Here is a 72089-nt window from a genome sequence, read left to right on the forward strand (position 1 = left end):
AATTTCCTTGTCTGCTCTGACTCCCTCGTGCCCATGCCTCTCTACAGCACTTGTACCCAACGCCCTTCTCCACCTGCAAAGGCTGTAGTGGGAAGTACCTACGTTTCTGCCGGGTGCAGGCACAGGAAAACGAAATGACTGATGTGACAACCGAGGAAGTTAAACATTGTGACTGTGAACATCATTCGATAATTGATTATTTCTTGTATCTACCTTCTGTAAAATATTAAGAGAGGACTAACATTGAAGTTACGAAGTTCTTCTACTGGAATTAAACGCAGTTTATCATACAAAGGGACTACAGGAGTTACCATAAAGCCACATAATTTACTTTCTGAATCACTCCACTTTTACGAAATTTTAAATGTGCGTAATATTACAGTCAGACTGCTCCTTCTCGAAAAAGGATCAGTTTATCATAAAAAAGTGTGGTAGAAGTTTTCATGAAGTTAACTCGCCGAATTTTTAAATTATGAAAAAAAAGTTAAACGCGTTGTTATTAATATACAAAGCAAAGACGACAGTACTACATTCATTAAAAGCAATAATGAAGCTGACTGAGTTTGAAGATAAAACTGTTATTTTACAAAAGGTACTGATTTTAGAACAGTGGCAGTTCAGAGTCCACTGTCGACCATCAGTTCCGTTTGAAATATTATTTTGGAATCAAAATTTAAGGTTTCTGGGCTAATGATTTTATGGAACATACGTAAAGTACAGATTTACTTAGGGGAAAGGTGGGATCGTTGTTAGTCCTCAACTAAAAACGATGTAAATAATATTGTATCGAGCATGAATGCTAACAGGGCACCGCAGTCGATATAGGAAACGATTTTTGAGCGAGTGCTTCGTTTGCCGTCCGCACCGAGCGTATATAGAGAACGAGGAGTCTCTTGAAAGTTCTCGGTCGCCGTCAGTCGCACTTGTTGCGTCTTGCCACGCTACAGAAAGTGCTGGCAATCTTGCCGTGACCATGCCCATTTAAGCGTTGGATGGGGTTAACACCGACTGACATGACTGTTTTTCGGTCGTACGGGGTTCCGTACTTACATGGAGCACATACCTAAAAGCGAGCTTAGGTATTTAACCGGAAAGTTAGTGTTCGGTTTTTCGATGTTATGTTTCAAGTGCTTCCTACTGTATTACAGCAATCCTCGTGGCAAGTGCCTTAAACTGTTCTCCACTTTCAAGGCGAACAATTAAACTTACATGATTAGGAAGTGAGAATAGAAATCGTCCCTTAACTGCGTCGGGTACTCAGTGCTGAAAGAAGAAGCTGTAACGATTTTTAAAAATTAATTATTTTCGTGCGTGTGGACATCGATCAATACTCAGTTGAGCGATAGAATACTCTTGTTTATCATCGTTATTCCTGATTACTTTGCGGTTTTGATAGAGAGGTATAACACAGCTGAACTGTGGACCTGTAGACCGAAGATTATGAACAGTATGTTTCTGGCTGTTTGCACAAATAGATTTTACACTGTCGTAAAAGTATGTAGTATTTAAAATTATAGAAAGGCTACCAAACACTACAACGCACAAGAAGCTAAAATTTAGGAACAAACATAAAAATATTTTACCCGTCGCCCCACACTTTCTCACAAAATATTGAGAACTATGTACGCAAAAATAGAAAATTGAGTATTTTACCAAGTTTGGAATAGTACATATTCAAAGTTTACTTTCCTTTGCAGTGAGAAGTTTTCCGATGAAAAAAGTTTTCCTTACTAATTTTTGATCTGGAACCGTGAATAATAAAATGCTCCAACGAAAAGAACAGCAAATATCGGGAGAAATGCAACTAACATTTTAGACGTAGTAACAGGCAATCCACATTTTATTACCAGGCAGGTTGACTGTACGATTGCAATCACAGTTCTCCAAATGGTCTCTTCGAAAACTGCCAAGTGATACCGTGTCTCAATGCACAAAATGAATTGTTTACAAAAAAAAGTGGAAATCAATATTAGCAATATGCACTACCGCTCTGTTGAAAAAACACACGATTGAGTGTAGCAGATCTTGGGTTTGCCAACGTGGCTTACAGGCATTTCAAAAATCGCATCACTGACAGCTGTTCTACTGATAGGACTTCGAACAGTCACAAGTATCTACAAACGGATTTGTTGTCGCAGTTACTGAAAGATATCCCACTGACGTTGGACAATTCATATTTTACCAGGCTGACGTATGTCCTGCCTACTTTGCACAGAAATCACAGGCCTTCTAACCAAAAATTTAAGATCATTGGATCGGTCATGTCGAAACAGAGTTGCATGGAAGGTGGTCCCGAGGGTGGATGGGTGTTCGGTCCGCAGCTGGTACCGCCGGCCCGGGGGGGGGGGGGGGGAGGCTATATTCGCGGTGTAGCAATTTTAATGGCCAGTAGTGTAGATGGCGGTATTATCGCCTCCGAAATGTATAAAATGGCGGTGCATTGGCGGAGCTGGCGTTTGTGGTCCGGTGATTCATGTGAATAGTTTCCAAAGTGACTATGGCCGCACGACGAAATCAAGGCTTTGAACGCGGAACGTTAGTGCTACTAGACGCATGGAAATCGTTAGTTGTCAGGGATAACAGACAAGCAACACTGCGTGAAACAAAATTTGAGGTGGCACGTACGCCGAACGCATCGGTTGAGACAATGGAGCGTAATTTAGTGTTTGGACTGTGGCAGCAGACGACCGACGAGACTGCCTTTCCTAAAAGCACGACATCGCCTGCAGCTCTTCTCTTGGGCTCGTGACCATGTCGGTTGGCGGTTGGGCCCTAAAAGACTGGAAAACCGTTGCCTGGTCAAATGAGTCCCGAATACAGTTGGGAAGAGCTAATGGGAGGGTTCAAGTATGATGCAGACCTCACGAAGCCACGGACCCAAATTGTCAACAAGGGACTGCGAAAAATGGTGCTGGCTTCATAATGGTGTGGGCTGTGTTTACATGGAATGGGTTGGGTCCTCCTGTCCACCTGATCCGATCATTGACTGGAGATGGCTATGTTCCGCTTCTTCGAGACCATTTTCAGCCATTCGTGGACTTCATGTTGCCGAAGAACGATGGAATGTTTATGGACGACATAGTGCCACTTCAGGGGACCACATTCCTTCGTGACTGGTTTGAGGAATATTCTGAACAATTCCAGAGAATGGTTTGGCAGCCTAGATCGCCCTAATACGAATCCTATCAAACATTAATGGGGCATAATCGAGAGGTCAGTTCGTGTACAACATCCAGCACTGGCAACACTTCTGTAATAATGGACGGCTATAGAGGTAGCATGGATCAATCTTCTCCTGAGGACTACCACCAACTAGTTGAGTCTATGCCGAGACAAGTTGCTGCACTAGACCGGGCAAAAGGAGGTCCGATAAGATATTACGAGGCATTTCATAACTTTTATTACCTCGGTGTTTACCTAGCCAAGGGTGCACATAATGTAAGCTGGGTTGAAGATGCGTGAAATATGATACACATAATGGAATTTGGGTTGTATATGCGTGAAATTTCGAGGCCAGTTTTATTTCGGTCACCTTGCATACGATGTGGAGTCTCTTAGCTTCCTCACCCTGTAGGTGTCTGAAAACGATAATTTGGAATCGTGTGACTCAATTAAGCCAGCAGTTGCCAACCTTTCTAGCTGTGTGGATCTCCTATTTTGCAAAAAAGTTTAGAGGCCCAGTCACTAAATATACAAGAGAAAATATAAACAGACGCAATGTATATATATATTGGAAGCCTGATTAGTGAAACATTCTGTACAAGGAGGATTCAAAGATATTTACATTTTTTTAATAAAGAAAAGACTTTTGCTATACTCACTTAGCTGCCACATCTACATGAAAACCAAAATCGAGTGGTGTTAAAAAGAACTCAATGGGACTCTTGACTTGTTTGTCACCTGTGAGAGAATCACATATTTGTGTACTACTCGTTCACATAGTTTGTCGAAAGGTTCATCAAATGTATCAGTTAATGGTAATTCAACAATACCTCCACGGAAACTGCGCTAAGTGATGTATTGGCAGAGGCCCCCAACTCGCTTTCGAGAGAACCTGGTTCAGTTCTCAGATATCGGTTCTCTGCGGTCACCCACGTCACTCCATGCAGATACTGGGATGGTTGTTTGCTTCCTCTCAAGCAGTAAGAAATCCAAGAAAAATCCGACTTTCATAATGTTAGCTGTGAATGGGACGTAAAACACCAGTGATCCTTCCTTCATTCTTCTTAAATTCAAGCGAGTCGTTCATGTGAACAGTTGTGTCAGAGCAACTAGAAACTTGACAAATTGCGACCGCCTTGTGCCATGCTAGGTGTTTACGCCATGAGCTGCTAGCCAAGGTCGCGCGCCAGCCCTGTAACGCTGTCTGTAGGGCCATAGACTTACTGCCGCCTGGTTGGCAGATTACTGGTAAATTTCAGCATTAAAAGAAATACTGGCAAGCCTTTCAGCCCTTATTTCATTCTGAACTCTTCAGTCTTGACGAGTGACGGGTGAAACCCCCGAAGCTCCCTGTAAGTTTTACCTGGTCTGCGGCTCTCGACCAGCGCTCACAGCACATGACAGCGGCCTATGGTTTGGGAACCGCTAGATTAAGCCACTGCTGCACACAAGTGGCTGACAGTATATCAAACTGACATACGTACGTGAGAAGACTATAGAGCGTCGCAAACAATACGACCTATTACGGGTTTCTACAACTTTGCAATACTATTTACAACCCAAGACGATTTTCCCAGTTTTCCCTCGTAGTTTCGTAGCCTACAAGTTCAGCAGCACAAGGCGACCCTCGCACGTGTCATAAGGCTTAGGGTGGACACACAGTGTCGCCTCGTCGGCTATCTGTGTGGGAAGTAATTAACGAGCACGTGGGGCCGAGTTGGGGAATCACAAGTCGGAGATGAAAGACTGAGGAGCCGCACTGATGAAAGGAGCGCCGGCCGACCAGAAGAAGTAATTAGCGGCTCAGCGGAAGGTGGGTGGAGGGGGTGGTCTGCACACCTCGGCGTGGCCGCTCGCCTCGTAAACACTCCGACACTGCCACGACACACGACGCTCCGTCCACAGGCATCAGCTACTGTGCCGTGCAAGTGTCGAGCCAAAATTACCGCGAGTGTGAGTTCTACGCAACTTCCTTTGGCGTCATACTCAGTGAGCTACAAAGATAACGTTGCCAGAGCTCTTAAATTCATCGTTGTCAACGATTGCCTCATCGAGGGTACAGTTATGTATCGTTATAAATAGGTAACGTCGCAAAGTAAACTGAGGAAAGCTGTCTCTGTACATATTTATACACATTATAAAAGTGTATGTATGTGTGTGTATGTTCCACTTTTCCTCCTAAACCACCAGATCAATGTCAACCTCACTTGGCACACAAACCATTTACTGTGCAGAAAGAATCGTTGTGGAGGTGACAACCACCCACCTATCGAAGGTGTTGTGGTTGGGGTGGAATAGCAGTGTATTCCACGATGCGAGAATACTCATATTTTAAGACGCAACGAAATTACGGACATTGAATGTGAGCAGGCATTGATTTAAAACAATGGGGAAAACTGAAAGTTTGTGCCACACCACCTACTTACTACGCAGAAACTCTACCCACCAAGCCATCAGGACGCCGTGATCATTCTAACTGCGTGTCTGAATCCAGCAGTCATTATGAATTAAGGCACAAAGGAATCACAAACATTACCTGATTGAAATCATTGGGGAAAGTTAAAAATTTGTGCCATACTGGGATTCAAGCTGTGGTAGTACGAGCAATGGCCGCGGCCACTGTGTCTGGATGGCTTAGTGGTCAGAGGATCTCCATAGTAAGCAGCAGACTCAGGTTCGAATCCGAGTCTGGTACAAATTTTCAACTTTCCGCACTGATTTGAATCAACACCCACTAGCAGCCAATGTCTGTAATTCCTTGGTGTCTTAATTTGTAATGGCTGATGGGTCAAAATGGTGTCTGTTCTTTTGGTCATATCACTTACTGACTCGCAACAAACTTTATGCATAATACAACAAATACTGACAAAACTTTTTCTCACTGACAGTTCCCACAAATTGATGGAAGGCAGAAGGTTTATCTCTGATCATACAATAAACCTGCACTTCAGGCAAAATGTTTTACTTATTACTTCTTCACTCTATTCATGACACGTTTTTCAGACATTATTAACATATACCGCTGAAAGTAGGTGCAAAATGGTATCACTGTATGACAAATGGTTCAGAAGATGGAACGTCATAAACATTGAGATGAGTGAAAACGAAACTGCAGGGCTCAGTTCGCTAAAGATGAAATATATATACAAATAAGTAAGAAATATGTTACATATAAGTGAAATATATGTGACATGTCTGAACATGGGTAAAGATGTGGATAAAAAGCTCCCTCTAAACCCCAAAACGATTTCAGACAAATTTGGTACACATATACGTACTATCTGTAAAGAAATACTGTGGGGTTAATAACCAGAAAACTACTATTCAAGGACAGCATGCGGTCTTTGGTTCACCAAATGTATGTTTCTGATTCGTGCAAGAGACGCTGACTTTGTGGATGTTATTTGCTGAACGGAACATGTAATAACTGCATCAGAGAATGTGTTAATTATTATACCTGACGCAGATATCCTGAACAAAGCAGTGTCTTTTTAACTGAATATGGTTAAGGGTACTCGTATGTATAATATTTGCTTTCTGTACGAGGTTGGTTCAATGTTTCTACACATGTGGACACATTATTGCCTGTGTTAAATGTGCACTCTCCATTTCCTCGTGTGTTGAATATTGGAAACTTATAGCATCTACAGTTAGAGTAGCATTAGTTAACAGTTTTTACATCTCCACCAGTGTATGTAACTGCTGCTATGTAAGCTGGTAGGATTGCTAAAGAGTTTTTTCTTCCCTTTGGAGTGCTTTTTTAATGTGAGTCCCTTTGCCTCGTACAATGATAGTTCTGTAAGCTATTCGTTGATGGAAGCAATTGGCAGAGGCTAGTTGTACTCCTTTTCACCACTCACCGCTGTCGTGTCGTGGGACCTACGAGAGCTGAGTGATAGTAAATTGCCATCAGTCATCCAGTTCTCATGTGCTACAAGCAATTTCACTTTAGCAGGAAAGTGAAGCTGGAGCGGTATTAAAGACGAAGAACAAGCCGATACTGCTGACGTAGCGCTCTCAAACCACGTCATTTTATTTACAACACATCATACAGCTCACGTGGATAAAACTGCTTGTGGACATCTTCAGCAGCAACCCCCGCTCCCTCTCCGCCCATTTTTATTGCGGGTTCTCTTCTGAAAAAAAAAAAAACGTAACTTTTGTGTGGAACAATTTTATCGTTGCGTGATGGTTGGCGATGTAACGGCATAAATCAAAATGGGTTAGAAACCATTGAAAAAAGATAGACGAATTCTCGGTACGTTACCAATTGTCTGTGATACATTTTGTACCATTAAAATAAACCGTATGTGATACATGGACGTCCAACATAAGCCGCAATCATTGGTCAGACTGTCGCTGTGGATGCAATACATCTTGCTGCAAGGATGTAGTTCCACTGTATCGAGAGGAAGGGGCTGTAGTGGCCTGGGTATGATGAGTTGTATCTTTGCCTTTCAACTACTCTGTTGTGGAATATTCGATAATTATTGGTAATTTCTCTCCGCTGCTGCTGCCGTAATCACGTAGTTTCGTCTCTGTTTTCTGGAAGGCTAACATGAACGAAATGGCCGAGGGTTTGATATTATGGGTATATTTCGGCTGAGGCAGCATCACTGGTTGTTGGAATAGCTAACGTCATTTCCGGTCGTGAACCATCTACATCGGCTTATCTAGGAGTTCTAGAGAATTGCATCACTTTATTATATGGCGTGGCATTTGTTTAGTGTTTATGTCAATGGAGGATGGTCATACAATGTCTTGTGTCAGGCGTATATTTGATGGTTCGTTGTGCTTGCTAAGAGTATGAAGTGGAATTTTCGTAGGGATTTTTAATGTAATGTTAGATATTTATATTAATGAGTTGTACAGAGAATTGAGATGTGATAATATTTAATTTATACTTGCAGAGTACGAGATCATTCACCATATGTATTAAGTAGTTTTTCAGAACATCAACTCTGCCATTGTATTTGGAAATGTCACGCCTCTCATTGTCACCGTCTTTGGTCGTGTGTTTACAAGTATTCGAGGTCTTTCTGCAGTTTAAGTGATACTTGCCAATAAAATCATCTTATGCCTTCCTTCCCTAACAAGACAATTGTGTTTGGGTGTGTTTTCGTAAGCTGATGGTTCCAGAAATGCAGATGCACAAATTGAGCACACACTTTAATTGCTTCGATACTGTTGCAACATGAACATCGCAATTTTCACATTACAGATGTGTTTTTAATATGTTGTGAGCAATAATATCGTACAAACATAGTCTATGAAATTTTACAGAGCCTTTAAAAAAGAACTACTGGTCTTTACATTGTCTCCAGTAGGCCTGAGGCATTTCTCATAAACGCAGTACAAGTCAAGCAGTGTTATCGATCATATAATTTTAGTGAATAACATGATGCATTATCTCAGTCCCTCCTAAAATGGTGCTTGAGAACAATTTAAATCTAGGAATTTATACTCTGAGAGTGCGTTGTGACTTGCATCGAGAATAGTCCTAGTTATTTACATTCAGTCTACCTGTTTAGCTAAGACAAACTTCTTCTGCAGTTATACTTTTCGTCAGGTTGGTTTATGACATAGAATTGTTAGGCCCATCTTCTAAAATGTTAACTGTTATTAGAGACAGAAATAGAGAATTAGGGTACATACTTTAGAATGAAGGGCACTAATTTGGAGAATACATGTATGTTTGGAAGTTAACGTGTGCTTTCATTTATATTGCAGATGTATGTGATGTCAAATGAATTAATTAGAATGTTTCATAATTTTTTCATGTATTAATGTCAACTAGTAATGTACTTTTTGCGTTTCCTATGTAATTTGCAAACATTTTAGAATTTTTCAATATCTTACATGTGGGAAGAAATTAATTTTCGCGTGTGGGGTGTTTTACCACCATAGGTTTGAAAGAAACATAGATTATCTAATCTGAGTTTTGTATTTGATGTAGTGAATGCAGCTATAAAAATATTTGTTCCTGTGTTATTTTTGACATAATAATCCTTGAAACTGTACATGTCTGACCCACATTGTCATTAACAAAATTTGTACCCATATTATCTAATAATTCACCCAATATTGTCGCATAAAGTTGTTGTAAATCTGTAAGATACTCAGTTTTACTCATATTTTCACATTGTCCAAATTTTCCTCATAATGAATTCAGACATATCTTAGCAACTGCTCGTTTTCCTGGGTTTTCTTTTATCTTATCAGATCTAAGTCAGTACCTACTTTTTCTTTTAAATACTTTATATACATCTTAGTTTCCAACATACAGCGGCCAAATTCTAATTTTATTTTCATAAAGCCTTTCATGTAATTTTTAATCAGCATATTTCTTTTATTTCTAAAATTCCACACTTCATAAATCTATAAAATTGTATAATCTTTTTCTTAAGCTTTATTTATTACATCAGTTGCCAGGTTCCAATAAAACTTCTGTTGTCATCATTATGATTATATTTATTTATTCTTTCTTCTGCACATGTTACATATAAAGTAAAAACAGTTTTTTAATTTTTATCATGTTTCATTTGTAAAGGTAAAACAGGATGATGGAATCCTCTATATCCCATTATTATACATTTTATAAGCCCATACCATTTTTAGAATAACATCATGGTTTATATAGTTTTGTTGGATGCCCTACAGGATAATAATCCTAATATTATACAGTTGGATAGGGCCTACACAAGTATATTCATCTTTTTTTGTGTTAACACAATCTGTTCAGCTTTTTATTTCATTGAATTTGTACGACCACTATAAAAAGCATCTCTTGGATTCAGCGTTTCAACAGTTTGTGGTAACTGTTTTAATTTCTTCAGTCATTTCTTAAGACCTATATACACTGCTGAGCTAATCCAATTACATTCCTATATCTCAACTAAATCATATCATGAATTTCATATTTATATACTTCTCGTTAATGTCTTTCGATATAAATCATCCATTAATTCTCGATTTTTATTGTTGATGGTTTTAAAACTTTTTTTGCAACCATACAAAAAAGCTATGTCATTGATAAACAAAATTGGAATCTTTATCACAAACATCAACATCAACTCCTGCTATATTTACTTCACCATCATCAAGTGCATCTTGAATATCATTATTGTTTAAACTGTTTAACCAAGCTATAGAGTCTTTACTATAGTTTCCCCTTTTGTTCTTTATTTATTACAGCAATTTTTCTGTTAGGTAAAGAATGAGATCTGTATATAGCCATACAAATTCCAGCAATCGTTAAATAACACAATGGATCTATATTAGCTATTTTTAGGAATTGTTTACTTAGTTCTAAAGAACCTCTTCTTCATATACCTAAATCAGAATTCCAGTATTAGTTAATTTCTTTCTTCATATTGAACACATAATTTTCTTTAACTTCTTGACTATGCCATTTGAGAAATACTTCACTATCTTTCGTTTTAATAGTATCAGTACAACAATAGTTGGTATCAGGAATTGGTCCTATGTAATTTACATTTCCCTGTTCATTGAATAAATGTGGGAAGTAACCTTACATTAATTCTTTCAATCAATTTTTTTGGAAATTTACTAAGGTTTCCTTAAACTAAATAACCGTTACCTTCAATTTTTAGATGTAATTCTCTTACCCCTAATAAAATTAATTTAGTTCCTGTGTAGACAGAATGTGGCTTTATTGTATTTTCAACACAGTACTTCAGATAAAATTGTCAATCATGATCTTTAACATTACTAGCTATGAATTTATAATTATTATGTTTGTTAGATACCTCCACATACAGAGTTAATCGCTTGTTTTTAAATTTATAAACAGTATCACCTTTAAATTGTGATTTATTATAAGGTTTAGAGTGCGTATTTCTGATTCTTTTTTTAGCTTCATAATAAAGCCCCATGTATTTTTCATTATAGGTGCAAGGAATTTTCTTTGGGGATCCTTTTTTACAGCTCTTAAACAGTTTTCCTTTGACTGTGTTATTGCACTTCAAACATTCAAAAATACAATAATTTTTAATCCTACATCAACATAGCAATGACTTTTAGTATACCTTGAACAACCTTTAATGATATATTCTTCAATAAATTTTCTTTCACGTACACCACTGTTTGGTGTTTTGTATTGAATGTAATATTTACGATTTTTAATTTCTACTTCTAGACTACAGTTTCTACATTTTTCAAAGGAACATATATGTTCTTTAGATCTCAAACAAAACCTTTTACATTCTTATAAGTTATTACACAAACTTCTTGGTGATTGTTTAAGTACCCTTCATTATAGCTGTATCTATTACATTTTTCACTGTACTTCTCATTTTCCACAGTATTGTGTTCTGTATCACTGCATAATAAATATATTTTTTCTTTCTCTCTTACAATTATGTTTGTTCTTGTTGTGATGTGTTTTGTTACATTTATCATAGAAATATGATGATCATAAGACTGCTCACATACTGTTAATTACATCAAAATTGTTGCTATTTTTATACAGATATATTATTATTGCTTTTTGTGGATCACAATAGATAACTAAACTAAAAGTTTCAGCATATACTACATTTATTTGAATATCCACTTTTAATATCTTATAGGGTAAAAAATGGTTTCATTAATCCTGGTTAACTCTTTTTGTAATTTGTATTTATCTCCATTTTGCCATATTAATTCACTCATCAAATGTCAATCTATCTCTGTTTTTATTGACCAAAACTTGAACAGATTCTTTTGTATTATTTGATGCTTTATATCTTGCAGAAATTGGATAAAACGTTTTCGGATTTGCTGTTTTTATATTCAACTTACCTTCTTTTCTAAAATTAGTACTCATTTTACCCACTTCTAACGCAAAATTAAGTAATTTCGTTATGCAATCTGTTTTCCCACTAATGGTATCGAGTTCACACATACTAGTGTCGTTAAAGACAGTTTTACAGTCGACAAACCAAGCTTTAACTTTTTCATTAAGTTTAGATTTCATTTCTTTAATCTGAAATAAATCGATTTTCGACAGTCTTTTCTCTTTTCTTGCTCAAATAGTTTAATTATGAATGGTTAAATCTGATATATTCTCACTATTTTTTTCTTGCCCTGATGCTCGAGTTTTCTCAAAAATAACATCGTCAAATCTAAAAAATAATTAGCTATGCATTCTTGTCTTGTTTTAGCTTTTTTGACTAATTATTGATGAAATACACAATTTTGTAAAATAATTGGACTAATTAATTCTGATTTATTTAATTTACTGCAGCCTTTAATACCAAGATTTTAGCTGTAGTTTTGAGTTGAGATACTCTCGTATTATTGTGAGTCCTTGTAGGAATAGGAAAACGTGCACTATTCCATTTTACTTAATGCCAAAAATGTTATTAGTAATTTTAAAAAAGGGTCAGGCAGAATTCTTATTTTGATATATTGTCGAGTACATTTCTTACATTTACTTGTATGTTTGACTTGTTGATCTCATGAGGGCCTAAGTCAGGGGTGTGAAGTATGTGGTACAGCACTTAGCAACCCCATCAGTCAAACTAATAACTAACAGGTTGCACTGTATGTGCTTGAGCATTGTCCTGCAAAATGATTTTCAGGTATTGCAGAAAGTGTTATCACTTCTGTCTCTAAGCTGGTCATAGGCTGTGTTCCATAAATGAACAGCATAGAGGTAGAAGTGGTGACACTTTCTGCAGGAGCTGAAAATCATTTTACAGGACAGTGTGTGCATGTAAGTTGTAACTAATTTGTTTGACTGATGGGGCTGCTAAGTGCTGTACCACCTGCTGCACTCCCCTCACTTAAGCACTCATGTGTTCAACTAGATTTCTAAACTGAAGGAAGCTCTTCATGGCATTTGCTTCAGAACAGCTACAAATTTGTCTGGCAACAGACCGCACCACTCAAACTGTCAACACAACTGGCACTGCTAAGAGTATCCTACGACTTACACATTCTTGGCAATGGGTTATACACAATGCTGGTGACTACTTTGAAGGTTAGTAAAACTGTGAAACAGGTATCTATTTTGTACGAGATGTAAATAAGTAGATGCCAATATTAAAATTCCAACCATCGTACATGGAGAATATAAAATTAAAGATGCATGCAAGGTCAAATAAGTCATTTGGAAAATATAAACAAACTTATGGATGAATATATAAAACATTTAAATGGAGTAATTGATAATGCTATGGGAATAATACAAGAGAGAAACAGAGAAATACATACTTTATTACGTCATATTGTTCCTGAAACACTCAATCAGAATTTAAGACCAACCCTTATTCTTTTAAAATTATTGATTAAAACTCTGAATGCCATTAGAGCACAACTAAAAAATTCACAAAGGCAACTGTATGGAATCGCAGATAGATATCCAAATTGTGACGAAATGTTAAGAATTAATTACACTGTAATTCAGTAAATTTATATCAGATATGAAAGAAACTTAAAGAATTGTTTCTTGGCACAATTATATCAATTTTTTGGGTAACTATACTCAAGAACATATTAATAACAGTATAATTAGTCTCCATCAGCTACAATTTTTAATATTATTTCCAAACAATGAACAAGTAGAATAATCTGAATCTGCTAATAATTTATCAACACGCTCTCTGCAAAAAATAAGATTACATTTAGTTTGTAGAAACTATTTGCTTAAATTTCTTTGCCATTATCTTTCTCAAGATTCTGGAGATTCATTTCCCTAGTGGGCTGGTGACCGTTTAATTATCCTTAGCTAATCAGTGTTTTCTTTGTGTTATCAGTTATTTTTGTAGTAAATATTACATGGTACTCTTCCCCCCCCCTGTGCAGTGTGTGAGCGATTGCATTATACTCTACCCATTTCAAAATTATCAATATTTAGCTTAAATTTAGAACTGATTCTTCCTTCAGAAGAATCTGTTGTACAGTTTACTCCAACTAACTGGGGTTATTTTCCTTCAGTAACGATAGCATTATTCACAGGAAAATTTCATTTGGCATATGTGATCATGATCAGTTATATCAAAATCCACTAGGCCGATTAGGAAGGGGGAGGTTTCACCACCAGCATACATAATCATGTGGTGGACAATGCCTCCATGTTGATGAAACAGATGAAATATTTACAGAAGTTGACACCTCATAATTGTTTCTTTACAGTGGGCATGATATACTGGTCTATTGTCTGTAATTTCAATGGGCCCAGGGCGATGCCGTCCCCCATAATCGTATGTCTGAGGAACTTTACCTGAGTCACACCAAAATACGACTTCTCTATTGTGGCCATCATGCCTTATTCTCAAATAGGACAAAGTAAGCCTCTGAGTACTTCGTTGTGTTCTGACTGCAATGCTTCAGCTACTAAAAGATCACTGATGTAACCTGTCATCCTGTCTAACAATGATTCTTCCAGGATGCTGTGGAGTGCATAGATAAATTCTAAAGATGACATATTGAGTCTTAATAGTAAATGTTTAAATCAGCAATAGCGTCCAGAGGCTAAAAATGCCATGAATTGCTGATAGAATGGCTATAGCTCTATTTGCCAACGACTACATCAAAGATATAGCGATGGAAACAAGCATTGTCAGGTTCAATGATTATGTTGCTCTGTCAGAAATCAAGTACCAGGCAAAAAGAGCTATCTGTTCTCTCTACTAATGTCAGTGGATTGTTATAAGACGAGACTGAAGGCTCGGACATCCTGTTCCAACATTTTTCATAGTTCGGTACATACTTTTTCCTGGTTAGCTATTGCAATATCAAATGGTGGGATGAAAAATTTGGAATGTTCCTTCACATCGAAGTTGTATTGAAAGGATTAGCACAAGGGTTTGGCGAGCACACTGCTGCATGTTCGTTTATAATCTCCAGTAACTACTCCTTCTTGCCTGAACTTGCATTTGGTATCGCTGCAGCCATTTGCAACATCTTCTGTCTGATTTCTTCCATGGGAACTAACAGCATATTAAATGTACGCTCTTTCGTATTTTCGAATTGATCATATGACTCAACTTGTAACTTTTGCATCATATATGGTACAGATTAAACAGTCCATGGGAATTTGATGTTGAAGAGATTATTCTTCAATCTTAACGTGTACACTTCTCAGTGTTTGCAACACGCATTCTTCCTATTTGGTGTCTACGACTGCCTAATGTGCTCTTAGAATTTCTATAGGCAAGATTAATGGAGTGGCTAAATTCGTATGACCAAGAAATTCATTTCGAGTTTTGTCCCTTGGCACAGAATTTCAAGCCAAACTTGCAACCCAGCTTCTATACTGTTTCCTGCAGTTGCGCCTCATATTTTTGTTTTGTGAAGACAGCATGAGCCAGCTGTAATTCTGCAAACACTGATCATTTACTTCTTCAGAGGTGGCAGAAAGATGGCTAACACTATCAACAACGTCAGGGAGACCTGTGTTTCTCATCAATATATTGTTCCAGTTTGAATTGTCTTGCTCTCTCTTTCTTCTAGTAGTATATCATGTAAATCTTCACATTCTAACACATTTAGATCTGTCTCTTCAATGTCGGCTATGGGCATATTCTGTTAGACCCATGCAAGCCGCCTCTCACTGTCTTGACAATGGTTCCGCAACCGGATTCTATTATGGATTCTCAGAACGAATCTCAACAATTCCAGCATCATGTTTCCGTGGCGTCCTCCTACTTTCATTGGTCCTGTCGGTTACAAGTATGATCACCATTATCACGCTGGAGCCCATTCCAACCATTTCGATGTTGGGGAGAGGGGGAGTGGGTGGGTACCGTCTACTATTGCCACCTCAATTCATGTGCGCCCCCTAATTCTATCTGTCATAATGCGGTCGCTGTGGACATACTGACCTGCGCCTGTCATCATAAGAACGCTGCCAACTATGGTCATCCCATTACAAAGACTCCAGTTATTGCAGTAGTTTCTTAAATGCTTTTATATCATCACCAGTCCTGCCCAAAATACTGTATTGAAAGTGTGGCGGTAATTTCTGATGACAGAATTTTCAACTGCTCGGTAGTCACGATCAACTGCCATCGGCTCTTCTGGTGGTTTGAAGAGACTTGTCTTCCGACGTTGGCACCTGGTTTCCCGTCTTTTTCGTCTTATTTTGCATTTCGTCTTGCCTATTCGGCAGTTTCTCCACCTAGTTTCTAAGAGTGGGAACATGTTCCACAACCTTATTTATTTGATTAATCCATGTGCCTAATTTGCCAACTCTTCCCTGGTTTCTTTAAATTCGAGTTGTATGCCTAGAATGGAAGCATTCGTGGCCTCTGTCTTTGTTTCTTATTTCTCGTACTCATAACACTCTCTAATTCGTTGCCGCACAACGACGTTAACATCTACTATTCATTGTATAGTGGGATTACCGTCTTCAATTTGTTTTCTCATCTCTGCATTACTATCTTCAATTTGTTTTGCAACGCCTTTACTGAATTTTACAGGACGATATTGCTATCCACAGTTAATTTCTTCAAATTCTGTGCCACCTGAATCGTCTCAGAGATTTCTGGTATAAGATCACCTTCAAACACTACACCAGAGGAGTTGGTGAAGCTATGTATCTTTTTGTTGGGTAGTAACTGGTGTTACCGCACTATCTTTGTCATTATGTTCCCTAATTATAAGTGCGGCATCTGTGTGGTATTGCACGATTGCATCTAGGTAATCGAAATTCTCTTTCCCCATTCTGTCACCCAACTTGCCACAAACCTCTCTAGACACTGACGCGTCCAAGCTTGGACCAACTGCTTGTGTATTTACTGCAAGTAAATTACCTACTATTGCGTACCTTTGTCGACCGGGTTAACTTCCATTTTAGATATACTCTCGAGAGCCCTCTCCTGTCTCGCCTGACTTCACATTCTCTTCAACTATTACTTCCTTCAGATATCCCTACTAATCTACCTTCTTATTAAGCAAACTACCCACAAAACTCATAAGAAACCCCCAAAAACTGACAACCAACAACGCCAAAATTGCAAACAAGGTACACTTCAACAAAACAAAGCAGGTTATCAGAGGTTCAAAGAGAACCAAATTGGAAAAGAAAGTGTATGCCGCAATTTCAATTTAATAATTCTCGCGTTAGCGAACCTAACTACGAATTTATTGATTATTCACCGACTTAACATACGATTTAAACTAGACATATAATCACCATTACTGAACACAATCGTCACCTTACTGTCACGAATTACGTAAATTTACTGTACTTGATCACAAGATTGCCTAACGGTAAGATCCTGGCTGGATACCCACTGTTTATGCAAGAAACCACTGACATATCATCGTTCAAGGTGCAAGTCCCTCAGACAGTCCACGTGTATGTAAAGGAATTGTGCACGAGCAATTGGAAAGAAAGGGCTGGTTCTAACACGTGGAACATGGCTGTGCTCTGATAAACACTATTAACTACTAGTTTGTGATGCTCACTATCTGACACTGTAATGAAACAACAGCTACAAATCATGCACATTTACTGGTAGCAAACTGTAATGATTGCTCAGAACACAGAAGGATCAAATATTCATCACAGCAGAATGAGTGCATATACAGATATGAACGCATGATAATAATTGATTTTTGGAAAGGAAAGGATTGGACAAGTTCTCATAAAATAGACGGAATGGATAACACTAGTCTGCATTTTAAAACTTTCGTCAGATGATTTGTTGCAAGTAGATGTTCTTGAATCAATTTTTATGCTGATTCTAGAAATAACTACCGATTCTGTCTGTCACATCAGGTTTTTACACAAAATAGGAAGTAATACTTTGACGATTTTCACTTCTGAGCCTCCAAACATAAAAACCATTTCACATAAGGTGAGTCTTTAATCACAACACATTTAAAAATGAAATACGTTTAAATAAAACTCCTGAGGATTACCCTAATTTGTTTCGTGACTACCTCATATAAAAACAAAATGTCAACAGTGTTCCATAAATTTTTATAATTTCTCTTCTTTGACTTCCTTGTAGATCCTTGAGTATCATGACTGTTTTGTTCAACATCCAACAGTAGTTGGCCAATATAGATGCTGTCCATCGCTGCTAGTACTTCTTAATATCTCGGTGAAAGAGTTCACTCTGCTCTTCAATGCCGGCCGGAGTGGCCGAGCGGTTCTAGGCGCTACAGTCTGGAACCGCGCGACCGCTACGGTCGCAGGTTCGAATCCTCCCTCGGGCAGGTGTGTGATGTCCTTAAGTTAGTTAGGATTAAGTAGTTCTAAGTTCTAGGGGACTAATGACCACAGAAGTTAAGTCTCATAGTGCTCAGAGCCATTTGAACCATTTTTTTGCTCTTCAATATAATGTCCCAAATTTCCGGGAAGCAGTCGGTATGTTGATGTAGAAAGTGGACATTCACACTCATTTAACAACCCATCTTCTTTAAATTTTGCAACTTTTTACAACAATGGCTTTGTAATTAGGATATTTGTTATTCCATAGAAAGTTCTCCGTAATTGATGACCATTATCTCTTTTCTTCATTGTCTTCTCAGAATCTTGATCCTTCATCAGTTTCTTTATTTGAGAACTGAAAAAGAATTTCAGCTTTCAGTTTGTCTCGTATCGTGAAGGGAAGCTTCCTGGAAAGGTACAGTCGTGCTCAACCTGAAATGTTACCACTCTCATTATTACGTCAGATAGGTAATGCACGTAGTAAGTTCGTCGTATTCATGATTTCCTCTTCGAAGTAACATACAGTACTTATTATTTAACACAAAATGACATTAAAAATTTAAGTTATCCACGAGCAGATAGTTGAAAATATGTATGAACTTCAAATGACACGACGAACCGTCTCGTTCTGCGTATGGATTCAAACACAGGTCAGTCAGACTAGGCAAAGATTTCGTGACTGACGCAAACTAACAGTCATTCCTGATTAGGCATACAGAGAGTGATATACATCGATTTTAGACAGTATCAGTTGGCAAATATCAACTTTAAATTACATAACACAAACATTTTTAACGGACGCGAATTCCTACCCAGCATCTATTGTCCCTGTTAACGAACTACGAGAGATGATAAATATTGCTTCTTCACAAGTAACATACTTGAAAGGCCGTGAGGCAAAGCTTTGTGATGGACAGGGATTCGAAGCCAGAACCTAATCGGATTGATATCGAAGCACAGCCAATTGTGACATATCGGATTTTCTCGGCAGTAGCTAGATGTTTTAACTGAAATGACGAGACGAAACATTAATTTTTTCCTTCCCAGGACTCCAACCTGGCACCTATCGCTGTTATATTCTAGAGAAAACGAACGTTACATATGGGTTTGTTGCACCAGCAGTGACATGTGAGCATGTTTGAACTAGAAATAATATGACGAGGAGTTCAGTGCTCACTGGGAATAGAGCCCCACACATATCGTTGTTGACTACCCACAAAGAGAGGTCTGTTACCGAATTTTTCTCCACCAGCAGCTCGGAATAACATCTTGAACTTACAGTGATCTCGAAAATAGTTCTGTGTCCCACTGAGAATCATAAACGTCAGATATCGTTAGTGTTGACACCGAATGAAAACACATTAAAAATCAAAATTATTATCCACCAGCAGATAGGTGTTCTCGTGCTAGAGCTTGATAATACTTAATGAAATCTTTAGTACCGGGCCAGGATTCGAAACCATTCACGAGTAATATGTGGAGATGTTGAGAAATCTGCAGTTTTGAACAAACAACAAATTGTAGCCGAGCTGTATTGTCACGAAGGGAACAAATTCCGCGTTAAGGGCGGTCTGAGTTGCATTCCCAGTTCAGAACCAATTTTATCGACATACAGAAGCTCAGATAAAAGATGTAATAAGTGTCCTGTGACCCTTCATAGCGTTTGTTTCGTCACTAGAAATAAATAACTAGTATAAGAAAGGTTACTGGTGATAGAGTTTCTACATGTCGAAACTCCAGACTTTATTGTGGTTCAACTTGACGTCTACTTGGCAGAGAAGGAATATCATCTTTAACGTGAATTTCAAACAACACTGCCATTATATCTTCTTCACTTGGTGTAGCCAGAAGAGAATGGAATATTTCTCTCCCTATCTAAAATCATTCACAGAAGTGGGAATCGAACCCAGACCACAGTTATAAGATCCTACCTCCAGTCCAACAGACCACCAAATCCTCTTTTCCAGGACTCACTTTCCTATCGTAACACCGTTGCGCCACACTGGATGAGAATTCTGACACACAGGCTCCCTGTAGTAAATTGCAGCTTGTTCAGTAAATTCATTTACTTGGTTGACCGAATCACTGTGAACTAGCTGCTTCAGCTACCCAGTGCATACATTCGACGATATTTTGTAATCACCGAAAAAAAAATCACGCAACTGCCACCTACACAGAACTGCCAACAGTGTAGGATGCAGAAATTTAAATATGAAGTGTCCCTTTCCGCTTGAGCTATTCTATCTGTTTGTATAATACGTCGTGAAGCGCAAAAGAGAGCTGTAACTGTTTCTCTCAGAAGTCCAGACCCGGCCATTTGCATTATCTCGCAGCGCTGTGGTATGCACAAGTTCTGGAGGACTTGTTGTTCAGCTCTGGAGCTGTTATAGATATGTGTCAGCTAGTAGCGTAATGGTAAGTGTCGTGCACCATAGATAAGATGTCGCGGGTTCGAATGCATTTACTGCAATTTTTTTTAAACTCAATTCTGCTGCCTGCTTAAGTTACCAATCTAATAGAACTTTGAACATAATTCCCTTCACTTCTCACCCCAAAATAGCTGCATGTGGAAAAACGGCTAACTACTGCGAAAGAGACGTTGAAATATTTGGTGCCGGCCTGAGATTCGAATTCGTATCTCCTCTTTCGAGGATCTGAATCTCTCAGAGCAGTATAGTTCAATCATTTCGTTCCTTTTCCCAAGACAATATAACAGCGATAGGTGCAGGGTTGGAGTCCTGGGAAGGAAAAAAATGTTTCGTCTCGTCATTTCAGTTAAAACATCTAGCTACTGCCGAGAAAATACGATATGTCACAGTTGGTTGTGCTTCGATATCAATCCGATTAGGTTCTGGCTTCGAATCCCTGTCCATCACAAAGCTTTGCCTCACGGCCTTTCAAGTATGTTACTTGTGAAGAAGCAATATTTATCATCTCTCGTAGTTCGTTAACAGGGACAATAGATGCTGGGTAGGAATTCGCGTCCGTTAAAAATGTTTGTGTTATGTAATTTAAAGTTGATATTTGCCAACTGATACTGTCTAAAATCGATGTATATCACTCTCTGTATGCCTAATCAGGAATGACTGTTAGTTTGCGTCAGTCACGAAATCTTTGCCTAGTCTGACTGACCTGTGTTTGAATCCATACGCAGAACGAGACGGTTCGTCGTGTCATTTGAAGTTCATACATATTTTCAACTATCTGCTCGTAGATAACTTAAATTTTTAATGTCATTTTGTGTTAAATAATAAGTACTGTATGTTACTTCGAAGAGGAAATCATGACTACGATGAACTTACTACGTGCATTACCTATCTGACGTAATAATGAGAGTGGTAACATTTCAGGTATGTCATTTATTGTAATAAATGTGAGCTTACAATCCTTAAGGACAGTCTTATCTGTGATAAGGTATTCCCTGATATTTGTAGCATCGTGGTATTACTTCTTGAGTTACTGCGATACAGAGCAGTGTTTTCTAGTGGTGACTTGTTGGAACCATTTTCAATAGTCAAACGACTGTACCAAGGAGCGATTATAGTACCTGCTAGACAGCTACGTTACGCCGGCTGCATGCGAATCAGGCGAAATGCAATTCAGGTCGTTCGGATACTTTTGAGTATGACTGTATTTTGTGCAGCGTCCATCTTGTGTTAGAGCCTTTAGAAATTACTCCATCAAGCCCAGTTTTATTTTCAGAGGTGAAAGCAAGACTTTTCTACAAGTGGTTCGTGCGGAATAGTTTCATTTACAAAAATGGTTCAAATGGCTCTGAGCACTATGGGACTCAACTGCTGTGGTCATAAGTCCCCTAGAACTTAGAACTACTTAAACCTAACTAACCTAAGGACAGCACACAACACCCAGCCATCACGAGGCAGAGAAAATCCCTGACCCCGCCGGGAATCGAACCCGGGAACCCGCGTGTGGGAAGCGAGAACGCTACCGCACGACCACGAGATGCGGGCTTTCATTTACAGGCACAAAATTTCTCCTCTCTGGCCAAACTCCACACTCCAATGTCTTTGCCTTGTCCGGCTATCCCATTCGCATAGAAAGCACGGCAATTTTTGTGAACCCAGCTTGTCGTCCTAATAGTATTCCGATTAGTCTGAAGTCACCGCAGATAAGCTAAGTGTGTTCATCATACTGGATTCTTGCTAAGAGTATATTCATGTCATCATACGTCGCTTTCATTTTAACTGATTGGGCTACAGGAATGGAGCCATACACGTTTCCATTATGCAGTAACACGCCTTTCGGTCTCCTCATCGACGAATCTAGAAAAATCTCACTGTGTAGAATCGTGTTCAGTGCCACAGAGGTCCATTAACTCGTTTATGTTATTGCAGTGAGCCAAGGACTCGTTCTGTGAAAATGAAAGAACTACTCGTAATTATATCTCTCTACGTCTGTACCATGAGTAATGCATTGCTGGTTACAAAAGATTCTTTCTTTTTGACCAGGAGCTAAGTAGCTCCGCAGATTCCTTAGGCAAATTCACTCTGAGGGAATAGTTATTGAGTAAAGTCGCACTCAGGCTGGTGGACATCACTATCGTCTTTGTAATTGCATCAACGTCATTTTCTTCATCATCTTCTGTCAGGTTCTCTACAACAGCTGGAGGAAGGGGAGCAATCTGATCTTCTCCATGTGCAAACTGGCCTAATGGCTGAATCAGTGCAATCGAACTCGAGTTGCAGTTCTCCGAAACGAACTACCACCATCCGGAAGCCCACAATTTGACCCCTTTAAAACTCGTTCAGTTGTCTGTAGGAAGCACGAGTGTGTCTCCATGGCATGGTTGCCTGCTTGCTATACACGTTTGCACAACACGGAGCCATCCGGATATGAGTATTCCCTATTAAAGAGTAGTAACTGTGCTAGTACGCCATATGTCGGCGGACGACGCTGAAACCATCAACAGTATATCTACTGTCGGCCAGGTGACATACGTAATCATCGAATGAAAATCACCGTCGTCTTTTCAGGTGTACTGATTATTTTTCGGGTGATGTATGTATGTTCCACATCTCCGCCCTAACCACTGGACCGATTTGAACCTAACTTGGTACACATATCAATTACAGTGTGTAAAAAATCGCTGTGGGGGTGAAAGTGACACATATTTGAAAGGGGTGGGCTGGGCGATGAAAAAGCAGAGTCGCCTACAATGCATGATTGGCCGGCCGCGGTGGTCTAGCGGTTCTGGCGCTGCAGTCCGGAACCGCGGGACTGCTACGGTCGCAGGTTCGAATCCTGCCTCGGGCATGGGTGTGTGTGATGTCCTTAGGTTAGTTAGGTTTAAGTAGTTCTAAGTTCTATGGGACTTATGACCTAAGATGTTGGGTCCCATAGTGCTCCGAGCCATTTGAACCATTTTTTTTTTTTTTTTGCATGATTACGCTTACGTTATTCACCCAGTATTTGAGTATGAGAGAACTTAGTGTTTTGCAACAAATTTTACACAATATCAAACCTTTAAGAAACTTTCTCTAGCTGACAACCACCATAAAATTGTGGTGTCACCGCCAGACACCACACTTGCTAGGTGGTAGCTTTAAATCGGCCGCGGTCCATTAGTACATGTCGGACCCGCGTGTCGCCACTGTCAGTGATCGCAGACCGAGCGCCACCACACGGCAGGTCTCGAGAGACGGACTAGCACTCGCCCCAGTTGTACGGACGACGTAGCTAGCGAAGCACACTGACGAAGCCTCGCTCATTTGCAGAGCCGATAGTTAGAATAGCCTTCAGCTAAGTCAATGGCTACGACCTAGCAAGGCGCCATTAGCATTACGTAGCTTGTATCTAAAGAGTCTCACTTGTATCGTCAAGAGCGATGTACCACAAGGATGGATTAAAGTTAAGTATTCCAGGAGCTACGTACATTTCTTTATAGCATTCATTACGTATCCTGTTTCAGACCTATCTACTAGCCTGCGTGAGTTAACGCGTGCCTTTCGGCTACTTACGAGTGGCGTGGCTGTCTTGTTACGCCACAACAGTTGATCTTAGCCTGCGTGAGTTAACGCGTGCCTTTCGGCTACTTACGAGTGGCGTGGCTGTCTTGTTACGCCACAACAGTTGATCCCATCCTCGACGCCAACTGTTGTGGCGTAACAAGACAGACACGCCACTCGTAAGTAGCCGAAAGGCACGCGTTAACTCACGCAGGCTAGTAGATAGGTCTGAAACAGGATACGTAATGAATGCTATAAAGAAAAGTACGTAGCTCCTGGAATACTTAACTTTAATCCATCCTTGTGGTACATCGCTCTTGACGATACAAGTGAGACTCTTTAGATACAAGCTATGTAATGCTAATGGCGCCTTGCTAGGTCGTAGCCATTGACTTAGCTGAAGGCTATTCTAACCATCGGCTCTGCAAATGAGCGAGGCTTCGTCAGTGTGCATCGCTAGCTACGTCGTCCGTACAACTGGGGCGAGTGCTAGTCCGTCTCTCGAGACCTGCCGTGTGGTGGCGCTCGGTCTGCGATCACTGACAGTGGCGACACGCGGGTCCGACATGTACTAATGGACCGCGGCCGATTTAAAGCTACCACCTAGCAAGTGTGGTGTCTGGCGGTGACACCACAAAATGATGAAATGGCGCTCGGTCTGCGATCACTGACAGTGGCGACACGCGGGTCCGACATGTACTAATGGACCGCGGCCGATTTAAAGCTACCACCTAGCAAGTGTGGTGTCTGGCGGTGACACCACAAAATGATGAAATGAAAAAAATGTTTGTCGCTTACTATATCTTCGTTGTTGACGGAGTACAACTGCTGCATGAAGCATGAGATTTTAATTTATTACTTCGTTACTAGTGAATGTATTCGCAACACATTTTGGACATAGTCTTGACATACACCAATGAATGTGGAAGCAAAATCACATCATTTTACGATACGTAGTTTAGGAGATGGCTCTGAGCACTATGGGACTTAACATCTGAGGACATCAGTCCCCTAGAACTTAGAACTACTTAAACCTAACTAACCTAAGGACATCACACACATCCATGCCCGAGGCAGGATTCGAACCTGCGACCGTAGCATAGTTTAGGAGAGATGTCGTCAAATACGTGTAAAAAAACTGCAGCATGATACATGATGTTTTGATTTATTACATGATCTTTTAGCATCACATTTCGCACACTGCATCCACATATACCGCTGAGTGTACCTAGAAGATTATATCATTGTACAACACATAGTTCAAGATGCACGAAGTCACAAATATCGAGTGTGTGAAAAATTGCTGCATCATGCAAGTAATTTTAATTTATAACTTGTTTACTGCTAACTTGTTCAAAAAGCATTTCGGAGACAGTACTCAAATATGCCACTGGATATACCTGCAAAATTAAATCGCTGTACGAGACATAGTTGAGGAGATAGCGCGTCATAAACCTTGAGCAGCGTGATAATGAACTTGCGGGGTCAAATTCGATAGAAACAGAGGTTAAATATGTGAACTAAGACATACGAAATCTGTTAAATAATATTGTGTGTGGAATATATTTGAAATGTCCGTATATGGCTGAAGTTACATGTAAGAAGCTCATTCTTAGCCCCTGGAACGATTGCGACCAAATTTGGTAGTTACAGTTCCACGATGTGGAAAGAAATACTGTGTGGGTTAGAACCATCAGTCTCCTACTGGCGTTAGGGTGGTAACGTGGAGGGACGAGGGGGGAAGAGGACAAAGGGGAGAAGGAGAGGATAGGCTCAAATGTGGAGGGGGGGCAGAGGAAATGGACTGGGAGAGGATGAGGGAGAAATGGACAGAGAGAGCAGGTGGACAGACGAATGAAAGAGGTGGAGATGGACAGATAGAAGGGGAGAGGGAGATGAAGATGGAGAAGGTGGAGGGGGAGATGGAGAACTGGGAGTGGCAGATGGGCAGAGAGAGAGAGGGAGGAAGAGGTGGACAGAGGGAGGGGGAGCAGCAGGTGGACATAGGTATGGGCAGAAAGAGATAGTGGGCGAGAAGGAGAGGGACAGGGAAAGAGAGTGGAGAAGATGAACCGAGAGAAGCTGAAGGCAGAGTGAAGAGAGAGTGGGAAGGCGGTGACGGAGTGATAGAAGATAGATAGACACACACACACACACACACACACACACACACACACACACACAACTGGGCAATGCAGGGTGCAGGGTGCACGTTGGTTATAAAATAGAGATAAATTTTCAAATGGTGGACAGAAGGAACGTGCGTTGTCAATAACTTGAATGTTGTTCTGTTACTCTTTGTGTAGCAGAACTGGAAAAGATGAAAGTCAATAACTGCCAATACATTTTAGGAGATAAAAATTACTTGAAAAGTTCGTATTCAAAACTCTTTCGTCAAAGCGGTACCTTATAAAAATTTCATTAGCAAGTCACTTGAGAGTTTATTCATTTTTTAAATTTAAATATAATACACAAATTAAAATAGTGGCGCAGAGTTGAGTTCCACTAGAGCAGGGCTTCCCAACTAGTGGTCCGCGGACCCCTTAGGGGTCCGCCGGCTCTTTCGAGGGGGCCGCGGCCACCTTTCACCAAATCGTGTAAAATAATGAGTAAAATTACTGAATAAAAATGTGAAAATCAAAATGGTTCAAATGTCTCTGAGCACTATGGGACTTAACATCTATGGTCATCAGTCCCTTAGAACTTAGAACTACTTAAACCTAACTAACCTAAGGGCAGCACACAACACCCAGTCATCACGAGGCAGATAAAATCCCTGACCCCGCCGGGAATCGAACCCGGGAACCCGGGCGTGGAAAGCGAGAACGCTACCGCACGACCACGAGCTGCGGACTGAAAATCAAATTCATCACATTTTTTTTCGTGTGAAAAAAAATGTGTACTTTTACTTCAGGTCGTATTCCCATGCTGCCTTTGCGGTTACTAAGTGAGAACGCATACACAGTTTAGTGCCGGAGAATGCGGCTTCTCTGATCAACTGTTTCGCAACAATACGGGGGTCGTTTGTGCCCCGGCTCACGGGGGTAGATGCGCTGAAACCTTTTACGCATGTGCGGAGCGACCTTTGTCGACCAATCACAGCACGAATGCGGCCCCAGGCATCATTTAAACTTGCTTTGTCAGTGCAGTACCTATTTCATAAGTCGATTTTTGACCTTCAAGTTGTTTTCATTCATCTCTAAACCAAAGACTATTAATACTTCGCGGGCGGGGGGGAGGGGGGGAGGGGGGGAGGGGGGGGAGGGGGGGTCATTGGGAACAGACTAGGGGTCCGCCATGGATTTTCGACTGAAGAAGGGGTCCACCAGCTAAAAAGGTTGGGAAGCCCTGCACTAGAGGGTTCACTGCAGATCACTTTGAGAACCACTCTTGCTAAACGTGAGTCCTGAATCCAGATACCTCAGACACCTCTTTTCGTATTTACTCTCAAAGAGGTCCGAGGGACGTTCTATACACATTTCCTTGCCGCTAGTGTTCACATACAGCAGAATGTCGTTAATTTAAATGCGGCCGCCGTCAAAGATAGAAACAAAACACGAGCTCCCAATGAAGATACGTATTTGAGTGTAGCGTAAACAGAGAAAGCTTTCACACGGAGGGAATTTCGCCCGAAAATGTTGGCGCTCTCCGGATGAAACATTAATCCCGGCCCCGCCAAACAGGCGGCGGCAGTTTCGGCTGGGTGTGCGCGGCGTGCCGTTGCCGCCGCGGCCGCCCGCGCGTTGCGTTGCGTTGTGGGCGCCGTGTTGACTCGGCAAACAGCGGCGCCGCCCGGGTGGCCGGCTGCACAGTGTTTAAACAGCGGCGCAGCGCCTCGCCTCAAAACGCGGCGCACCTCCCGGCCGCATTGTGTTCCCGCGGCCGTCTCGCCGCGCTCCTGCCGACGGCTAATCTCCAGAACGAGGGCGAGCCTCTAGCTTCGGCAGACAGCCCGGATCGGCTCAGCTGACCCGTCCTTTCGCATCTGTACAGGTTTAGGTGCAAAGCAGATGACGCCTTCCATAATGCATTTTAGGGGTCGACCACTCAGCTGGATATCCTACTGTTTTGTCAGGGTATGTGCTCCGAGGACTTACTGGGCGTCTTTAGACACCAATGAAACAAGATTAATTAGTACTCAGTTTGTTGTTGTTGTGGACTTCAGTCCTGAGACTGGTTTGATGCAGCTCTCCATCTACTCTATCCTGTGCAAGCTTCTTCATCTCCCAGTACCTACTGCAAACAACATCCTTCTGAATCTGCTCAGTGTATTCATCTCTTGGTCTCCCTCTACGATTTTTACCCTCCACGCTGCCCTACAATGCTAAATTGGTGATCCCTTGATGCCTCAGAACATGTCCTACCAACCAATCCCTTCTTCTAGTCAAGTTGTGCCACAAACTCCTCTTCTCCCCAATTCTATTCAATACCTCTTCATTAGTTCTACCCATCTAATCTTCAGCATTCTTCTGTAGCACCACATTTCGAAAGCTTCTATTCTCTTCTCGTCCAAACTATTTATCATCAATGTTTCACTCCATACTAATACTTCCAGAAACGAATTCCTTACACTGAAATCTATACTCGATGTTAACAAATTTCTCTTCTTCAGAAACGCTTTCCTTGCCATTGCCAGTCTACATTTTTGTACTTCGACCATCATCAGTTCTTTTGCACCCCAAATAGCAAAACTCCTTTACTACTTTAAGTGTCTCATTTCCTAATCTAATTCCCTCAGCATCACCCGACTTAATTCGATTGCTTTCCATTATCCTCGTTTTGCTTTTGTTGATGTTCATCTTATATCCTCCATTCAAGACACTGTCCATCCCGTTAAACTGCTCTTCCAAGTCCTTTGCTGTCTCTGACAGAATTACGTCATCGGCGAACCTCAAAGTTTTTATATCTTCTCCACGGATTTTAATACCTACTTCGAATTTTTCTTTTGTTTCCTTTACTTCTTGCTCAATACACAGATTGAATAACATCGGGGAGAGGCTACAACCCTGTCTCACTCCCTTCCCAACCACTGCTTCCCTTTCATGCCCCTCGACTCATAACTGCCATCTGGTTTCTGTACAAATTGTGAATAGTCTTTCGCTCCCTGTATTTTACCCCTGCCACCTTCAGAATTTGAAAGAGAGTATTGCAGTAAACATTGTCAAAAGCTTTTTCTAAGTCTACAAATGCTAGAAACGTAGGTTTGCCTTTCCTTAATCTATCTTCTACGATAAGTCGTAGGGTCAGTTTTGCCTCACGTGTTCCAATATTTCTACGGAATCCAAACTGATCTTCCTCTAGGTCGGATTCTACCAGTTTTTCCATTCGTCTGTAAAGAATTCGCGTTAGTATTTTGCTTCCGTGACTTATTAAGCTGATAGTTCGTTAATTTTCACATCTCTGAACACATGCTTTCTTTCCCAGTTTATTTTTCAGTATATATCCAGTGTAACGGCTCCATGAGGGCCGCTACATGGTTCTATGAATGTGTAGAGACAGTTTAGCCAACCTTTCTATTAATCAGGGTGCGACTGCAGTGGATCAGAGAGACATAACTTGCCCTCGCTTTAGCAGGTACCGGTAGGTTGGCATACAGCCACTGTGCGGACGCTGGACGAGGCTTTGTCTTCCCTAGGACGCCGGTGAGCACGGGTGCTCTGAGTACCATCTCTGTTCGGTGAGTTGAAAGGTGTGAGAGCTTTGTTTGAGTTTCCGGTAGTCGCTCTGGTGCGTGGCATTGATAATCATGCCGCCAAGTGTTTCAGTCAGGGAACGGTGTTCATTTCAGTAATATTCAGTTTATTCGATGAGATCTTTGGTGGAACTGTAACTTGGCGTGGACGAGCAGTGCCAGAACTTGATGGACAACTTTAGTTAGTTTAGCGTATTATGTACAAATGTGTCGTGTGCTTTGTGAAATGCTTGTTTTAAATTTTGTTTAATTTACCGTCCAATCTGTGTTTCATTCACAAGGACTTAGTAGCCTGTACTCAGGTGCACTACGTGTGTTTCCGCGTACACCATGAGGCTCCAGTTCGACGTAAAGACCTCTCGTGTTCCAACTGAAGCCTCAGTTACATGACGAAGTAGACGTGTTCTTGTTTGGTTAACTTATTTACAAAATTACTGACTTGTACGGAGTTTTATAAGTGGACTTTGTTCTCTGAAATTGGCCGTTAAAGGCAGTCGCGCTATGACCCCGTGGGCTTACACGTGGAAGAGGGAAGCTTTTTTTTCTGAATTCTATCCTTCGTTAAGTGAGTGATCAATGTGAATGTAGTGTGTGTGATATAGATAAATCGTGTCCAGTAATTTAGTAGTCTTGCCCTACATGTGTCAGTCCAAATGATGCGCTGTCTAATGTACCACGTGTCGATATTCATGCACTAGCATTTCCAGTAACTGTCTTTTAAGTTTATTGTGTCTCATTGTTTAGAGGCACAAAACGCTTGGGTGTTTTCAGCTCGTTACTAAATGCAAATAAGTAGGAGACCGAGTTGATAGGAGCTGACGGAGTCCAGGTTGCAATAATATGCGGTACGGCACACTGTTAGAGAGGAGAATTATTATTCAAGAAACAGATAGAACAATGAAACTACTTATGTTCAGTAGTTTGTAGGACTGCAGCTGCAGCCACAAACTGACAACCTCGTAACATGGAATACCATGAACTAATACAACATATTCTCAGGGACTAAGCCTCATGAGTCCTCCTCAGAGAATCAGTGCAAACATTACAGAACTGGCTGAGGGCCGATTATGAAAGTGCGTCTGCCTAGGTTGAAATCTCGCTAAGAAGTGAACGAGGCACACTACAGTTCAGTCGAGCTGCACAGCCCGCTAAAGTGCGCTGTGATCGGCAGACGACGGGCTGCCAACCTTGTGTTGGCGCGGCGTTGTAGTAGTATCTGTGGCAATGATACTACAAAGGTCTGTATGTATGTTATCGTTAGCGAGGAAATAAATGTGAATTATCGCTAAATTCTTTGTCATTACATCTCACAGCGCCATTCCGCTCCCTAATCAGGATCGTTGAAATCAGTCAGTTTGCACCTCCTCTTAGCAATGTTTCAATGTAACTTATCCTGATTATTGTATATCTAATATATGGATTGGTATTTTATTAAATCATTAAATTATCTGTATGGGGGCACCTTTTCATCAGTTTAATCAATTAAAATTTAAATAAATTTGGCCCAAAAAAATGGCTCTGAGCACTATTGGACTTAACTGCTGTGGTCATCAGTCCCCCAGAACTTACAACTACTCAAACCTAACTAACCTAAGGACATCACACACATCCATGCCCGAGGCAGGATTCGAACCTGCGACCGTAGCGGTTGCACGTTTCCAGACTGTAGCGCCTAGAACCTCTCGGCCACCCCGGCCGGAAATTTGGTCCACTAATCAGAAATTTTGTGTTTGGCATTTGTTGCAGGCAAGCAAACGTAGCCTCTACTTGCAGAGCTATTCTTGGAATTTAGGAAATCAGAAAGAGACATTTTGCGTAGCATATCTTACCAGTACCCTGCAATAGTAAAAGACGACAGGTATCATTCACTAATGGCTGGTTGCTATGCAGCCTCTATTCAGGTCTGCTGCATCAGTGGCAGACTCGAGGCTGGCTGAGGTCCCTGTGTCAGCCGAGGCACTCACCGGCGACTCGTGGCCCGGCGGCTTGCCCGGACGCCAGTCTGAGGCCGCTTTCCGTGCGGCATATCGCTGCGATGAAGTCATGACTGTGGGGCTCGTGTAACTGATTCACACGCCACCCTGAGAGTGTGATGCTCACTGATACTGGCCAGTGGGTTAGATAGAGCCCTCTGGTTCGACCGAAGCTGAAGTATCAGAGCAGCTCGTGCCCTGACTCTCACATGAGATGTTACAATACAATAATCAGAGGATCAGGTGCGAACAACATGGCTGCCGTGAATCTCTCGCTCGACGCAAAGTCCCAAGCGACTGAAAAAAGGATGGGTGACTCCTGTCTATAATAAGGGCAAAAGAACGGACCTACTAACTGTGGTTTGCTGCAGAAACCTTGAACATATTCTCAGTTTCAACAGACTTTCTTGAGACCGAGAAGCTTATGTCCACGAATCATCACGGTTTTAGAAAGCATCGCTCGTGCGAAACTCAACTTGCCGTTTTCTCACATGATATACTGAGAACTACGGATGGAGGGCAACTCGCTGATTCCACATTTCTAGATTTCCGGAAAGCATCTGACAAGGGGCCCTACTGCAGGCTGTTGACGAAGGTACGAGCATATGGAGTAAGTTCAGAGACAACTGAGTGGCTCGAAGACTTCTTAAGTAATAGAACCCAGTATGTTGTCCTCGACAGCGAGTGTTCATCGGAGACAAGGGTGAAGTCAGGAGTGTCCCGTGGAAGTGTGATAGGACTGAGAGGTTCCATGCCCTCTTTTGCATGTCCCCTCTCATTTTCATCAATTTTATTTATGTTCTGTGTCATTGCACGGTAGTAACAGACCGAATAAGGTTATTGTAATGAGACTATTTGTACTGAGAGCTCAAAAAATACTTTTCACTTGATTCCTAAACATGTTGTTTTACTTCCCTGGGTGCTCTGGGCGAGGCGAGCATCGGGGGACGCGGCACACTGCGTTTCTGGTTGGGGGCTGCACCTCCCTGAATTCTGTTGGGGCCGTACAATAGGCTTAAGCGCCTGGTGGAACGACTGACGTCGGTCGAGTTTTGCCTATTGTATGCAGGGCGAAACGACCTGTCGCCGCAGCAGTTTATGTGTTCACCGTTCTGGTGCGTCCGGAACGAAGATTCCTGGCGCCAACTGACTGCATTGTCCTCTTGATTCTGAGAATACTTGTGGACTATGCCCTGCTGAGTGCGACTGTCTGGCGCCGGATGGCCGGTGGTCTAGGCAGGTTGTTTTCGTAGCCGGTCAAACGGCAAGTTCAACGCCGTCAGCTGAATAGCAGAGGCATGATTGGTCAACTTAAACTGAAGCTAGTTGACATCATAAAGCCCTGCTCGAAATTGGAGGGAATGGTCGCTATTGGCGCGAATGATGTTCTGAAACAGTGTGGGGAAATTTGGAATCAGAACTGAATGCTGATTCGCAGTTTTCGAGGAGAGTAGGGAGTAGAGCAATGCTGGCTTCCCTGCTTGCATCGCATCACAGAGGGGAATTTGGGATCTGATCTTCCTCGGAGTCGGACGGTCTTGCGACTTGGTCGCTCGGAAGAACTTAGAATTCTCGGACAGATTTCGGGGCCAGGGGTTGACACAGAGTTGCTGCACAGCAGAAGTCGGTGCCTACATCATCAGGACGCTGCCTACCGACAACGTGCTGCAGGTTTCAGCACTGGTACAGTATTTTGCGGCTCCGGCATTGTAGGACCTTATCAATTTTATACTGAATCCCTCAGCAGCATGCGCGTTTGCTTTGCTACAAGTCCACCTTGCTTGTTTCTCCCTGTGATCCCATTTGAGCTCTCACTACTAATCACGATACTGCTATACAGTCGGAAGATTAATATTTGATTCATTAGTACCTCCAGTGACTATCGTCTTTCTATTGCATCGCAGAGAGTAGGAGCCCCTTGTTCTCGAGCCAACTCTTATTCTCATAATATTTCAGTATACCCTATCCTTTAACCTACTGTGTGTGTCGACAATCATGTGCATTTATGTTCTGATATATAATAAATTTCATTGTGATATTTAGTCCGCATATCATTTTGTAGATACAGGCAGAACATTTCCTGTTGTTTATTATGATTAAGTTCTCTTTTTTTGAGTAGATTACGATTTTTATTAAATTATTGTGTGCACTCCGTATTTTACCAACTAGCAGGGTCCACAAACATTTCCTTCCGTTACCGTTGTGCGCATAATGAATTAGCTGGTAGATAAGGAGGGTGATGTGTTGGCAGAAGAGCCAACACCGTGTTGCTAGAGGAGGCCGAAATGCACGTGTTTAAACTCACGCAGACTGGCGTGCGATCTGGAACAGTTAAAGGAGTTGAGTATAATAAATAAAGTAGGTGTAAGTAGGCTGTTTAGGTTTTTTTTATTGATAACGCCACCTCAGTATGAAAATCACCGGCTGTGCCGTGTGCAGTCTGTGGCTGCTTTGCATTGTTGTAATACTCAACCATTGTAGTGTTAGGCAGCTGGCTGTGAACAGCGCGTAGCGCTGGGCAGTTGGAGGTGAGCCGCCAGCAGTGGTGGATGTGGGGAGAGAGATGGCGGAGCTTTGTAATTTGTCATGAACTGCTACATTTATAAATGATGATATAAGGTAAATACATTGTTTGTTCTCTATTAATATCTTTCATTTGCTAACTATCCCTATCAGTAGTTAGTGCCTTCCATAGTTTGAATCTTTTATTTAGCTGGCAGTAGTGGCGCTTGCTGTATTGCAGTAGTGGGAGTAACCAAGATTTTTGTGAGGTAAGTGATTTCTGAAAAGTACAGGTTAATGTTAGTCAGGGCCATTCTCTTGTAGAGAATTTTGAAAGTCAGATTGCGTTGCGTTAACAAAATATTGTGTGTGGAAAGTCAGATTGCGTTGCGCTATAAATATTGTGTGTCAGGTTAAGGACAGTCGTGTATATTGTTAAAAAGGGGACGTTTCATATGTCGACCCTTAGCCGACGATACCTCACTGGAATCTTCTGATTTTTTCCTTGTAGTTTGTGTAATTAGTGTAGATTTTGTTTATCGCTAGCGCGTAATTATAGAGAGAATTTCCTTTGTAGTTGTAGTTTTTCATTGTTGTACAGTAAAACAGTTGTGGCATGCATGTAGATTTGCAGCAAGTATTTCGCAGCTGCGCTTGCAATTAACTAGATATTATTTTCAGTGCTATGTTAATGTGTTTTCTTATTTTTGCTCTTCAAATTGTGTTTTTCTGTGTTGTCGTGTGAAATACTGTGACAATAATGGCGTGTGAAAAACGTAACACTAGGCTCCAAAGCAAACTGAGAAATAATAGTGACGACGAGCGTAGCTTGCCAGCACCACTGTGTAATGAATTAACAGATGTTCAAAGTAATAATTTGGTAGCTGTGCATAGGGAAATGGAGCGGGCTGCAAACAATAGTGTAGACAGCGAAACAATTAGAGAACAGGGAAGCATTATCGATCGATCGGTCGGCGACGGCTCGGCTCGGGAATCCGAAATGACACGACGCGATCTCGCAAATACTGTGGATTCGGGATTTGGGTCCTCTCCGTTTTCTCAAATAGGTCAAGACGCGTTTTCTGCTTGTCAAAATGTGAATGTTGCCGGTGAGAGTGCACTGCCAAAAGGCATGGAGAAGCAGATTCCGGACACTGATACATTGTTATTGCAATTAATACAACAAATGGGACAAATACAGCGGCAGTTAGACGGAATGGTGCAAAATCTTCAAAGGTTCGACACAATGGAAGAAAATCTTCAAAAGTTAGACACCACACTTGAACAAACACGTGAAGATTTGGCTACTGAGTTGCATCCCATTGAATCGAAATGTCGAGAAGTCTGTAATGACGTGAAAACACAAATTTGTGAGCGTTTCCAACCTGTTTTTTCGCGTCATGAAGATGCACTGCAGAGTCGCGAGGCAGCCATGAAAGAGCTGCAAACTGCTGTTCATGAAAATCATGAGACCTTGCAAGCTAGATTTGACTCAGTTGCATCTGCCGATTCGGTTGCGCAACTTGCAGGGGCTCAGGAGGGCTTAAAGGACACAGTAAATACTCTGAAACTTGGTTCAGAAAAACACACTGAGGAGATGTGTTCACTATCGGATAAAGTAGCCGAACTTTCAGATCAGTTCACTAATTTATCTACGAAGGTAGATGATAATCTGAATGACACAAAACCGGTAGTCTTTAATGACACAGAAAAGTGCGAACAAATTAGGAAATTCAATCAAAATCAAATCAATATACAGTACAAAAGAGAAATCCGGGAAGTACAAGATCAGTTGGCACAAGTAATACAAAAATTACAAATTTCAGAGGACACTCGCGCTCCAACACGGGACGAGGGACTTAGAAATACGGAAAAGCCGCAACATAATAACACAGGGCATTTCGGAAGTTATGAAAGAGGTTGGCGGTGTGCGCCGAATTTTGAGATGGAACCGCCGACGCGACCTAGCAATGACCGATATGCTACTCGCCGACACAATGATTTTTACTATAAGCTGTTGGGAAAAAAAAAAAAAAAAAAAAAAAAAAAAAAAAAAAAAAAAAAAAAAAAAGGGAGGCAGAAGGACTTCAGACGCAACAGTTCGGCGCGCAGTTGCGATTCCGGGAGAAATTCTCCACCACATGACCGACAAACGGGAAACTATGTAAACTGCCGACATAACGACAGACATGAATTTCATCGGAACTGGCGGGATTGTGGCAGAGCTGGGCCATCTCGTCGGGGCGAATTTGTGGAGGTTCGGTCTCCGAATCCCATTAACGACGCGCGCCAACAAAGCGGCAGGCACTGACCCGCACAGCAGGCAGACACCTGCGCCGGCTGGCTCCGAGAAAAATAACACAGACGCTAACCTTGAGAAAAATTCCAGTATTCTTTACCGACGTATACCACTTGATAATTGCGTTAAAGTTGAAACTCTGCGTACTAGAGATAATGTGCTTTTTTAACTTGAGATTTTAATGCAACATTTTGGTTTATTTGAAAATACATTCTGAAATTAAAGTGCTTTCTGAGAGATACCAGATGACACAGAGGTTAGTTTATTTGACAGCTACACGACTATATCACGACGCTACTAATGTGTGACACAATTTACCTTGTTGATTTTGCGGTGTATCTGTTTTATATCTGCACAGTTTTCTGAATTCTTCTGGAAAGAAAAACATGTTTTAGTAGTAACTTTTGTGGTATAGCAATAATGAGGCAGCCTTTTACGTGGCACAACAATACGTTACAGCACAGTACTTTCTTCATCACAACAATAAGCATAACTAAGATATCTATACGCAAAGCATTTCACTTTTGTGTATCATCAGGTAAGTACATTGACTTCTGCAGAACTTAGCTTTCGGAGGACGATAACTACGAGACTTCCACAGAGATTATCTTACAACATGACGCACAGTTTAGCGCTACAGGACACATATTTGAGTGATTAATTTTGTACTTAAAACATTTATTTTTAAAGATTTTTGAATTACAAAGAAAGTTTTCTGAGATATATTTCACTCCATTGCTGTAATCTGTAACACCTAAGGGTATAATTACATTAATCCTCAGGGGGGTACACGCTTACTTTGTGTACCATGTGTGTGGCAACCACAAGGAACCCTAGCTAATATGGTATTTGCTTATACAACTTTACACATCGGTACCATATTTCTCCAACACAGTATTATACAGCTATCAGATCATTTAACTGAGAGAGACAAACATTTTTTTTACTACGTCAGTGACAGATGCTTACGTAATTACACAGTTGAATAACTTCACACTTATGAAATTGTATTTTGTTTGTACTTTGTAAACTGTTCATATTTTTTCAGAACCATTGTGATACTATGAGAGCTTTGAATGATATATTTGGTATGGGATCATGATTTTTAAAGTACGTTTGAGGCAGATGACACTTTTGACATGAGCAGAGAATTTTTTTAGGTTTTGAAACTATTGGAGGAAGCTACGACGATTTTGAGATTTGACTGAGGTGTTATGATGTTATTTTTACGACGACGATGTGTATTATGTTGTTGAGGTATGTTTATGATTAATAAGCTAATGTTATATGAAGAATTTGATTATGCTATGTATCTAATGATGAAGTATTGAAGAAGCGTCGACGAATTTATATATGTGTAATAAGGTAAGGAGTAATGAATAGTGATTAGGGCACTCTGATTTGTGGAAAAGGTTGTTGGAAACCAAGATCGTACTTTAAGAGTTACGAAATGTGTGTAAATGCGTGAATGTATCACAATGCCAACGAAAATTTTTTTGGACACTGTTATATCAATAAGATTTTGTTTCTACAGATTTGCAACGCTAATTCTTGACCTGTGAAACATTTTTATATAAGACTGCCATTGTAGCAAACTGCTGTCGTAAATATTTCCGTACGAAAGTTAAGTGACCACCTGCACGTAATGCGTCGCGGGCACACAGCTGTGTCAGACGCCCAAAACAAAAAAAAAAGGGCCATTATTGCGAGCCCCTTTTTCAGCGGCACAGGTAAAAAAAAAAAAAAGGGAGGCCATTACCCTTCCTTTGTAGAGAGCATCGCAAAAACGACAGGGTCGAACTTGAAAACGATGAGAAACATTTCACGGCTATTGTCGTGCTAATTGAGAGAAATGCCATATGGCTAGTGAATGACGTTTCACGCCTTGCTTTGCCCATTTTGTTTAATATCTAGTTTCTAGCTGCACTGCAGCATTGGTAAAAATAAAATTTTATAGATGTATTAATGTAAATATTTTCTGTCTACAGATCGAGTAAATAAAAAAAAAACGAAGGAGCATAAAAAAAAATATTTCACTTCACAGGAATTGCATACGGAATTTTCTTTTCAACTACTGGGTAATTTTTTTGGTAGAATAACTTTTTGTGGTGCACCACTTTAATTACTTAGACATTAAGATGTGATTATACATTTCCCTTATCTGCATTGTTGTCTTTACTGTAATATTTTTCTGCTTGAGTGTTGTCATGTTTAGATATAATTTATTGCTTTTGCTTCTGCTGTTTGCCAGGCATAATGTTACTGAATTTGACTTTGTATTACGCTGTTAAGCCAGTTTTACTAATGATTATTTTATTGTTTGCTGCGCATTGCCTCATATTAGTTGTAATGTTGAATTGCTTGGTAATTTAGATTTACTGTAGCTTGCTTTGCCAGTTTGAAATTTTTGTCATTGATGTTGATTGTTTTATGTGATGCTGCATTGCCTCGTCCCTTGGTATATATATCTGAGCTCAGTAGATTTAAGTTAGCTTAAGAGGGGGTAGACTATATAAGAAACTAACTATGATGAATTGGAAGCAATGCATTGACAAGGTATATAAAAAAAAGATTTGGGCCTAAATGAGTATTGTACAATGAGCCATATTTATTTTGAAAGACTTATGGTTGGAATACAGAAAAGAGGTACAGATAGGACTTTTTGGGAATAATGATGAACACAGGGAGATCCCCAAGAACAAAAAAGGTTTTGTTCGCACAATACTGCTGTACCAAAAGTTACACTGAAAACGAACCCTATCCATTCCTTTTGTGTCAGCCCTCTATGTGTTTGTGTACCCTTGTGTATTTGTGTTTTTCCTGTCTTTATGTGTTTAGCTGATTAGAGCTATGTTGTAGAATTTTTCTAATACTATGTTATTTACTTGGTAAATTCTGTTTTGTTGCTCATATGTGGAGGTGATGTTTCAAAAGTTATTCTGATCTTTATGTAAGTACTTATGTCATTATTTTTGTAACACTGATGTATATGTTTATTTCTATTCTTTTGTAAAGCCCCTATTACTACGAATGTTATCTCTACTATTATGTTTTTAATGATGTTTTCTGTACCCTTGTAATTGTATTCTTATGTTATAAAATTGTAATTGACACCAGGTCATCAAATTAAGTAACTTGTAAGTTACATTTCACTGCACACGTTTCTGTTGGTCATAGTATATGGACAATATGTGAGAAGTAGGGAGTGATAGTGTTTGCATGTGATTTAATGATTCAGCAAGGGACTGGATAACAGCATTGCTGGTTCTGAGGACAATTCCAAAAACTTTGTGAGTGCACCTCTGGTGGCCCACCAATACCATTATTTCTACAAGGACTACAGTGGGTCTACATCTTTGATGATCCATCAATACCATTATTTCTACAAGGACTGCAGTGGGTCTGCGCCTCTGGTGGCCCACCAATACCATAATCTCTACCAGGACTACAGTGGGTCTGCTCTGTGATGACCTACCAAACGATATTCTTCAAAACTTCGATAGACTACGCTGTGGGTTTGCTCTGTTGTGGCCCATTACCTGCCTGCATGTCAAGAGTCAGCACTGTCTTTCCGTTGGAAGGACAACGATACTTCTTCAAGACTGCATGGAAATCCACTACTTCTGTGTGCATTGTCTTTTACTGCTCAGACTTTGAGAAAAACACTGCAATGTGATGAATGATCAGGACTGTCTTTAGGGACTGTGAGAAAATTTTAGCTTTTGACCAACATTGTATCAATAAGTGTGTGCATTTGATTTATTTGTTATTGTAATTACGATTATGAAAAATTTTAACAAATATGTATTGCCCACTGCCCAACCCAATTTGTAAAATTTTTTTGTGGGGAGCATGGGGGCTATGTAAGTAGGCTGTTTAGGTTTTTTTATTGATAACGCCACCTCAGTATGAAAATCACCGGCTGTGCCGTGTGCAGTCTGTGGCTGCTTTGCATTGTTGTAATACTCAACCATTGTAGTGTTAGGCAGCTGGCTGTGAACAGCGCGTAGCGCTGGGCAGTTGGAGGTGAGCCGCCAGCAGTGGTGGATGTGGGGAGAGAGATGGCGGAGCTTTGTAATTTGTCATGAACTGCTACATTTATAAATGATGATATAAGGTAAATACATTGTTTGTTCTCTATTAATATCTTTCATTTGCTAACTATCCCTATCAGTAGTTAGTGCCTTCCATAGTTTGAATCTTTTATTTAGCTGGCAGTAGTGGCGCTTGCTGTATTGCAGTAGTGGGAGTAACCAAGATTTTTGTGAGGTAAGTGATTTCTGAAAAGTACAGGTTAATGTTAGTCAGGGCCATTCTCTTGTAGAGAATTTTGAAAGTCAGATTGCGTTGCGTTAACAAAATATTGTGTGTGGAAAGTCAGATTGCGTTGCGCTATAAATATTGTGTGTCAGGTTAAGGACAGTCGTGTATATTGTTCAAAAGGGGACGTTTCATAGGGAGCTCTTGGAATACTTAACTTTAATCCATAATTGGAGAACATCGCTCTTGATGATACATGAATTACAATCTCAATATAAACTGGTAATGGCGCCTTGCTAGGTCGTAGCAAATGATGTAGCTGAGGGCTATGCTAACTATCATCTCGGCAAATGAGAGCGTATTTGTCATTGATCCATCTGTGGAAAAGTCTGCTGTACAACTGGGGCGAGTGCTAGGACGTCTCTCTAGACCTGCCGTGTGGCGGCGCTCGGTCTGCAATCACTGACAGTGGCGACACGCGGGTCCGACGTATACTAGCGGACCGCGGCCGATTTAAAGGCTACCACCTAGCAAGTATGGTGTCTGGCGGTGACACCACAGAGGGGGTTGAGTGGCTTTCTCGTTCTCATGCAAAATTCGTCTGAGTTAAAGAGGTAGAAACTCTTCTCCACCCTGGCACCTCGAAGGACCGCTGTTGCTCTCTATATACATACATGATTTGATGGACAGGATCGGCAGCAATCTGCAGTTGTTTGCTGATGATGCTGTGGTGTACGGGAAGGTGTTGAAGTTGAGTGACTGTAGGAAGCTACAAGACGACTCAAACAAAATTTCTTGTTGGTGCGATGAATAGCAGGTAGCTCTAAATGGCAGCTCTCTCTAAATGTGGAAAAATGTAAGTTCATGCGGATGCGTAGGAAGATCAAGCCTGTAATGTTCACATACAGTATTACTGGTGTCCTGGTTGACACAGTCAAGTCGTTGAAATGTCTGGGGGTGACGTTGCAAAGTGATGTGAAATGGAGCGAGCATGTGAGAAGTGTCGTAGGGAAGGCGACTGATCGGGTTCGTTTTATGGGGAGAATTTCAGGAAAACGTGGTTCACATGTACAGGAGACCGCATATAGGACGCTGGTGCGACTTATTCTTGAGCACTGTTCGAGTGTTTGGGATCCGCACCAGGTAGGATTGAAGGAAGGCATCGGAGCGGGCTGCTAGATTTGCTACCGGTAGGTTCGAACAACATGTAGGTGGTACGGAGATGCTTCGGGAAGTCAAATGGGAATCTTTTCGACGAACACTGTTGAGAAAATTTGGAGAATTGGCAACTGAAGCTGACAGCTGACTGCTGAACGATTGTACTGCCGCCAACGTACATTGCGTGTAAGGGCCGCGAGGATAAGATACGACAAATCAGGGCTCGTAAGAGGCCATATAGATGGTTTTTTTTTTTTTTTTGGAAAGGAATGACTCGTAGTGATACATGGTAACGTTCGCCTCGGACCGTCCGGTGGCTTGCGGATAGTGGCAACCATTTACTCACAACCGATACAAAAGAGTTACATGTTTGAACCTGTTACTGTCCTTCAAAGTAGTCACCAGCTTTGTGTAGAACTGGTTGCCAGTGATGTGGAAGCCGTAGTATACCGTTAGTAGAAGTTGATGGTGCGAATGGAGCGGTCTAAAGTTTTGGTGTTTCTCGTGTACGACTATGATGATTTTATCCTAACGCACACTCGTTCCTCCACGTCAGACCGACAATGCACAGTATTACTGTTCGTTTTTGGAGCATCACCTGCTACCAGCTTTGCGAAAGAAGCGACGACACTTTCTGCCGAACCCACCCATCATTTTGGACGACAATGCGCGGGCGCATACAGCGCAAGCTGTGGCTGCTCTGTTCGGTCGATGGGACTGGGAAGTACTGTACAATCCACCATACTCCCAGAACTTAAGTCCTTGTGACTTTGATTTGATTCCGACGATGAAGGAACCACTTCGTGGCATTCACTTCAGAACTGTTCCAAATATTCGACAGGCAGTAGACCGCTCCATTCGCACCACCCACAGAATAGGCTCTGCTAACGGTATACTACGCCTTCCACATCGCTGGAAAGGGTTCAACACAACGCTGATGACTGTTGTTAAAGACAATAACAGGTGCAAATATGTAACTCTTTTTTTTATCGGTTGTGAATATGTAGTTGCCACTATTTAAGTTCCAACCCTCGTATGTAGGTGTGGGTGAAGATCCTACTGATCGACTGCCTCTAAGCTAGCTCTTTGGCGTGTTAATACTGAAGTGAATAGAGACATTCCCGTGATACGTCATTTGTAACATCTGAATTGTCCGCTTTTATAACGAGCAGTCGGTGGTCTCTGGCTCTGCTACATTTCCTTCATGAGTTTCTGTCTGTGCCCTAACTGCACTGCCGGTCAGTGATGTCGCGTCCTATCTAGTGCATCTTACTTAATGTTACAGAAGCAACGAAGGCACTTGTCTTATACTTACCGGCCGAGATCGCTCGCAATCACGGACGGAAGTGTCTATGTCACTTTCTCGGTGACCAACTAACTCATTCGAAATGATTACGCCTTGCAATTTGCTTATGTTGACACATCCCTGTGCTGAAGCAACGCTGGGCTATGGGGACGTAGCACACGAATGGAAGAGTAAAAATTTCCTACCTCACTGTGTAATATTTAATGTGATTCTGTCTGTTGTAATTATTCGGGAGTTCACCATCTGGTTTCAAACTTCCCTTGTTTTTTGCGTTTAATTTGATTGGGAAACCGTTGAGATTGAACTTAACATATACATGGATGGATATGAGAAATGAAAGGTTGCAATAAATCTTTTATCTGTGATTATTACTTTACGTATGAAATATTCTGTTGCAGATTAATAAAAATGAATTTCTTGGAATGTTTCAAAATAATGATTCAAGTTTTAAACCCATCAGGGTATCCGAGAGCGCTAACGCCCTGCTTCCTGGACTCGGGTAGGCGCGCCGGCCCCGGATCGAATCCGCTCGGCGGATTAACGACGAGGGCATATGTGACGGCCAGCCTGAATGTGGTTTTTAGGCGGTTTTCCACATCCTGTTAGGTGAATACCGGGCTGGTCCCCGTGTTCCGCCTCAGTTACATGGCATGTAGGTATCTGAATACTTTGGCACTCTTCCATGGAATACACTTGACGCAGACAGTTGGGGTACACTATTTCCGTCCTGGGAGGTATGGGGTTGGGGCAGGAAGGGCATGCCGCCACCCCTTAACCATTAACATGCCAAATCCGATTAAGGGTGGCTGACACTGCGGGACAAGGCTCAAGCGATAGATTGAATGATTCAAGTTTTACTTTCATTCAGGTACTAAAGCTGTTTGTCCAAGAATGAAAATATTATTGTCTGTCGAAATTAGCAAACATTTTTACGTTGCAGTGGATTTTTGTTTAACTGGATATACTCCGACTAGCTTTGAAGCTTAAGACTATCTTGACTATATGAAAATGTTTTCTTTTTTTTATATTGCTAAGCTCTCATGAAAATTATCCGCCTTTAAATACACTTTACGATATGTTCAAAATTTATCACTTTTTTCAATGGAAATTTACAAAAGCTGCAGCTTGAATTATGCACCCGTGAATGCACAGGATAAAATCTACTATCTCTCTTTATTCTGAGTCTGGAATGCTGTGAAAAGAAACACTTTATTTTTTCCTTTACCTCTACTGCTCGCTCGCGGCGCAGCTCCGCACCGCCAGCGATATCTAATAAAATGCTGAAATTTCTTAAATAAAGTGGGTAATGTCCGGTGCGAATTTTGCAGTAATTGTGACAAACAGATGTTACTAGATAAATATATTTTAACAGAAACAATTAAAATCTTTACACACCTTTTACAATCCCAGCTACAAATGGCGTCGATCATCGACTCATGGCAAATGAAGACTACCTAAGAGCCTAATGCAACGTCACGGGTTCCTCTTCTATTCAGTCCGTGCAGAAGACAAGCGATTCTATTACAATATATTGCCTATTTATATCTTAACTAATTCTTGTACAGCCTTTGTCATCTTTAATTACATACCGTTTCTTTTGTGGCGGTTTTCACATCCTCCGCCACAGATAGTATTTCACACTCTTTGAATAATCATTTATAATAGCAAAATTCATAACTATCTTTTTCCTCACAAAATTAAGTGTCCTTTTGAAATTCAATTAACAGAAATACATATAAATTATTTATTACAGTGAGCATTATACATCGAAATGTTCTTCTAACTTTCACTTTGGATGCGTGCTGCCAGAGTACGTTACAAATAGTATCTTTCACTCTACAGTGGAGTGTGCACTGGTTTGAAACTACTCATAGAATAGGAACTTGTGACGCAGCTTTCCCGAGCAACCCTCTTAGCAGCTTAGCTTTATACAGCTTAGCTTTATAGACACGATTTGTAATGCAGCAAACATTTCCAGGACTACCATTCAGCGAGGCGCGCGCAGTTGGCGGCTGCACAGAGCCACAAACAAAGAATGAATCTTTAAGGAATTACTGAGCGAACACTCACATGGCTAATTCAGGACACTCTGCAAATAAATAACCCACTGTCATATCCATAATTTCCCTAACAATTTTGTTTCGAGTTTCTTGAAATTCAGTCGCAATTAGGAATATTAGCAAAATTTCTGTGAGAAAAGAAACCACGTGATATAATTTTTCTTAATGTATGGAGAAACTGATATCTGAAGATAGATACCGGCCGCCTTCATTTTGAGAGGAGTTGATAATTTACTCAGAATCGAGGAAATGATAAAAAAAACATTAAAGTTTTCAGTGAGAGTTAGTCGTTGTGGAGACATACGCATACATTGAGAACGACCGTTCTGACAGTGGGAAAAGAGCCGGAATAGGCAAGTAGGTCTCCACCCTCCTACATAGTAGGAAATAGCTCTATTTTTCGAAGTCTGAAGCTTACATGTGTATGGTGCCAGCTAACATAAAAGATCTGGCCGTAGCCACATACTCGCCCATTTGGTTTGACCTTCGAAATGGACTAGCAGCTGCAGCCTCAACATCGCCACGGACGCGACACGCTACATCTTGTAGCAGTTTAGCTGTTCATTGCCGTGAACAGAACGCTGCACTGTTGCTTGCGTTCACCTGCTGGCTCGTTTACTTGACAACCGCAAGTATCTCGCTCTACGACTGCAAAATAAGTGCGTCATCCCTGTGGTAAGATTCACTGACGAGGGAACATTCCCAAGTGGATATAAACGATCTCGATGAAACTTGACAGGTATGCAGAGGGATCAAAATATGACAATATATTCTTCATTTTTACCCAATTTCACTTTTAATGGGTAAAATACACTCCAAATGGCTATTTAGCATATTAGGTCTAAAGGGAATTTCTTCGAAAGCATGACAGGTAAAAATGTGTTTCACATAAAATCTGAAATGTTATTACCATTCTTGAAAATTGTGCAATCAACTTTCATATAATTTGAAATTTTACACGGTACCCCACCACCAATAAATAATTCTGAAAAATGAAAGCTTTTGATAGAACATAATTTAATGAAGTTCCACGCCATGTATTGTAACACTGGATTTTGAAATACCATTTTTCGAAAATAAGCTGTGCACAATGCACTGTTGGATCATCTTTAAAATATTTAATTAAAATACCTAACTTTCATTATTGTTGTAGTTATATATGTTATTATTTTTGTGTTTTAAATTGTTGTTTTACGTTCTACATTAACGGTTGTTTTTATTTTTTAGTTCGCTGTTTCACATATGTGCTTTTTGTTAATTGAAAACAAAGAGTACCACATAATTATGATACAAAATCATTACAATAATGATAATTTGTTAGGAAATCCTTAAAACACAACTTTTATTACGTTATGCACATAGAATGAACGAAATTTCTTCACATAATTCACATAATATAAAACAAAATTCAGCTGGATTCTCGAATTATGGGAGGCGATTTTCCGAATATCCTGATTTATACGAGGCATATTACAGCTCACTGGAAAACCTCGGTGAAGGCAACTGATTATTTAGTATTGCTGCAGCTTAACTACATTGATGACATCGTAATCATTCAGCAGAACTAGATCTGAAAAATCTTCACACAAAGTTTTTCCAACATTGAAGACCACCTATGGTCATCGGATGTACCTGTCCCCTGGAGACTTTTCGGATCATCAGGTGATTAAGTTCCTTGGGAAAAGTGCTGAAAACCGTTCTTTCACATTGTTCACCACAAGGATCTAACAATAATACAGATTTTTCTACTGCACTGCGAAATAAGCCTTCTCTGAAATACCTTTCCACCTGGTCACACGTTAGTTAACCAGAATTCGAAGGTGTAGCTTCAAAGTAAAGTTCTCAAATACTCCATCCAAACTCTCCATTCGTTTCTTTTAAATCTATGAAAAGGAACAAGGTGAGGGTGGTATATGGCCCTCGATGTTGGAAGAACTTTGTGATAAGATTTTCAAATCTAGTTCTGGTGGATGGTAACGAAATCTGTCTCCACTTGAGAAACAATACTATCAATCTACTGTCACTGGAACACGAATAATTCTCTTCGCCAGGCTTTTCCAATGTACTGAAATAATATGTATGATACAAATCAGTATATTTAGGGTGCGACCCACCGCAGTTTGTTTTATATTGTATAGTCAGTCTTTTATATTATATGAAGAAATTTCGTTCATGTGCATGGTTTGAGAAACGTTATGTTTGAAGCAATTCTTTACAGATTATCATTGTAGTGACGATTTTGTATCCTACTAATGAGTTACATATTACTTTCAGTTAGCAAAATTCACATATGTAAAATAGTAAACTAAAAAACAAAAATAAATACTTCAATGCAAAACGTAAAACAACAAGTTAAAACATAAAAAGTGAATAAAATAAATAATTACAATAATTATTAATGTTTGTATAATTTAACTGAATATGTTGAAAATACTCCGACAGCACATTGTGCATAGCCTATTTTCCAAATGTGATATATCAGAAAATCTTTCACAGTGATGTATGTGCCGTGAAAGCTATTTTAATTTTTGATGTAACAAAAGTTTTCATTTTCAAAAATTAATAAATGATGTCACAGTATTGTTCAAAATTCAGAGGTATTGAAAAGATTATTGTATAATGTTATGTCTTTTACACTGTATGGTTCTTTACGGGATGTTCGAGTAAGGAACAGATGCTGTTCATGAATAGGAAATTTAGATCTCAATTTATTCTATATCTAATATGAAATAGTAAATATAATACGTAACTTAGTTGCTGTAGTTGCACCGTCAGTTTCTAACAGTAGATCTGAATGTGGAAAAAGCACTCCGTCTTCAGGCCACGAGTGGACTACCGGGACCATCCGACCGCCGTGTCATCCTCAGTGGAGAATGCGAATAGGAGGGGCGTGGGGTCAGTACACCGCTCTCCCGGTCGTTATGATGGTATTCTTGACCGAAGCCGCTATTAATCGATCGAGTAGATCCTCAATTGGCATCACGAGGCTGATAGCAACCCGAAAAATGGCAACAGCGCATGGCGGCCTGGATGGTCACCTATCCAAGCGCCGACCACGTCCGGCAGCGCTTAACTTCGTTGATCTCACGGGAACCTGTGTATCCACTGCGGCAAGGCCGGTGCCAGATCAGAATGTGGAAGGATTTACAAATCAGTCAGTAGCTTTCAATACAGTAACTATTCAGTAGATCGTGAGCAGGGCCCACTATGAACGTCTGTACATCTGCCAAATGGGTTCAGTGCAGTACAACTGCAAACGGAGCTCTGGAGAAGGGTGCTCGCATCTCATTGGCAGCGGCGTGGTCGTCCGTGGCAGGTAGCGCCCTCGTGTCCCAGTGGCAGCTGTAGGAAACACGGTGGAATAACTGGCGACGCGCATATTTGAAAGTGCAGCCGACTGGATGGCCCACGATACCGCAACCTTCCCCACCCAAAACTTGGAAGTACTGGGGGAGGCCTATGGGGTAGATACTGATGAGAATGGCTGCGTGGAAGGGGGCAGAGGAGACTAACCAAAGTCTCGACATTGCGTCTTGTGAACACCAGGGCAGCTGCCCCGCAAAACCAGGCACAGGACGCATCCGACGACACACGTAGCAGCGTGGAGTGTGCTGTAGAGGGGGCCGGTGACTAGCCGACGGGTGATGGTGTCGATGTTCGTAAGACAGGAGACTTGTTGTATTGGTGAGAACAGCACAGGAGACTTCCCTTGGTGAGATGGCGACAAGTGGAGGCATCTGCTGGGTAAGGTGCGTAGGAGGCTCCGATGCAGCGGATGGATGTGGTTGCGTCAGGCAGTGAATAAATCTGAAATAGGATCACTGAATTCACGGAGCAGTATCTGATTTTGGTGGCGCTGATGCGTCTCTGTGATCCCGCTAATAGTATACTGTGCTCTGCAAGCTTATCTCAGAACAATGTGGCTTGTTGTACGTTTGGGTGAAACCTTGGGTGAAGTCTGAAGCTGGAGCAGAGCAGTAACGACGCAAATGCAGCTAGGTCTGATGGCGTCTTACATGCAAACGTTCTGCCTGCGAAACGCCATGAGAAGGCAAAGTACTCAGGTACATAAGTGAGGCATCTTCACGTGAATGTGAAGCTTTACGTTTTGACATTTGCTTCTTGAAAGTTCGAACGAAATGTCCGGTCTTAGCGAGAATGGTGCTGTCCTGACATGCTGTATTCCACTGTGTTTGCAAAATTGTGCAAATTCCTTGGAAGAAAAAGGAGCCCCATTTTCAAAAATAATTATATGTGGCAAACATTCGAGAGAAAGTGCTGAAGCTAGCACCTTGATAGTGCTGGCGGTATTCGTTGAAAGCATTGGGATAACAAAAAGGTATTTACTGACTATAATCAGCCAACGTGTTTGGCAAAAGCGACCAACAAAGTCTAGATGGAAGCGCTGCCGTGAAATATCATAAAGTATCCAGAAATTCCTCGCGCGAAGCGGCCTGCATGTCCATGCTGTTACGTGTTCTGCTTGCTTATCTAAACCAAACCACACACAACGTTGGCACGCCAGCTGCTTAGTGCGAACTTTTCTACAGTGACCTCTCTGTACAAGACTTAGCACCTGCTGGTGCAATGAGGCGGTGTCTCGTCTGTGGCTTCCTGCGAGCGGATCAGGGTGGGAGTTAGACGCTAATTCCAGTAATGAGGTGGCTCGTCCAACTCGAAGACCTGGTGCTGCAAAACAAGCTGGAAATTCTTTGCAGATAAGGGAACTCGGTGGGATAAGGGACATATACTTCTGATGAAATAACTTTGACGAAACACGAGGTAGGATAAGACCACTGTCGAACCCTAAGAGGCACTAAGACATTAAATGAAAGTTGTGCAATCTTGCATGTACCCTGTGCACCTAAGTGCCACGAGAAACCAAGTCCCTTCCCGAGGGCAGAGTAACTCAGGTCCAGCGTCTGAGGCAACTGTCGAAGGAATCTCTAGCAACACCAGCGGCCCGGCTTATACAGGGTGGTCCATTGATGGTGACCGGGCCAAATATCTCTCGAAATAAGCGTCAAACGAAAAAACTACAAAGCATGAAACTTGTCTAGCTTGAAGGGGGAAACCAGACATCTCTATGGTTTGCCCGCTAGATGGCGCTGCCATAGGTCAAACGAATATCAACTGCGGTTTTTTTTTTGGTAGGAACCCCCATTTTTTATTACATATTCGTGTAGTACATAAAGAACAATGAATGTTTTAGCTGGACCACTTTCTTCGCTTTGTGATACATGGCGCTGTAATACTCACAAACATATGGCTCACATTTTTAAACGGACAGTTGGTAACAGGTAGGTTTTTTAAATTAAAATACAGAACATAGGTACGTTTGAACATTTTATTTCAGTTGTTCCAATGTGATACATGTACGTTTGTGAACTTATCATTTCTGAAAACGCATGCTGTTACAGCGTGATTACCTGTAAATACCACATTAATTCAATAAATGCTCAAAATCATATCCGTCAACCTCAATGCATTTCGCAATACGGGTAACGATATTCCTATCAACAGCGAGTGGTTCGCCTTCCGTAATGTTCGCACATGCATTGAAATTGCGCTGACACATATTGTCAGGCGTTGTCCGTGGATCACGATAGCAAATATCCTTCAACTTTCCCCACAGAAAGAAATCCGGGAACGTCAGATCCGGTGAACGTGCGGGCCATGTTATGGTGCTTCGACGATCAATCCACCTGTCATGAAATATGCTATTAAATACCGCTTCAACCGCTCGCTAGCTATGTTTCGGACATCCATAATGTTGGAAGTACTTCGCCATTCTGTCATTCAGTGAAACATCTTGTAGTAACATCGGTAGAACATTAGGTAGGAAATCAGCATACATTGCACCATTTAGATTGCCATCGATAAAATGGGGGCCAATTATGCTTCCTCCCATAATGCCGTACCATACATTAACCCGCCAAGGTCGCTAATGTTCCACTTGTCGCAGCCATCGTGGATTTTCCAATAGTGCATATTATGCCGGTTTACGTTACCGCTGTCGGTGAATGACGCTTCGTCGCTAAATAGGACGCGTACAAAAAATCTGTCATCGTCCCGTACTTTCTCTTGTGCCCAGTGGCAGAACTGTACAAGACGTTCATTTCGATCACAGCAGCCATACGTCAACACGATATCGACCTTTTCCGCAATTGGTAAACGGTCCATTTTAACACGGGTAATGTACCACGAAACAAATACCGTCCGCACTGGCGGAATGTTACGTGATACCACGTAGTTATACGTTTGTGACTCTTACAGCGCCATCTATCACAAAGCGAAAAAAGTGGTCCAACTAAAACATTCATATTTCTTTACGTACTACACGAATATGTAATAAAAATGGGGGTTCCTATTTTAAAGAACGCAGTTGATATCCGTTTGATCTATGGCAGCGTCATTTAGCGGGCCAACGATGCTTATTTCGTGAGATATTTGGCCCGCTCACTATCAATGGACCGCTCTGTATAGGCTAGTCTGATGCAATCCCCCGCAAGCACGCGCGTCTCCCGTGTCCTGTCGCCCTTCCAGAACATTCTGTCATAGCTGGTCACCTACCTCCAGCGTCCCTTGCCACAGAAACGCAACCTCTCCTGCTTTCCAGCGCCCTGGCTGACGTTTGGTTGCTTTCCTACATGTTCATCTTAGGCAGTCTTACGTATTTCTACTGACATCCGAGACCCGTCCGCGAAAGCGGGTATTAACACTCTTTTCTGTTCATTATGTGTGTGAAGCCGAATCACATCATTTACAAGAGATACCTTGTTGCGGTGCACAAACTACGAGTATTTCACAGTAAGGGGTCTAAGATGGCAGCCAAGCTTTGCGAATGTAACTTTTTAGCAATCGTAGTGACTGGTCATGCTCTCTGGCTTGTATGATCTGCCGTGAATCAATAGGTAAAGATTCCAGTGTTTGCGAATTCGCAGAATCAATACATAAATAAGAAGATTCTGATGTGTCGAATGTTGCATCTGTGCCGACACGTAAACGAGACAATGTGTCGGCGTTTCCGTGTTACGCTGTCTGGTGACACAGAGTTTATACTGGTAATGTGACAATAATGGCGACCAAGACTTTTGCACCGTGCGGCAGGGAACGTGTTTCGACAGACAAAACAGTGCAGTCAAAGGCTTATGGTCTGTGACAAGGAAAAATTTTCTGCCAAGCAGGTAATGATGAAACTTGGTGATACCATGTATTATAGCTAGGGTTTCCTTCTCCCGGTGACTATAATTAATAGAGTACTGATCAAAGTTTTGGAAGCAAATGTGATAGGGCGTTCTATTTTGCCTGTTTTGTGCGATAAAGCCGCCCCAGTATCATGTGACGAGGCATCAGCTGCAAGCATAAGTGGTTTGAGCGGATCTTAATGTATAGGGCAATATGTTACATACCAGATATTCGTATTTGCACATTTATAAGCTAGACAGCAGTGCGGAGAATGGCAGGTGATTTCGTACACCTCGCAGTTGAAAATACACTCCTGGAAATGGAAAAAAGAACACATTGACACCGGTGTGTCAGACCCACCATACTTGCTCCGGACACTGCGAGAGGGCTGTACAAGCAATGATCACACGCACGGCACAGCGGACACACCAGGAACCGCGGTGTTGGCCGTCGAATGGCGCTAGCTGCGCAGCATTTGTGCACCGCCGCCGTCAGTGTCAGCCAGTTTGCCGTGGCATACGGAGCTCCATCGCAGTCTTTAACACTGGTAGCATGCCGCGACAGCGTGGACGTGAACCGTATGTGCAGTTGACGGACTTTGAGCGAGGGCGTATAGTGGGCATGCGGGAGGCCGGGTGGACGTACCGCCGAATTGCTCAACACGTGGGGCGTGAGGTCTCCACAGTACATCGATGTTGTCGCCAGTGGTCGGCGGAAGGTGCACGTGCCCGTCGACCTGGGACCGGACCGCAGCGACGCACGGATGCACGCCAAGACCGTAGGATCCTACGCAGTGCCGTAGGGGACCGCACCGCCACTTCCCAGCAAATTAGGGACACTGTTGCTCCTGGGGTATCGGCGAGGACCATTCGCAACCGTCTCCATGAAGCTGGGCTACGGTCCCGCACACCGTTAGGCCGTCTTCCGCTCACGCCCCAACATCGTGCAGCCCGCCTCCAGTGGTGTCGCGACAGGCGTGAATGGAGGGACGAATGGAGACGTGTCGTCTTCAGCGATGAGAGTCGCTTCTGCCTTGGTGCCAATGATGGTCGTATGCGTGTTTGGCGCCGTGCAGGTGAGCGCCACAATCAGGACTGCATACGACCGAGGCACACAGGGCCAACACCCGGCATCATGGTGTGGGGAGTGATCTCCTACACTGGCCGTACACCACTAGTGATCGTCGAGGGGACACTGAATAGTGCACGGTACATCCAAACCGTCATCGAACGCATCGTTCTACCATTCCTAGACCGGCAAGGGAACTTGCTGTTCCAACAGGACAATGCACGTCCGCAAGTATCCCGTGCCACCCAACGTGCTCTAGAAGGTGTAAGTCAACTACCCTGGCCAGCAAGATCTCCGGATCTGTCCCCCATTGAGCATGTTTGGGACTGGATGAAGCGTCGTCTCACGCGGTCTGCACGTCCAGCACGAACGCTGGTCCAACTGAGGCGCCAGGTGGAAATGGCATGGCAAGCCGTTCCACAGGACTACATCCAGCATCTCTACGATCGTCTCCATGGGAGAATAGCAGCCTGCATTGCTGCGAAAGGTGGATATACACTGTACTAGTGCCGACATTGTGCATGCTCTGTTGCCTGTGTCTATGTGCCTGTGGTTCTGTCAGTGTGATCATGTGATGTATCTGACCCCAGGAATGTGTCAATAAAGTTTCCCCTTCCTGGGACAATGAATTCACGGTGTTCTTATTTCAATTTCCAGGAGTGTAGAATGATAAATGACTATATATGATTCTCATCAGAATACTGGTATCTTACACTTATAGTGGATACCTTAATACAACGTGGAACAATCAAACAATGGAAAATCCAGGTTGGAATGTAGTACTATTTTCAAAAAGATAGTTGCTACTCACCACATAACGTAGATGGTGAGGCGCATATAGGCACAATAAAAAGACTATCGGAAAGCGACCTTTCGGCCAACAAGGCCTCTGTCGAAAATGGACAACACACACACACACACACACACACACACACACACACACACACACACACACACACACGCACAATCCAACAATCTTATTGGCATCTGAAGGCAGACGGCCTTTCCATAATCCTGTAACATGGATCAGTGTAATTGTTCCGTGAAGTACAGAGAATTTCAAGGTCTTTAATTTTAACTAACTATGTTTCACGAGAACAATCTTACCTTGATTTTACTTAGTCACATGGCTGTAACTATCCCATAATCCTATTGGAAGCGTCCTTGTGTTCAGCTTGCTAAAGTGATCAATTCCCCAGAACCCGATTTTACAACGGGTCGAACGTTTTCAAACTCTAGGCATTTAGAGTAGGCAACAGCCTCCAGCTGTTTACCGTCACCGTAATAATAAGCAACTGTTTGACTACTTCTCTCGGTTATGACGTTTTATTCCACTTATCACAATAATGCACAGCTTTCGTTGAACAAAAAGCAGAAAATAAGTCTAAGCCTTTCCACATTTTTTGCCATCATTCTTTCGATTTAATATAATAGTACATACCTTCAGCGAAAACTCGCACGATGCTCTTCGTCACGTCTTGTTTGTTCATACGTCAAAGCATAGTTGACATATTCAGCTTGCTTCTGGTACATTCTCTGGTAATATTACTCCTCTAGAACATTAACTATGCGGTATAACGCACTCTTAATCAAAGTATGTCGAGCCAGATATACAGTCCATTTCTGCTTATGGTGTCGTACAGTATCGAACACATTGAGAATGCCTACGTAGGTTGTACTTACAAATCAGCTTGTTTCTGTTATCTTAAACGTCGAGTAGCTACTTTAATCTCTAGTGATGTACACTGAACCTCTGCAGTTTGTTTTGGACGATCTGCTCTCCCACAATCATTATCACATACTCGAGGCTGAAACGTGATTGGGTTGTTGCTAGAGAACGACTTTTTGGCTGTTTGACTATAATTATCCGTGCTGTAATCGGAAACGACTTTATGCATTAGTGTGGCGGGTGCGTGAAAATTTTCATGCACATATAAAGAAAATTGCTATTACAACATTGTTAAGGCTTTCGTGGCCACTTGTTGACAAACTGCCTGTTGGCCGAAGAACCCAAGACATTAGCCAACAGGCAGTTAGTCAAAATTGCTATTGCTGCACAATACGCAATACGAAAACTAACAGAAACTGTGCTGTGTGCGAACGAGGGGTTCACTTTCTAAAACTGAAACCGGTTTTCAAGACCAGTGCGTATTTCAGCATCACCCAGTTATTGTTCGCGCAGAGATTGTACAATGGCTTCCTTGCTATGCTTTCAAATTGCCGCTACATTTCCGTTCAAATAACAAACAAATAATGCTTTAAAAGTTGAAAATTCATCAAAACCTTTTCTTACTTAAAAAAACCTAGTATAGAATAAGAACGTGGATAGCTGATTTGCCGGCTGGGGTGGCCGAGCGGTTCTAGGCGCTACAGTTTGGAACCGCGCGACCGCTACGGTCGCAGGTTCGAATCCTGCCATGTGCATGGATGTGTTTGATGTCCTTAGGTTAGTTAGGTTTAAGTAGTTCTAAGTTCTAGGGGACTGATGACCTCAGAAGTTAAGTCCCATAGTGCTCAGAGCCATTTGAACCATTTGATAGCTGATTCTTTTTTTTGGTCTTTCAATCTTTCAGAGTATAATATTATGTACCAAAGATAATATTAAAAATGTTTATCTGTGTTTCTGTCGACTTTTGGTTTGTTTCATCTAAAGTCATTGTTGGTGAAACGTGCGTAAGTGCACACAACTTATTAGCGCCAAACAAAGCTACCTCCGTTGAAATAATTCATCTCCAGCAACTTTCGTTGACGACATAGGGATCTTGTCGCTTGCAGCAACATATGATCCGTTAGTGGCTGTGAAATTCTCTGTCAAGAGCAGGAGCTACATTATGAGATATAAAGAGCGTGTACTAAGGAGTGAGCTTGTAATGCTAACAAAGCGTCGTTTCGCTTGAACAGAGAGCAAGATTCTGAATGTGGTCTTTTCTTGACAGCAACTATAGCGTAATCGCTGCACTGCGTATAAAATTTGCACTTACATTATAAAATCACACAACATTTGAATTATTGAGAAGTAACCTTTTTAAATCGGTTGGTTCAATTAACTAATGCTTGGTGTTTATGTTATCATGAATTCTTTATGCGTTCAGTTTAATAATTGATTGGGCACTCTAACACGTGATAAAAAAATGAATTATTCAGTCTACAGGCCGCAAATGTAATACGGAATTCGGCTGATTACAAACCGTCGGTTGAAACGCGACCGCACCTCATGAATTTGTAAACCGCAAGCCGGGGGCAATATTACTGTCGCCATTTTTTTCCGAAGCGCCGCTGATCTGGTGCCCGGTGGGTTGCGGGTTAGCGCAGCGCCTGCGCTCTGGGCTACCTGTCTGATGGGTCTGCAGATTCCGTTCCCTCGTGATGTAACCACCTTGCGGAGCCTCCAGTTACTTGACGCCAGAAGTGCGCACGTTAACATACGAGTACAAAGGAAAATTCAGAGCATTAATTCACGCAATACCAGCTGGGAGGGAGGAGGAGGGAAATACTTCATGCCCACATTACGAAAATATCGTAATCTAGTCATGTACTTTATATTTTAAAATACTGAAAACTTTTCATTGGTTTTTAATGATGTCTTCTACCACATACGTTAATTGTTTTAAATTTTTCAATATAACTTAACCCAAAAATTTAAGTCTCAGTAGTGAATACGACTTTTCACGACAAATGATATATTCACATTTTCAGTTTCAGGACCCTACGACCCTTGTTCCACATCTATATATATATTTAAAAACATCTTGTGAATAAAGGCAATTAAGGCTAACGGAATCTGTATTTTTGAAATTTTTTTTTTGTGGTTATAACGTGCGCCTCCCTTCAGTGTACACATTACGGAAAACGTGTTGGTGTTGCTAAAATTGTGCTAAAGGTTCAGGTTGTGGCCCCTACTTACACAACAGCACCTACTGAAAAGTTTGTTGTTGATAAAAGTTAACAAAAATAAATCTAATTTCTTTTTGTAGTTTATAATTTTCTTTTGATGGACATCAACTACAGCTCCTCCCAAGGGGTAGTAAGTATTATGTAAAACACTTTGCTATTGATAAGGTTAACTGGATTCTGCGTCCGTATTTGAAAGAATATGACAATAATACCACAATGGAGATAATTTCCAGATTTTTTTCTGCAAATTTACTTATTCAGTCACACGCTTGTTTTCAGGTTCTGTGACAATCGGCACGTAATGCCTAAAGATCGCAGTCACAAACAAAATGAAGTGCGACATACCCATACATCAGTAACACATCTAAAAAATCTTTACAAAGTAAAGAATTAGAATTTCTCTGTTATAAAGGGCCTCGATACACGTAAAAATCCATACATCTTATACAAACGGATGTAATTACGTACAGGTATGTACGTCTGTATGTACACTGAAGAGCCGAAGAAACTGGTACACCTGCCTAATATCGTGTAGGGCCCCCGCGAGCATGCAGAAATGCCGCAACACGACGTCGCATGGACTCCACTAATGCCTTAAGTAGTGCTGGAGAGAACTGACGCCATGAATCCTGCACGGCTGTCCATAAATCCGTAAAAGTGCGAGGGGGCGGAGATTTCTTCTGAACAGTACGCTACAAGGCGTCGCAGACATGCTCAATAATGTTCATGTCTGGGGAGTTTGGCGGCCAGCGGTAGTGTTTAAACTTAGAAAAGTGTTCCTGGATCCACTCTGTAGCAATTCTGGAGAAAATCGCATTGTCCTGCTGGAGTTGCCGAAATCCGTCGGAATGCACAATGGACGTGAACGGACGCAGGTGATCAGACAAGATGCTTATGTACGTGTCATCTGTCAGAGTCGTATCTAGACGTATCAGGGTCGCATGTCGCTCCAACTGCACACGCGCCACATCATTACAGTTTCCAAAAAATGGCACTGAGCACTATGGAACTTAACATCTATGGTCATCAGTCCCCTAGAACTTAGAACTACTTAAACCGAACTAACCTAAGGACATCACACACATCCATGCCCGAGGCAGGATTCGAACCTGCGACCGTAGCAGTCACGTGGTTCCAGACTGAAGCGCCTAGAACCGCACGCCCACACCGGATGGCTACAGAGTCTCCACCAGCTTTAACAGTGCCCTGCTGACATGCAGGGTCCATGGATTCATGAGGTCGTCTCCATACCCGTACACATGCATCCGCTCAATACAATTTGAAACGAGACTCGTCCGACCAGGCAACAAGTTTTCAGTCATCAACAGTCCAATGTCGGTGTTGACGGGCCCAGCCGAGGCGTAAAGCTTTGCGTCGCGCAGTCATCAGGGGTAAACGAGTGGGCCTTCGGCTCCGGAAGCCTATGTCGATGATGTTTCGTTGAATGGTTCGCAAGCTGACACTTGCTGATGGGCCAGCATTGAAATCTGCAGCAATTTGCTGAAGGCTTGCACTTCTGTCACGCTGAAGGATTCTCTTCAGTCGTCGTTGGCCTCGTTCTTGCAGGATCTTTTTCCGACCGCAGCAATGTCGGATATTAGATGCTTTACCGGATTCCTGATTTTCACGGTACGCTCTTGAAATGGTCGTACGGTAAAATCCGCACTTCATCGCTGCCTCGGAGATGCACCGACTATAACACCAGGTTCAAACTCACTTAAATATTGATAACCTGTCATTGTAGCACCAAGAACTTATCTAACAACTGCGTCAGACACTTGTTTTCTTACACAAGCGTTGCCGACCGTAGTGCCGTATTCTGCTGTTTACATAACTCTGTATTTGAATACGCATGCCTATACCAGTTTCTTTGGCGCTTCAGTGTATATTCCACATATCCTCCTAAACTAGTCTTCCGATTTCAACCGAATTATGTAAACATGTCGCTTGCGATCTACAAAGAATCGCAGTGGGGATGAGAACCATTTACCTATCGAAAAGGTAGGGGTGGGAGTGAAAACGGAATACCGGAGTTCCTCCATTCAGTATTTTAGAATGAAGCGCTTACTGTCTTGCAACAAAGTTTAAATATAATTTTAAATCTTTACGAAAGTTTTCCCGCTGACAACCCCGCAACTTGATGAGAAACAGCAAGTTTATAGGTTACTGGATTTTCGATTTTCGTGCGGAAGATTCCCGCATCAGACATGACTTTTTAATTTATTACTTCTGTACGATTTATTGTATTCTTAACTCATTTTTGCCAGAAAGCATTAGAATATATCACTGAATGTACCTGCGAAGTTATATGACTGAGCTATGGCGCCATAAACACCGAGATGTGTGAAAAACAGCCGCATCATGCTTGACGTTTAAATTTATTACTTTTTTGCTACTGACTCTATTCGCAACATATTTCTCAGTATGTATTCACATATGCCACTGAATGTGCCTACAAAATTACACTCCTGGAAATTGAAATAAGAACACCGTGAATTCATTGTCCCAGGAAGGGGAAACTTTATTGACACATTCCTGGGGTCAGATACATCACATGATCACACTGACAGAACCACAGGCACATAGACACAGGCAACAGAGCATGCACAATGTCGGCACTAGTACAGTGTATATCCACCTTTCGCAGCAATGCAGGCTGCTATTCTCCCATGGAGACGATCGTAGAGATGCTGGATGTAGTCCTGTGGAACGGCTTGCCATGCCATTTCCACCTGGCGCCTCAGTTGGACCAGCGTTCGTGCTGGACGTGCAGACCGCGTGAGACGACGCTTCATCCAGTCCCAAACATGCTCAATGGGGGACAGATCCGGAGATCTTGCTGGCCAGGGTAGTTGACTTACACCTTCTACAGCACGTTGGGTGGCACGGGATACATGCGGACGTGCATTGTCCTGTTGGAACAGCAAGTTCCCTTGCCGGTCTAGGAATGGTAGAACGATGGGTTCGATGACGGTTTGGATGTACCGTGCACTATTCAGTGTCCCCTCGACGATCACCAGTGGTGTACGGCCAGTGTAGGAGATCGCTCCACACACCATGATGCCGGGTGTTGGCCCTGTGTGCCTCGGTCGTATGCAGTCCTGATTGTGGCGCTCACCTGCACGGCGCCAAACACGCATACGACCATCATTGGCACCAAGGCAGAAGCGACTCTCATCGCTGAAGACGACACGTCTCCATTCGTCCCTCCATTCACGCCTGTCGCGACACCACTGGAGGCGGGCTGCACGATGTTGGGGCGTGAGCGGAAGACGGCCTAACGGTGTGCGGGACCGTAGCCCAGCTTCATGGGGACGGTTGCGAATGGTCCTCGCCGATACCCCAGGAGCAACAGTGTCCCTAATTTGCTGGGAAGTGGCGGTGCGGTCCCCTACGGCACTGCGTAGGATCCTACGGTCTTGGCGTGCATCCGTGCGTCGCTGCGGTCCGGTCCCAGGTCGACGGGCACGTGCACCTTCCGCCGACCACTGGCGACAACATCGATGTACTGTGGAGACCTCACGCCCCACGTGTTGAGCAATTCGGCGGTACGTCAACCCGGCCTCCCGCATGCCCACTATACGCCCTCGCTCAAAGTCCGTCAACTGCACATACGGTTCACGTCCACGCTGTCGCGGCATGTTACCAGTGTTAAAGACTGCGATGGAGCTCCGTATGCCACGGCAAACTGGCTGACACTGACGGCGGCGGTGCACAAATGCTGCGCAGCTAGCGCCATTCGACGGCCAACACCGCGGTTCCTGGTGTGTCCGCTGTGCCGTGCGTGTGCTCATTGCTTGTACAGCCCTCTCGCAGTGTCCGGAGCAAGTATGGTGGGTCTGACACACCGGTGTCAATGTGTTCTTTTTTCCATTTCCAGGAGTGTATATTGTTGTAAGAAACCTTATTCAGGAGGCATGACGTCATAAACGCTAAATTGCGTGAAAACGAAACAGCAGGGCAATGTCTCTCCCGAAACAGCTGAAATATGAGTACAAATCTGTATGAAACATATTAAATATGTATGATAACTGAGTATGCAGGATAATATGTACGTAGAATACTCCTTCCAAACCCCCTGTTCGATTTAAATCAAACTTGACACACATATTACTTACTATAGATAAGCATACTGTTGGGGTAAAGAACCAGCAACCCCCTACTGGGGTGGGAGTGATAACGTTGAGAAAGAAAGGGAGGAACGAGATGGACAGACAGCAGACAGAGAGAGGAAAGGAGGAAATGAACATAAATATGAGGAAAGAAGAGATGGACAGATGGATTGGGGAGGGGGAAAATGCACAGAGAAAGGAAAGAGAAGGAGATGGACAGTGTGAGGGGTGCTGAGGAGATGGACATAGGTAGGAAAAAGGAAGAGATGGAGAGAAAGAGGGGGAGAAGTAGAAGAACTGAAAGAGGGGGGGGGGGGAGGTGAACAGAGGGATGGGCAGGAGGAACTGAGCAGAGAAAGGGAAGAGCAGATGGACAGAGGATGAGATGCTCAGAGAGACAAGGAGGATGAGATGGGAGAGAGAGGGGGAGGAGGAGATGGACAGAATAGGGGGTGTAGGACACAGAGGAAGTGAGGAACAGAGAAAAGGGGCAGAAGGAGTTACTGTCAGAGGGGGAGGAGAAGATGGACAGTGGGAGCAGAAACTGATACAAAGAAAGAGTGAGGAGAAGCGGATGGAGAGAGAGAGAAGGGGAGTAGCAAATGGACAGGGACAAGAGGGAGTAGAGAATCGTCAGCGGGTTTTGAGGAGATGGGCACAGTGTTGGTGGTGAAGGATGTGGGTAGGGAGAGGCAGGAGGAGGAAAGGGACAGAGAGGAGGGCAGAGAAAATGTACAGAAAGATGGAGAAAATGGAATAATATAATTGTAATAAGTACATACATAGCCAAAACGTGGCTTTTAGTTAGTAGAATGACAAGATTTAGTTTACTATGTTATCTAGTTTTTGCTCAACTGTAACTTTCTTTAACAGAGGAGAAAAAGAAAACTGTAGTAAGGTAGCAGTCTATGTTGTATGTTTACTGATTTTCACTGCTTCCAGTAGTGTAACCTTCCTAATTTTCTTCAACTGAATACAACATCACTCTCTACACTGTGTGGGTGGTTTTCAGTTAAAAAAACTTCCACAAGGTTGAATCTGTCGTCCTTAAGTCGAGCTTCTACCATGCTGTAACATCCTAACTGCCACATTTCTGCGTAACTGACCAAGTCATGTGACTTTTATAGAGTGCTTACAGGCGATCTTATACGTAATATATATAGTACTTCCCTTTGCAAACACCTGGTATTTGCCACTCTAATATGTTTATAAGCTGTGCATCACTGTTTCTGTAACTGACACATTATCTGATGATGGCTTAATAAAACCGAAAAACGATCTGTCATTCCGTAAATAATAGCTGCAGAACTTGATGAAAGTGTTTTGTTTGTGAACGTTCGTAGTGTAAGAACATCCCATTGCCTTTCCGTACACATATTACAAGCCAGAAAGCTAAACGAGAAGTTGATATTTCACAAATTCGGTAGAGATAAAGACCATTCCCGTAAAGCATCCCACATGATAAATAATATATCTGTCTCTCTGCTACTACTTAAGGTTTGGCGACCCATCAGTAGAGTATCATTAGGAACTTAAATTCTTGCGTCCACCCATGTGTCGCCTGTAACGATGTGTTGTGGAGTATGTCTAGCGGGTTGTTGGATGGTCGGTGATGTCAAGTACCCAGCAACAGATGCAGGTAGTACTGAGAGCCGATTTGTGGGTAGTGGCTCTGGAGCAAACAACATGTCCACTGATAAACCTTAAAAGTAGTTGTATCGTTAGTACCCATGGGACACCACGCCTTACCAACATGTCCCAAAACGCCTTGCATAAGAACGGGATTGTTCCATGGCTCATAACTCGTGTTTTATTGGTGATAAAAAGGTAGGATCCAGTGTTTTGGAAAGCCTTTGGGCTAGGAAGCATCTGTATACACAACAGGACTGTCTCGCGATAACTATCCTACAGTATAAGGTCAAAATTTGAGTATTACACACTTCCTCTAGCTTAGGCAAATGGAGATAACTAGTTGATTCTTTTTGCATTAAAACATATGTTAATGCGCGGTTCCTGAGATACCTAAAAAAAGCGTGTTTCACGATTTTTTGGCGATCACCACCAGATATCTAAATAACTAACTGGAACAAGAGAAGCTCAATCTTCCCGTTTTCAAAAACCTTTATCTGTTATAGAGAAACATCCATAAAACGTAGTTTTTGAGTGCCGAAACTGAGCCGCAGATTTCAAGATGGTTACATACAGAATATGCTTGTAATTCTTGCGATATATTTCTAAGATGTCGATGTTGAACAAACTTGAAAGTTTTCTCCATATTATTATTCGTTTCCGAGTTAGGGAAGTTCAGTTAAACCGCACTTGAAAACTCGAAATACGCATGCTAAGTGGCGAAAAGGTTGGTTAGAAAGTGTTTTAGCACACGGAAATATGCGGTAAGGTGTTTCTGTTATCATCAGAAGGTTTCTGCGAACACCATATATAGCACTGGAGCGCATGCAAAATGTTTGTGCAAGTAAAATCCGGTATGAGGTGCAAAGTTAATTTTTCGTTATTTCAGTTACACGTAAGTAAACTGTCAGAATTTTACTGACCCAGACCGTTCATTTGATGAGTGACATGACCTGCTTTAGCAAGGAAAAGTAGGGAACCAGCGAAAAAATGCTCCTTTTGGAACACAAAAAAGGCGAATATGCTCCAGTTTAAAAGATTGACTGAAAAGTGGCATTCCAGCCGTCTCATACTATCTTCATCAGTACCTTTAAAAAACTTCCCAAAATTTAAGGGCATGCAAACATATTTGCACTGTTTTATACTGAGAAAGAAGGAGACGGTAGTGGTAGAAAAGAGAGCGGGAAATAAATACAAGAAGACAGTAAATATTTTTTTCCGAATTTATTTGTCTTCAGTACGGTAGTCGCGCCTCAGTCACAGTAAATTACAGAAAGTTAATGTGGTGTCACTGCCAGACACCACACTTGCTAGGTGGTAGCTTAAATCGGCCGCGGTCCATTAGTACATGTCGGACCCGCGTGTCGCCACTGTGTGATCGCAGACCGAGCGCCACCACACGGCAGGTCTCGAGAGACGTACGAGAACTCGCCCCAGTTGTACGACGACGTTGCTAGCGACTGTACGGACGAAGCCTTTGCTATCATTTGCCGAGAGACAGAATAGCCTTCAGCTAAGTTAATGGCTACGACTTAGCAAGGCGCCATTAGCCTTAGATAGCTTGTATCTAAAGAGTCGCACTTGTATCGCCACAATCTCCAGATGTCTCATCAAGAACGATGTATACAAAGGAAGGAATAAAAGTTAAGTATTAGAGGAGCTGCATACTTTTCTTATTAGAATTCACTACTTATCCTGTTCCAGAATTCACGCCCGTCTGCGTTAGATAGCGTGCATTTTCGACCTCCTCTATCTACAAGGTGTTGGCACATTCACCAACACATCATTGGCGACGAGGGAAAAGTGTTCTTTCTGATTTCTTACATTTACTTGTGTCATGGCTTCGCCAGATGTACTGTCCGAATTTTATCGCTTGCAGAATCAGCAGACGCAGGCGTTATTGGATGCCCTGGGACAGCTCGTCCAGGGTCAACGTGCGCTGCAAACCGATGCGGCCGCCGCCGCTTCATCGCTACCGCGGCCACAACTCGCCGTTGCGCCGTCCTTCCGTAATTTTGATTCAACCCACGAGACCTGGCAAGAATGGTCTCGACAGTTCGGCTTCCATCTAGCCGCCTACAGAATTCAAGGTAATGAGCGGCAGCCGTTTTTGCTTTCTTGTGTCGGTGTGTCCACCTACCGTGTGATAGTGAAATTGTTTCCCCGACGCGACATAGCAACTCTGTCCTACGAAGAGATTTTGTCTGCTTTAGATGCCTATTTCAAAGAAACAGTAAATGTAGTTGCAAAAAGGTATATGTTCTTTCGTACCAAACGTACGGCCGGTCAGACTGATAGGGAGTGGGTTGCAACATTGCAAGGACTTACTAGGGATTGTGATTTTGCATGTGAATGTGGACTTCCGTATTCAGATACTATGGTGCGTGATGCAATAGCACAGAACGTTTCTGATGTTCGCATACAGGAACAGATTTTGAAACTAGTTAATCCCTCCCTTCAACAAGTGATAGACATATTAGATAGGCAAGACACACTTGACTTTGCTCAGGCATCATTTGAAACTTCGCCAGCAGTGTGTCGCATTGACCGGCCCGCCGGGCGCGCAGCACGGGACGCTAAACGGCCCTCGCGCACGTCAGCGCAGCTGCAGCCTAGCTCGCAAACACGTGTGCCGCGTAAGCAAGCAAATGCCGTGCTCAAATCATGCCCGCGGTGTGCAACTAGACATTCGCGTGAACATTGGCCGTCACGCCAAGCTATTTGCTTTTACTGTCATAAGAAAGGACATGTTCAAAGTGTTTGCCAGAAAAAGCTAAGATCCGACAATCAAAACCATTCCAGACCCTTTGCTTCGCGCCGGAATCGAACCAGGGACAATCAGGATCGTGGACCTTCGCCCATGGACATTCATGTCGTTAATTCCACCCCGTCCAGTGCCATTTTATCTAACAGTGACTGTGTTCGTCCCACAAAAAGTGTGCGTCGACGTCGCCGGAACTCCCGTAAAGTCGCAAGTGCTTCTGTACCTGTATCAGTTCAAACTGCACGTGAAAGTCGCTCTTGTCGTCAGCAGGACAATAAACTTTTTGTAGACTTAGACTTTGGAGGCAAAGTGATACGATTCCAGCTCGATACCAGAGCTGCAGTTTCATTGCTCAATAAAGACACGTACAAACAACTGGGCAAACCTCCGCTGCGTGCTGCAAATGTTCAGCTCAATAGTTACTTAGGACAGCAGATACCTGTGTTAGGACAGTGCTGCCTTCTTGCCACATACAAGGGACAAACAAAACTTGTGTCATTTTACGTTCTTCGTTCTTCTACGGCAGTGAACTTGTTTGGTTTAGATTTATTTCAGTTGTTTAACATGTCTATCGTAAATCAGGTCCTATCAGTGAATCAGACTGTGCCTTCCGCCAGTGTTTCTAGTCTATGTGAAGAATTTGCAGACAATTTTGCACCGGGCCTTGGTTGCGCTAAGAAGTATGCAGCACATTTGGAACTGAAAGAGAACGCGCAACCGAAATTTTTCAGAGCGCGCAATGTTCCCCACGCATTGCGTGATGAGGTCGCAAGAACATTGCACGATTTAGAATCTCAAGGTGTAATTGAACGTGTGCAGGCTTCTCTCTGGGCCTCACCCTTAGTAATTTTGCCAAAATCTTCCGGAAAATTGAGACTTTGCGTGGACTTCAAGGCAACTGTGAATCCCCAACTTGTGACTGCAACTTTTCCTTTGCCCCGCCCGGAAGATCTTTTTGATAAACTGTGCCCGGGTAAATACTTTTCGAAATTGGACCTAGCAGATGCGTACTTGCAACTACCAGTGGACGCAGAATCCCAGTGCGTATTGGTGGTTAACACGCATCTTGGATTGTACCGCTTCAAAAGACTGCCATTCGGGTGTGCATCCGCCCCTGCTTTGTTTCAACAATATTTACAAACTGTTTGTGCGTCGGTCCCTACTGCTGCGAACTATCTGGACGATATTGTGCTCTCCGGAAAGACAGAAGCCGAACATTTAGCCAACCTACGAACGTTATTTCAGGTCTTGCGACAAAATGGTCTTCGCTTGAGGAAGGACAAATGTGTGTTTTTTGCTCGTGACTTACCGTATCTGGGCCATGTCTTAAATGCACAAGGCATACATTCGAGTCCAGATCACCTCCGTGCCATACAGGAGTTACATTCGCCACAGAACTTGAAACAGCTCCAGAGTGTGTTGGGAAAAATTAATTACTACCATAAATATGTTCCCTATGCCTCTTCCATTTCAGCTCCGCTTCATCGCTTACGCCGTAAAGGTGTTCCGTTCGTCTGGACGACGGAATGCGAACGCGCCTTTCGCCAGTTGAAATCGGCGTTGCTTTCGAATACTTGCCTTACGCCATTCGATCCCCGAAACCCCTTTTGTTGATGGTAGATGCATCGGAATTCGGTATCGGTGCTGTGCTTGCGCACAAAGATGGATCGCATGATCGTCCTATTGCCTTTGCTTCAAAATTGCTCTCGTCTGCGCAACGCAATTATTCACAGATAGAGAAAGAAGCTTTAGCTCTCGTGTTTGGTGTTACTAAGTTCCATGATTTCTTGTATGGTCGTCACTTTACCATCATCACAGACCACAAACCTTTGACATCGCTTTTTCATCCGCACAAGCCTGTACCTCCACGTACAGCGCAGAAATTCATTCGCTGGTCTCTTTTCCTCTCGCAGTACCGCTACGCTATCTTGTATCGGTCCACTGCTAAGCACGGAAACGCTGATGCGTTGTCCCGTTTGCCTGTTGCTGAGGATAAAGCATTCGATTCTTCCGAACTTGCTTGCATGTTCATTGATTCGGAAACCGATGATGTGGTCGAATCGTTTGCGGTTGATTTTTGTCGTGTCGCTACAGCCACAGCTGCTGACCCTGTCCTTGCTACTGTTTTGCGTTTTGTTGCTACGCAATGGCCCTTGTCAAAGTCACGGATCGAGGATCCGTTGGTTCGCCGATTTTTTGCTCACAAGGAGAGGCTTTTTGTACGACGTGGTGTTTTGTTGTTGCGTTCGGATAATGATCAGTCCAGAGTCGTGGTCCCACGTTCGTTACAGTCCTCTGTCTTACGGCTTCTTCACCAAGGACATTGGGGTATAGTGCGAACGAAACAACTTGCTCGTCAGCACTGTACTTGGTTCGGAATCGATGCTGCGATTACGAATATGTGCTCTTCTTGCGTGGCGTGTGCCGAACAACAATCCGCCCCGCCGCGGAAATTCTTTGCATGGCCGACAGCCACTTCCCCTTGGCAACGCTTGCACATCGATTTTGCTGGTCCATTCTGGAATGTGCGATGGTTGGTTGTGGTGGATTCCTTCAGTAATTTTCCATTTGTTGTCCGGATGTCTTCCACGACGTCATCTGCCACCATCAAAGCGTTGTCCGCTATTTTTTGCATTGAAGGTCTTCCCCAGACTATTGTTTCCGACAATGGCCCACAATTCATGTCCACAGAATTTCAGTCATTCTGCAAGGCCAATGGTATTCAACATCTGACATCCACGCCGTTTTCGCCTCAGTCAAACGGTGCCGCTGAACGGTTGGTCCGGACTTTCAAGTCACAGATGTTGAAGTTGCAAGAGTCGCATTCTAGGGAGGACGCATTGTTGCTCTTTTTGTCTTCGTATCGCTCTCAGCCCCGAGATGGTCGCTCGCCGGCTGAGTTGCTCCATTGTCGTTCTCATCGAACCTTGATGTCTTTGCTGCATCCGCCGCATCAGGTTCCTGTGCAGCGGCAGACTCCTCCTTTTGCTCCTGGCGACGTTGTTTTCTATCGCAACTATCGCGGTTCACGGCGTTGGCTCGCAGGGCGCATTCTTCGCTGCCTCGGCCGCGCGATGTATTTGGTTTTGGGGACCTCTGGTGAGGTGCGTCGGCATCTCAATCAGCTGCGCCTCTGTCGTCGCCTGGGTTCTGCCGCTCCCCGTCTGCTTTCAGCGACGGTGCCGTCCGGTCAGCGCCCTGGGGACCCATCTACTGGCTCGCCTCACCCCCAGGTGTTACCGACGCTGCCTTCCATTTTGCCTCATGGCGACGCGCCGCCGCCGCCGCAGCCGCCGCCGCCGCCGCCGCCGCCCGCAGTGGACGTTTCGCTGCAGCCGCCAAGCGCCTCCCTGGGTCACGCGCCGCCGCTCGCTTCCCGTGACCAGCTTTCCTCCACCATGGAACTCTTGCCCGCTCCGGACCAGATGTCGTCTTCGCACGTCGGGTGCCCCGACCACATGGAGGTCGACCCTTCGGCCCCTCCTGTCTCTCTACGGGCGCATACACCGCATGTTGACGTGCATCCTGGACTAGGTTTTCAGGCGTTTCCTAGCTCCCCTCGGACCGAATGGCCGGGTGCAGGTGGCACAGCCTCGCCTGTTGTTAGGCTCCCCACCTCATCGCATACGTCAACATGTGGTCCTCCCCACGGCGGGCGGAAGCCTTATAACACGACCGTTCGCCGATTTGCGAGGGAGGAATGTGGTGTCACTGCCAGACACCACACTTGCTAGGTGGTAGCTTAAATCGGCCGCGGTCCATTAGTACATGTCGGATCCGCGTGTCGCCACTGTGTGATCGCAGACCGAGCGCCACCACACGGCAGGTCTCGAGAGACGTACGAGAACTCGCCCCAGTTGTACGACGACGTTGCTAGCGACTGTACGGACGAAGCCTTTGCTCTCATTTGCCGAGAGACAGAATAGCCTTCAGCTAAGTTAATGGCTACGACTTAGCAAGGCGCCATTAGCCTTAGATAGCTTGTATCTAAAGAGTCGCACTTGTATCGCCACAATCTCCAGATGTCTCATCAAGAACGATGTATACAAAGGAAGGAATAAAAGTTAAGTATTAGAGGAGCTGCATACTTTTCTTATTAGAATTCACTACTTATCCTGTTCCGGAATTCACGCCCGTCTGCGTTAGATAGCGTGCATTTTCGACCTCCTCTATCTACAAGGTGTTGCCACATTCACCAATACATCAGTTAACATGACTATTTTCGGTGAAGCTTGTAAGGGGTCCGCAGGCCCTTACTACTAAGTTTGCGCTCACACAGGTCGACAGGGCAACTATCGATTAGTGTGTCAGGTCGCGAGAGCGAGAGTGAGTGAGCATTCAGTGCTGTGTTGGGTAGGTTCCCGCGAGGCGGGCAGAGCCGTGCAGAAGCCAGCAGTTGAAATAATGCAAATTACCGACAAAGGGAGTGGCCATCGCCGCGGTTTAACCCCTTTTTGTTAGTATTATACGGGAAAGTGAAACAGTTTAATTATGAGAGTGATTCAGTGATATTTGTGTGCCGTTATTGAGATTCCGCGTCTACCACGCCGGCATTACTTGGATTGCAGTGTTGGATTACAGTGATTGTATGTTGCGTGTGACGACTATGAATAGCGAAAGAAACCTGTGCTGACATTAGCCGTTATTAACAGTGTATTGACGAAGGCAGTGGCTGTCTCCTTATTTTTGTGCTTTTGCTAAGAATATAGGTGTTATTTGTGAAGCTGTGTTTGTTGTCCTCCTTACCACCAAACAGTACTTTATTACCGTATTTGCGAAGGACAATATGGAATGTAACATCTCCTGAGCAGTCCAATCCGATTGCCAGCCCCATTAGGTACACGGTCACATTAATTAATTACTTAATTTGGGCTGCTATTCAGATCCGCGAACGAGCGGATACACCAAAACATAAGGGAGTGTTACAAGCTCGGTCATCATTATCAAATGTAGAAAGTATGAGATATGCCTGCTATTAATTACTAGAACCTGAAATATAAGTAACATGTAACTACAACAGGTTTGTCATAGGAAACAATACTGGTAATTTATTATACTAAATTAAACCTCATTATGCAGTAATGACAAAGAGGCAACATCATTGAAATTGATCACGGTGAAGCCTTTATCTATGCAGATTAAAATCTTAACGTTGTATATGTTGGATTAGGATCGGCGTTCTCCAACTAATTACTGTTGAGTGGTACTTAAGTAAATAAATTAGTGAAATCAAAGTGAACTAGAAATAAGGATATAAATGAAAAACTTGGTTTAGTTTAGAGAGTTACATACTCGCAAGCAGCAGGCTGAACAGCAGAACAGAAGAGACAATGACCGTGAAGTCAGCAACCTCCACATAAGCGGGCGCTGTCGATTCAGCCGTCAGGGCATCGCCCGACCGGCTCACGTGTTTCTCAGTTGTCGTATGTGAGCAAAGGCCCTCGCCTACATCCCAAGAGCCAATGACCGACGTAAAGAAGATTCTTCGAGAAGCTATTCAACGTGACAGAAGAGGCAATGACCGGCTCACGTGTTTCTCAGTCGTCACATGGGATCAAAAGCCCTCACCTACATTCCAAGAGCCAACGACCGACGTTAAGAAGATTCTTCGAGAAGCTTTTCAACGTGACAGACGAGGCAATGACCGTGAAGTCGTTCACCTCCAGTAAACTGAAGTGAAAAAATACGCGAGACGCAGTGGGCCAGAGGGATGAAGTCAGATGAAGACGGAGACGGAGACGAAGACGGAGACGGAGAGAAGAGACGAAGAAGACGAAGAAGTTTTCAGTCAGTTTCGGTGCTGAAGACCGTCATGCAAGAAGAGACTGCATCATGCACAGACGCACCAAGTCCGCCGCTGTAATGGAATAGCAAGCAGCAGCCGCGG

Source organism: Schistocerca nitens, chromosome 5 (assembly GCF_023898315.1).
Source record: "Schistocerca nitens isolate TAMUIC-IGC-003100 chromosome 5, iqSchNite1.1, whole genome shotgun sequence".
Taxonomy (NCBI): Eukaryota; Metazoa; Arthropoda; class Insecta; order Orthoptera; family Acrididae; genus Schistocerca; species Schistocerca nitens.